Source organism: Aplidium turbinatum, chromosome 8 (assembly GCF_918807975.1).
Source record: "Aplidium turbinatum chromosome 8, kaAplTurb1.1, whole genome shotgun sequence".
Taxonomy (NCBI): Eukaryota; Metazoa; Chordata; class Ascidiacea; order Aplousobranchia; family Polyclinidae; genus Aplidium; species Aplidium turbinatum.
This window is the reverse complement of record NC_137479.1, coordinates 21,700,106-21,772,194: the sequence shown is the minus strand read 5'-3', so window position 1 is coordinate 21,772,194 and position 72,089 is coordinate 21,700,106. Positions and strand designations below refer to the sequence as shown.

General features: G+C 37.1%; 2 protein-coding genes across 2 annotated transcripts; both read right to left on the bottom strand.

Annotated features, from left to right (window-relative positions):
* Positions 1-2,264: 2,264 nt before the first annotated feature.
* Positions 2,265-18,849, bottom strand: LOC145776159 (E-selectin-like). The gene is made up of 15 exons (XM_082587559.1): positions 18,801-18,849; positions 18,320-18,405; positions 17,432-17,527; positions 17,074-17,188; positions 16,272-16,379; positions 15,190-15,288; positions 14,484-14,621; positions 13,389-13,512; positions 12,851-12,954; positions 12,430-12,621; positions 12,046-12,129; positions 7,701-7,812; positions 3,571-3,722; positions 2,915-3,078; positions 2,265-2,508 (listed from the first exon to the last, which is right to left on the bottom strand). Exons 1-15 carry the CDS (start codon positions 18,847-18,849, stop codon positions 2,338-2,340), a joined length of 1,794 nt encoding a protein of 597 aa, XP_082443685.1. The 3' UTR covers positions 2,265-2,337.
* Positions 18,850-37,089: 18,240 nt separating this feature from the next.
* LOC145775618 (protein ABHD13-like) lies at positions 37,090-64,369 on the bottom strand. The gene is made up of 3 exons (XM_082586941.1): positions 64,265-64,369; positions 50,646-51,182; positions 37,090-40,095 (listed from the first exon to the last, which is right to left on the bottom strand). Exons 2-3 carry the CDS (start codon positions 51,100-51,102, stop codon positions 39,362-39,364), a joined length of 1,191 nt encoding a protein of 396 aa, XP_082443067.1. The 5' UTR covers positions 51,103-51,182; positions 64,265-64,369; the 3' UTR covers positions 37,090-39,361.
* Positions 64,370-72,089: the final 7,720 nt, after the last annotated feature.

Below are 72,089 nucleotides of genomic sequence, written 5' to 3'. Positions count from 1 at the left end.
TTCTACGATGATGCAATTGATTCACCATTTCTTCAGAATTTGAACCGGGTGGACTGATGATACACAAATTTTCAACAGTTCATTTTGTTTATTCAGTACATCACATGTTTGAGAAGTAGAACTTTCACTGCTGTCAAAGTCACGCAAGCCAAATTTTAGCACATATCAATAGCCCAATGGCTAGAATTAAAGCAGCTTGCATGACGGATGTCCAATATTCTTTTGAAAAGATTTGTTCTGGACAAAAGCGACTTGGTTGTGGAGGAGAGAGAAACTTTCTACTTAAGTTAGCCAGTAATATGCAGTTACACTGTTTTTTTTTAAAAAAAATATGGCATTAAATTAGCTCACAGCTGACGAATAACTTTATTGAATATAGGCTACTCATCTGCTCTGATATAGCCTAGACGGAAACCTCCAACCAGGGTTCCGCGGAACCCTAAGGTTCCGCCAGTAAGTCTAAGGGTTCCGCAAGTTTACATTCAAATCCGAGAGTCTATTTTATTATTATATGGATGCATTCTGCTTGTTGGTTGAAAAGGAATATCCTACAATTGCTCAGAAAGCGCTGCGACTTCTTATGCTGTTTTCAACCTCCTACTTGTGTGAGTTTGGATTTTCAGCTCTGACAACCATGAAGCACAAGAGACGAGCACAATTGCTGTCAGTGGAAGATGAACTTCGTGTGTGTCTGTTAAACACACGACCCACTATTAAACACTTGTGCAAGAAACACCAGGCTCAAGTCTCTCATTGAATTTTTTATGAGAATAAATGTAATTTTTTACAGGTTGTATTTTTATTGTACATAAATAAATCTGAACATGAGTATTTTAATTTTATTTTATTAATTAAACGATGTTTTTTTGCATAAGGCAATTAAATTATGGAACAGGGGTTCCTCAAGCTTGTTGAATGTTTCATTGAGTTCCGTTCCACCAAAAAGATTGAAAACCACTGGCCTAGGCTGATGTCATTGATGTACCTCGAACCAGTTTGCAGTTTTAAATCTTATACGTTTTAAACGTACCGTATACTGAATGTTAATTCAAATTCTTGTTCCATTGACTTAAGTTAAAAAACACCCATTTTTGCCAAAATTGTAATATTTTTGCGACTAATAAGCTTCAAAAAACCTTTTATTGATATTTTAGAGCAAAACAAGTGTGAAAAATGGAATCCTTGCCTCCCAAAACCCTGGTACAGACATCAAAAGCAAAGTTTTATGAATAATTTATACCACATTTTAGATGGACCCAAGTTTGGATTTGGGACCCAAGTTCCAAATACCGAGCATAGCAGATACTAGTCCTTCTATTTAAGGTGTCCATGGCTTCAACTATCGATTGTGGGAAGCTTTGTCCTCGGAGTTAGAAAGCCTTTTTAGATATAGGCTGCGTTGTTTCTTTTCACCTAGACATAAAAAGATACTTTGAACCACTGACGCAGACCGCAGCTTAGGTTAATGTTGGTAGAATTCTCAACACTCTTTCAAATCCAGGTATAATCAAGTCTTATGATAAGTTGCAAGACTCCAACTCACGTTTTCTTTTGAGATACAATTCCAAACGGCATTTTGTTTTCAATCACAGCCACAATAGAAAATTTTATTTTACTTGAATGATACAATGCGATGGCGCTATTTTAGCTATAGTGGCTTACCATTGAGTCATTTGAGTGTAACCTGCTATCAAACTTATCAGTGGCGTATTCAACACAACAGCCAGGACAATCTTTGCAATAAAAGTTATACAGTATTAACGACAGGAATTAAAAAAGAAACTGAAAATGAATATTTCAACATCAGTACAGGCTACAATAACAAGACGAAAGCATTTGTAGGCTCTAATGTTTAGACTACCAGTAACCTACCGTACATAGTTTGAGCATAATTAGCGTTAGGCAACGATGATCGGTAGCGTTGACAGGGGGTCTAGGGGGTACTTCTAGAACTGAGCCCGGGGTAATTTTAACGCCTGGAAACTTTTTCAGGCGCGGAGAAGAATGAAGATAGGCCTACCACAACGAATTTTTTGGAAACCGTGTGTTTTTCTTATAAAAATGTCTTAATTTGATGGCCAAGTATCTCATTGATACCGGTCCCAAAATATCGTCTCAACGGCTCTGGTGATGATGTTAAAATTTTATGCCAGAGAAAAACCGTACGGTACGCTAAGTAAAATGATCTTATAGCCAATTTTTTTTTTGACAAAATGCATTTTTTACTTAACAGGTATGCTATCCTCTACCAGTATTCTGGGAGATCACTTTATTCGTGTTTGGCATGTTGGGTTTGCCTAATCAGGCCCTTATGAACTGCTGTCTTATATTTGCAATTTATTGGCAGCCTGGGACGCACAATGCTTCAACCAAACGTTGGAAAAGGTTGATGTTTAGATCTTCAAAACCGGATTCCGCTATAGCTAAATCATCAGGGTCATTGACGATTCTTCTTAACTGGTTCACGTCTAATGCCCCTCTAGGCGGAACTACTCCAATAGCCAGGATCTAAAAAAAATATAAAATGATTAATTTTACATAAAATCGAATAATTATCACGTCATTTAAATTTTAATACACAGCATGAGCTCATTCAACTATATAAAAGTGAATATAGACCATCTTGTCTGGAGTTTGACTACCTATAGTTTTCTAAAGAGAGGGTCACAATGATACCGCGAAAGAGTGGTTATTTCGAATAATTTGCTCATTTCGAATAGATTACACACATTTAAACAGATTCCAGGTCCTAACGGAGTAACGGACGCCTGCTACTTATTGTCAACGCTACTATGATTAACATAGGCGATGGCAACAGAAGTTACAGTAGCTGGAGTTACATGGCAAAGCAATTTTATTGTGCAGTGAAACTGTGATAAGTTTTGAACTGATAACGGTAATGACAATACCATACCCTAACACCGTCATTCCGAAGTTGTCTGGATATAAGTGCCACTCTGTCTGTCGATCGTCCATCAGTTATCACTAAAATGTAATCAGGGACATGGGGACGATTTCCGTTATCTGGAGCAAGTACGACGTTTCTTGCATGACGTAAAGCATTTCCAGTGTTGGTACCTAAGCATGTTTACAAATTGTAAAGAGAATGTAGCCGACTAATGTTAATTTACTTTAAGATAACTGTGTCACCAGAAATTTCTCGATCACAGTGAGATGGATTTTCAATCTGGTAGGCTATGTAGTAGGGCAATAGGCTACACCGCTACACAATACAAAAAGGTTTGAAGTCATTTTATCTGCATAACCTGAAGATCTTAGTTTGAATGTCACATGTCTGCCCGTCGGCCAGTTGCGACCGATAAAAGAGTTTGAATATGATTATTTTACATTGCAATTACATCAAACTTATTGTCTGTTACGTTATATATTTCTTTTAAAGAGAGTATTGGCGGTTGGAACTTTGTAAGTGTAACTTTGTTTACAGGTGGCGAGGATTGTGAAGAGAATTTTCCCAAAGATGACTTGGCAAAGACTTGAATACCGTATAGGCTATAACTTTATGAATCTATCAACACATAAGTTAAAGTTCTAAGCAAAATCAACGCCTACCTGATCCACTGTAGGGTATAGCATCAAAAGCTTGCAATAGCTTAAGCTTGTCATGAGGAAAATCTTTAAACAAGATTTGACTTCTCCTGTCGATTCTAGTGTTGTATCTGAAAACTCCAAATCTTGCTGCGTCGTCAGCAACTTCAAAAGTTCTAAAAATGATTAATTTGAATCTAACAATCTACCAAGTGAGTATTCTTAAACAATATAGCCTAACGGTTTAGCCCAGGGTTACTCAACTAATGTTAACAAAGGTCCAGTTTGACAAGTTGAATATTTTTAGCGGTCCGGTGAATAATTTCACACGCAACCACGAAAGTTAAATTAATTATCTGTACCAAACCACTTTTTTAGGTAAAGTGTAACTCGACTTGGATTTTTGAGAAAATGTTGGGGAGTCGGGGATAAATCTGTAGAAGCCCGAAACCTGGCAATGAGGTTATTTTTCCAAAAGCTCAAGGTCCACCATCAACACCCAAAAGGTCCGATTCGGACCGCGGTCCGCCAGTTGAGTAGCCTTGGTATAGCCTATCTTTTTAAAATGTATGTTTCTGATATTGCTTATCAGTCACGTAGCCTACCGTTAAGGTTCGTATGACAAAAAAGAATAAAATAAGATTTAATACAATTCGTGAACTCAGTAGCCTAGCCTACTTTCTAGCATATATTGAGATTCTTTTAATCATTTGCAAATAATCGGAAATGACTTTGTTTATTTCAGAAAGTAGGCTTACCCGTTAATTTTCAACAAGTGGGACCGCCGGTGCAGATTCCAGTCTTCCACATGGTAGAGCAGGGGTCACAAACTGGCGGGCCGCATGCGGCCCGCCACGCTGATATGTGCGGCCTGCTGAAGGTATCAGCGCAAGGGCGCGGGAAGTAGGGGTGCTCAAGGGGCTGCAGCCCCCCTAGAGCTATTTCAGCCCCCCCTGGAAATTTCGATAATTGCTTCAGCCCCCCCTAGAAAATTCTGACAATTTCAGGTATATAACATATTTTCAGTAATCGTGTTGCAAAACGTTTTTCTTAGGTTTTATAATGCTCCCGATTCGAAATCGGAAACGTTGTTTTCGTGTATTACCGATTTGTTTTCCCAGCTGAATTTGCCGATTGAAAGCCTTCAAGGCTACTGTCTTGACGGTGCAGCAAATACAGTATGTCTGGTTGCTAGAAGTGAGTGCGGGCCAAACTTAAAGCATTATGCCCTGGATCGGTATACATTCACTGCAGTAATCATGTTCTCGATTTGATTTTGCAAGACGTTGTAAAGGAAGCGAGGCTTATTGCCGATGCCTTAAACTTCGTTCAAAGTGTTGCAGTTGTAATTCGTGAATCGTCTATGCGTAAATCTTCATTCATGTCGCTTTTTGGTTCCGATGAAGTTGCCTGCAATTTGCTGGGTTTGCGTCCTACTCGTTGGTGCTTTCGTGCTTTTGTCTCGCTCGTGTTGTTAAGTGCCACCCTACCCTGTCGCAATGACTGACCGACATGACAGAAGATAGTGCAATGCGAGGAGACGCACGTGCAAAAATATTCAGCTTTGTAAAACAAGTAGGCTACGCACGATGCGACTTTATATTGCGATTACCTGCAGTGGTGAAGTTTATCAGCCTGCAGAAGCCGTCGCAAGACAGCTCTAAAACAAGAAGATTTCTGCTTCTTCAGTTTTGGAATCCATCACCATTCTCCGCAAACGGATCAAAAATCTCAGAAAAGATGAACCCATTTCCAAGCTTATGGATGCAGCAAACGTCTTTACGTTTGCCGATAACCTAAAAATGCCAAAGGATCCCCGAGTGGGCAAAACTCCAGCAAGGTTTCGAAACACAGAAGAATCCGATGGTTTGTCGTCTGCGGGAGAAAGAGCGTGGAAACGGTAATAGGCTACATTGAAGCCCTTGATTTGGTTCAAGCTGAGCTTGATCGAAGATTCGACCAGGCGGATCTGGTTACAGCAGCCAACAGATAGAAGGCCCTTCTGAGCTGTGCAAATGGTGAGGAAAGATCTGATAGGCTACTGAGAACAGCTTATCCGATGCCATCAGAAAAGATCGCCTAAAAACGGAACTTTCCTTGTTCAGCGAAGTTGTAAGTGGAAAAACCGCAAACTCCGTTCAAAAGGTTGCTGAGATACTATCACAACTAAATCCAGGGCCGGATTTAGATGATGGGGGGCCCGGAGCACTTTTACATCGGGGGGCCCCCGGCGAAAAACTACTACGTCTACAGTAGCATTAATCCTGCACTGCACAGAATTCTATAGAAACATCAAAGGCTAAAAGAAAAAAATAACACAAAATCACATTTTTTCCACGTCGGGGGGCCCCCTTCAAAAGGGGGGCCCGGGGCACCTGCATCCTCTGCCCCCTCCCCCCAAATCCGGGCCTGACTAAATCCTCAAACACTAGATCTTTTCAAAGAATTGCAAAAATTCGTGGAGCTCTGCCTTTGCCTCCCTGCTTCAGCTGCATCATCAGAACGTTCTTTTTCTGCTCTAAGACGCTTAAAAACGTGGTTGAGAAGCTCAATCACACAAAAAAGACTTAGGCTACTCACCTTGCGTTGATGCATGTCCACCAAAACATTTTGGACACTGTCGATGTCAAAGAACTCATGACACAGTTCATAGAGAAAACACCTGAGCGAAAAGCAATCTTCGGAAGCGTGTGAGAACTCACTTCCACAAACTATCGTTTTCAAATCACTTTCTAATTTGTACGTTTTCATTTGAATTTTCTGAACAGTTGCTTTGTTGTTGCCGTTTTTCATTTGTCATAATTTACAATGTATGTGTTTTGGCGTCGTCTCTTACACCGGAGGGGACCGAATGCTTATAGGCTACTACCACTTTTAAATGCTGACCCATATAAGGGGGGTCTGGGGGGCGAAGCCCCCCAGAAGCTGACAACACTACGGCTTCTTCAGCCCCCCCCTAGAGAAAAATAGTTCCCGCGCCACTGTATCAGCGTACAAATATAACCAAAAATACTTTTCTTGGAGTTAAGAGCATGAAGGCAAAAAATACTTTCCGCGTAGCATATTTTCGCTTTGCATAAGATTCCACCGACAGACCAATCAGATTGTAGCTCTAGGTGGGAGTCGCTTAAAGTTATTCCAATGCGATGTCCAGCCACACTGTCCCAGTGGTTGATTAAAACGTATGTTTTCAAAATTGTCTGTGAGCATAAGGTTGCTTATTTTAAGTTTGTAAATGTCATGTAAACACTATTGTGCGTTTCACCGTTATTGTGTTTTATGAACAGTGTTTCGTTTATGCGAGTTTTGTTGGCAAATTAGGTCGGTGTGCCAACTCAATTTATAATAAATTGGCAAAATATTATATATAAATTTAAAGAATTTTTCTGGTTGTAATACGAAAATATTTAGCTTAGTACTGTTTTGTTGACAAAATAGATCGGTGTGCCAACTCAATTTATAATAAATTGGCAAAATATTTTATATAAATTGAAAGACTTTTTCTTGTTGTAATACGAAAATATTTAGCTTAGTGCTGCAAAATGTTGTTAATTAACAATTCTTGCCATGCTGATAAGCACCGCAGGTGACAGTTGTCTAATAATCAAATAAAGACGGTTTAGAGAGTTAGAAACTCTCACAAAAAAGATGAAAAACCGATTCATTGCTTTTTTTTAGAGGGAACACTGTTCATAAGTTACAATAGAAACGTTTTTTTCGGTGATTTTTACAAGCGTTTGTTTCATGGTGCCTGGTTTCTTTCTCCCTGTTATTGGAACCTATTTTTGACTGATATGTTTGCAGGTCACTATTGTTGCCTGTATTGCGAAGTGTCAAACATTTCCTTGTTTACTGAAACTGTCAATTGCAAGATATCTTTTGTGAAGCGAAGTGACGACACCACTTTTTCTTGGCGATGATTATTCTGATGAAACCGCTCACCTCGCTACAAGTGCACAAAACAAGTGGCCTCGTTAGAAGTCGATCTACCTAAAATTGTATTAATGCGGCCCGCCACAGCTCTCCTTAGTGCTAAAGTGGCCCACATGCCAAAAAGGTTGTTGACTCCTGTGGTAGAGTGATGTGGAGGACTGCAATCTGCACCGGTGACCCCGCTTGAAATGGAAATAACACTAGAAAAAGAAAACACTTACTCAATAAATTGTCTAAGAAAACTCTTTATAGTTTCCCAGTTCTCCGATCCTATCGACGAAGAAGAGTCTATGATAATCACGAGATCTACTACAGTGTACGGAGGGCAAGATTCTGTAAAAACATTTTAAATATTAACCTTATTCTATTAGCTGTAAGATAAAATAAATACCCTATAGAAAGCGATAAAACAATAAATCGTCTTCTAAAACGGTTCAGCCTATAATTTTGAGAGAAAAGTAAAAATCTTTTTAAAAACAGCCAGAAATTAAATGCTACCGAAAGCCGAATGCACAAACGGAAAGTATGTAGGCTATCCTCTACATTTTCTAAAAAGGTGTTGGATGGGCAATACTTATTACTTAATGTAGATTATTGTAGTCCACACAGCATCAAACAAAAAGAGAAGTAGGCTCAGTAGCGCACCCAGAAAAAAAGTTGGGGGGGGAGCTCATTCAGAAATGTCGGCCGAGTGATTTGCGACAATAGTGACAGTGACAATTAAATAGGCCAATGCCCATCCCTTTGATTAATATTTAAAGGCACTCACAGTCAGTGGCGTAGCCAGGAATTTTAAATGGTGGGGGAGGGGACGGCCGTTTGACGGCCGTCGGGCTTCGCCCGCCGGCGTGTTTGCTTAAGACGACACCCAGCGGCGGGGAGTTTGGGAGGCCTCCAGCAAAAATTTTTGAAAAATTACTTTGAATTTGGTGCATTCTGAGAGCATTTTCAACAAAAATGTGGGTATGAATGTTCCTATAAAATTGTGCTGTTCGGTGGCATAGCTAAAAGATAAGATCATGTTTTCTTCGGCATTTTTCCTAAATAAAGCTAAGTCTCTGTGTTTTCTTGTTGCTAATTCCTGGCTGAGATATTTGAATGTTTGGTATTGGCACAACTCGCTCTTTTAATGCAGTTTAGCTTAAAATTAGGCCAACTTTGTTTTAAAGACATAAAGAAACTGAAAGCATCATTCTCAATATCATGACGTCACACGCGTGCCAAAAGGGTGGGGGTGTTGAAACCCCCAACCCCCCCCCCCCCTTGGCTACGCCACTGCTCACAACCCACCGGTTGCCGATACATCAGGATTCGTTCTCTCAATCAGATTAGAAGTTGGCCTAGTGAACACCATGCTACTAGCACCATGAGCTTCCTCCTCCTTACGTCCACTCTTGCAATCTTCTGTAGATCTCGATTTTTGTCAGGTATGACAAAATATACCGATGATGATGGTGACAACATAGAATTAGCTTTCCGTTTGCCAACACAAATAGGCGAAAACAACAACTAGCATGAAAACAGTTTGAAACAAAACACTAATTTTGTAAACAATAAATTTGATGTGGACGTTTTTTCTACTTACAAAACATTCAAATTTACTTCGTATTTTCAACTAAAGTCCCAGACGCCTTATTCATCTCTCTGCTCAAATGTCGTACACAGTTTTACATGTCCGTGTGATTCGGCATTGACGTAAGTACATCGGTACGTATGTCCACCAGACATTTGACCACGAGTGTAGGCCTACAGGAGCATTTGAACTTTAGGGAGTTAAAGAAAAGTGTCATCAAAAACCATATCATAGAGTGTTCTTTTTACTCTGATCGAAAATCTCTGCCGACTCATTTAAAATTTACGCAAAGACTAATCCCAATTTGACACCAAAATTTAGGAAGCACTGTTAATCAAACTCTATAACTCAAATTTAAACGAACAATTATTTGCTGGAGGCGAGTCCATTCTCTTCAACATTTACTTGATGTAGGCTATACCCTTCCCTGTGGAGCAACTTTTTCGTAGTTATTTATGTAGTTGCCTTTTCCTAATGTAATTTTACCTTCAAAAAGTTGAGATTTATTGCATTTTTATAAATATTTTCAGATTCTTGATGAGGGCTTAAGTTAAACCGAAAACGTTCAACTGTTAAAACTATTTGTAAGTTAAATATGTAAAATATATTGTTATAATGTTCAGCCCTGTTGTATTGTTGTGCCTTATTCATACCTAACTTGTAAGCAAAATGTATGAATGAGGAACATACAAAAACTTCAATTTTAGTGGCGGGTTTGGGGGGGGCTTGATCTCCCTTAGCCCCATGCTGGGTGCTCTACAGAGTAGGCTACCCCAGACAACAACTTTATCTGGTCAGATCCTTACCAGATGGGGTACGGATCTTACTTGATTGTTATGAATTGGCTGCAGGCAGAGCCGGATTAACCATTAGGCTAATAAGGCTATAGCCTTAGGCCCTGGAAAAATTCGGCCCTCCATTTTTTTTAAGATTAAATTTTTGTAAGGCTGATAGTGATACAGATCCAGTACAGTACAGTTTTTGCTTAAAAACGAATGACCGAGTTGAGTCAGTACATATGAAAACTAGAGCCCATATCCAAAACCACGTAGGCACCACTTTTACCGAAATTGAGTTTAGAGCAGGGGTTTTCAACCTGGGGGTCGCGAGGCGCTTGAAATTCCAGTGTATTCTTTTTTTGTCAGAAAAGATTAAAAACTGTGTTTTTTTCGCAATCGACCATTCCTCTACTTGAGGTTATTATATCGTTTAAGCTTTCAGACACGTTGCAAAAGGCTTTAACTATAGGAAAGCATTCGATATTTTTCACCAAGTTCTTGTAGGCCTACGTTGCTTTGAGCAGACTAAAGTTGACTAAAGTAACCACCTAGCAGTGGCGGATTCAGAACGTAATTTATGGGTGGGCCTAGGAAATATCTTGGTGGGCCTTCACCAATAATTCCAGGACGGGCCAGCATACAAAAACTTAGTGTTACCGGAGCTTCTACACAAGGCAGAGTGTCCTAGGTTTCGAGTTGAAAAAGTTGATTATGTCATCATAATCCAAACTGTCAATGAGTAGTCTTTCAAAAGACAAAAGTGTCTAGTTGTTAAGCCGTCCAGTCAGCATAGATGATCTCAAGCGCATTTCGATCCTGTGTGTTGCGGAGAAAAGTCTCTCAACGCTGCAGGACGTGGAAGGCAGTGTTATGATGGTCCTTAAAACACTGTTCATGTTCGGGAAAGTGTCAGCAGGGCAGCTGTCCAGTACTTTCATTAATGTAGGAAAGTTTTCCCGATCCATTTTCCGTCTGATGTGTTGAATGAATACAGCATGTTCAGTATCTGCCATACAGTGCACATGGACCATTTAGAATGTTTATTTTTTCGCCAAAAGTGGCAGATCCAGGTGCGAAAGAGGCCTGTCAAGAATACAGTTCTACAGCGCCCTTAAATCCTCATTGCTCTTGACAGCCGACGTTTTTCCCAGCGTTGTGGTGATAACAGAGTTGGGAAACTTCGAAGGCAGTTTGTGTTCACGAGAAGCAATCACGTTCCAGTTAGTTATCTCATGTTTTACCAGGCATCAGTTCTTCTGTCAGTTTGAGCACGTCACCAAAGTCACCCTTCGAATCCTCGCGGAAAGTTGCATATGCAGCTTTCAGTGTTGAAAGTTCTTTCAGCAACAGGTGCACGCATTGACAAACTTAATAGTTAAAAATGTGTAGCACCAACCATCTCGGAAATTGATTTAAATAAATCCATAAAAGATTGCAATAAATTCAGCCGGTGAAAGTGCGAAAATAGATTATTCTCATTATTTTTTCTCCTATTAATTATCTAGCTAAGATGGATAGAAAATGGAAATAACAATCGGAGGAAATGTCATAAAAGCCGTAATAACATCGCAAAAATTGTTTTTCGTTTTGGAAGTTTACGTTGGAACAGCAAAACTAAACATAACTGGATGTCGGCATGAATCAAATTTGGGTGAATTTTGCATTAAATATGGTTTTGTTGAATACTTTTATGGGGAGCCGCGAGACTACATTGATTGCTCTGAGGAGGTCGCGGTGGGAAAAAGGTTGAAAACCCCTGGTTTAGAGTGTCATTAGGTAGAGTATTACAACAGGTAGGCCTACCTACTATCCATTTTTTTCTTTCCAAAATCTTTTCCATCTGCTTCAAATTTGACACAAAAAATCGGGTTTGTTTCCAAAACCAATTACGCGCCATCATTAGCCATTTTTTTGTTATATTTAGGCTATGTTATTTTGCAGTAAATAATTTAAATTTTTCATGTATGTATTCTTATTACTTTTTGTGGTTTGGTTTGCAAAATTAGGCCCTTCTCTAGTAAACAGCCTTAGGCCTACGGTACCCTTAATCCGGCCCTGGCTGCAGGCTATTTTTGGTTTAGCATATTTCAGTTTTATGCATATACAGTATATCATTTTATAGAAAACAAGGCAGAACTTATTTCTTATGGTTTAATTCTATGTTTTAATTTTATGCTTCAAATCAAAGTTTGTTCTAAAACGAAAAGCTCTTACTGGCACAACATGGCCTTGGTTGGCTCCAAGTTGACCCATTTAAACAAACGTTGCTTTCCACGTCATTTGGCGTCAAATTATACCCTGGAGTTGTACATTCAAAAGTACACACTGAAGTGACAAAATTGTTGTTTGTACAGGTTACTCTTCCATTTTTTGGTGGTTCTTGAGTGTTGCACTGTATTTCTACAATAACAAAAAAAAGATTATATTTCTATAATTCTATAATAACCAATTAATGCAGTTAAAACGCAATCTCCTGGTCACTTATCCTGAAAAGTAGGCAGTAAGTAAACGGTTTGGATGACTGCAGCAAAAGCTGGGTTATACATTTAAACAAGACAATGGGCCTAGATAGTTTAGCCGCTAAGTGGGATTGGTTACCTTCACAAATAGGTGATGGTTCATCCCAGTCCAGATGCCCAAGGCTGTCTTCAACACATCTGGTGTACAAAGCACCAACTCTTCGATGGTGAGGATCACATGCAAATTCACATACAGATTTCAAAAAACTTTTTTCTGAACAGACGTATCTTCCTTTTTCAGGTATTTTTGGTGCAAACCGACATTCCTTTCCTGAAAACACAACACGGTGATATCATATTTTAACCGTTGTTGGTTATTTGACCGCTGTGTTTTTGTTAAACTTATACACAAAACCAAGAATTTTTTATAAAAAGCAGTCAAAGTAGAACATAAGATACAGCGACAATTCATAAAATGACTGTTTATCGAAAGAAGTTGAACATTAACAGAAACCAATTCTATTTCGTGCAAATTCTCTAAAAACACAAGCAAGACTCACGTTTGCAAGTTGGAACTTTTTTTGTCCACACTCCGATTGCTAAACGATGCTCACAAACAGCTGATATAGCACCAACACGGTCATAACCTTCTGAGCATCGAAACCTAAAATATGTCGAGTGAAAGATGCAAGCAAACAAATTATTTGGATGTGTATAGCTCATTATCACGTTTATTCATTTTCATAAAAATTGCAAAATTTAGTTGATTCAACACCTAATAGAAGTGTTTACCACCATGATGGTGAAACGCCCCAAACATGTCGCCAATTTATTTAAAAGTGAAGATAAAGATGTTTTTTCGCATGTTTTGCACGAGCATCGGTTAACATGAAAATACAATGAAAAAGTAAATTATTTTTTATTTTTATGTAGTCCTGTAAGAGATAAAATATATAAATAGGCTAGTTTTGTTTATAATTTCAATTTTCTTTTTCAGAATCATTTACGATCAATGTTCGTCAAACATCAATGGTTTAGAATTGATAGAAAAAAATGCTTTTTCTCTACTATGTTTTTAACGTCTTTTTAAGTTCTCACTTGCATTCACTGTCTTCATCAAAGCCGTAAGTACAAGACATAAAACCATTGTCAGGTGGAGTTAAATCTGAACAGGAAACGTATACGCAAGCTGGAGGAATGCTGTCCCATCTTTGAGTTGCCTCTAGTAAATGAAAATACATTAGCGTTAACATTTTGTCAAAAGCACACATGCATGGCACAAAATCGTACGGCGTTGCGACCGTGCCAAATTTTAAACTTATCATTCTGTTTCGGTATCTTAAGCATACAACGTTTGCGTTTTGTCGCTTTTACCATTTTACAGACCTCCACCATGTTTGGCATATATTGTGTTTCGTTGTGATGGTCAGAAATAGAACAAACCGAACTGAACTCGTAAGTTTGGTAGCTCATAAAATTGAAAGTGCGTAGACCCAGCAAATCTTTACGAACCGTGAAAATATATTACGCGGTTTTAAAAATAAAAAATCACTGGATTAAATTAATAATTTTCTTCATTTATATACGTGATTATATTAGATTATTTAAAGCTAAAAGTGTGTCAATCAAGCATTTATAAGTTATAGTATGGTTGTTTTGATATTTTTCCTCTTAGCTTTATGTGATCAATTTTAAAAGGTTGTTTAAACGAGTATCAACAATATTTAAATTTTCAAGCTTTATAAGAGCCAAGTAATAGTTTTCGAGGACTTTGTAGAAGCGATTTTCATACGTAACTCAAACGGAGGTTAGGAAAATTCTTGATAAAATGTTTTCCAACATCGAATAAACAACGGTTTAACAACGTTTCACAAAACGTTGGATGAAATCAAAAAACTATTTGAAAGATATTGTTTTATTTGTTTTGGGCCTATCGATACAAAGCGTGCGTAGTGGCCCAGAAGGTATAAGCTATGATAGAGACGTAGCTTTTTTTCAACACACAAAAAGGTCACAACTCACAACATCTTTATTACAAACAATACATTTTTTATAACAAAACAAAAAAAATTGTAAAAGTTTATTGAAGATAGAAAGTACAGACAAAAGCAAATTTACAAAAGTTTTCAATTTTGTTTGACGTTCATGATCGTATCATGCGCAACTTCTGTCACAGGTATTTCTTTAACTTACGGCATGTAATTGTTTCCGGGCCAACAAGTAGATGATCCTCTTCACAAGTATAACTGCAAACGCTGCCAACGTTAAACTCATCTGTGCAATTGATGACTGCGTGGGCCGGAGGACGTTGAGAACGACACATTGGTGGAGCTGAAAAGTGCCCAAATGTAAGACAGATTATTTGAATTTGTATAGCCTGAGCCTCCCCAGGCAGCAAATCAATCATTTTTTTACATTGATTCAACGTTTGTAGATGTTAAATCAATGTAAAAAACTGTTAATTTGCTGTCTGAGTCTTATTTGATTTGGAATAATTTGGTTGCCAGCAACACACGTTTGGATACATTAAACAGATAAAATAAAAATATATAAAGGAAAATGTAGTGAGCCTAAAATAAATAAGCTACGTTTTATTGGTTCGCATGTTAAAATTGCATGCAAGTTGACAGTTGAAAAATAAAAGTTAACTTGAATAGCCTATATGTGCTAGCATGAAGTTTTTTCTAAACATTTAACGTAAAACTAAAATATGGTCTGCTTCTAAAACATGCTTTAAATATATTTTTTGAATTATGGTGTAGTATAGGCCTACTCAAAATACATATAAATGTATGTACTGTAAATACAAGAAACCACAATACCCGAAAGCATAGTAGTCTACACTGTCGGTAATACTATAATACACTGTAAGTACACTGTATACACTTTTGCAACTTACGGGGTCGTATGCATCTAGGAACAGGCATATCAAAGTTTGCTTTCTTTGTTGTGAAGTTCATTACACATTTGCTCAATTCAGCTCCAAATAGATTGTAACCTATCGACATAAAAATAAGGTCTCAACAAACTTGAGAAATAAATGCAACTTTTTGTAAACAACGTTAGGTCGTGAAGCTGTTTAGAGAGACACGCCCTAAGACCAGTCAAGCTGAAGCTTTTTTTCTTGAACTGATTCCTTATTTTTTTTGTTCTTCCTTGCAATGCTTGTATAATGTATAGACGAAGTTTTTGGTGCCCTCACAAACTTTGTTTTAAACCCCTTAATTATCAAGAGTTTAGTCATCTCTGAGTTTAATATTCTTAGTTATAGAGAGACAAATGAGAGAAACAGCAACTATAAAATAAAACTAATGCAAGTAAAACAATTTTATTGATATATTGTAAGAGTGATGTTAAAAACAAGCTTAGTGCATTTCAAAAACATTTGAATAAGCGTCTATAAATGTAAGGGTTAAAGTTGAAAGTTAAAATATACGCACATATTGTTATTTTTGTTTTCTTGTACAAATATAATACAAGTATAACAATGAATGAATTGTTTCTAGCACTAGTTGCAACGTTCATCTGATGAAATTGAAAGTAAAATTAACAACAAACAAGATGGTTTATTGCTTCACTGACGTTTTGCGCACCATGACAATGCGCATCCTCAGAGCGAATGACATACAAAATAAAATTTCACCAGGTTATATACTGCACAGCGATTGAAGGCAAGAAAAAATAAAATAGAAATTGATGAATTAAATTTTTTTAACTTCTTTAACTAGGCTACTACTGTAGGCATAATTTGCTATTTTGTTAGATGAGAGAATAATATTTTGTGTCGGTATTATATTTCATAAGCCTAATACAGCGGTTGGCTATAAATTTAGACCGATACAATTCTGATCTTGATGCTTGCAATTCTTTATATTGTAGGTTAATTTGAATTCGTTTTTATATTAAAATTGTTATCAGTTTTGAAATAAATCTTCCCTTCTTTGACTTGCGGGTAGTTTTGTCCACTTCAGACAAAATTACCTTTATTGCAACTGAAAAAGCAGACCGAACCAACTTCATTCTCATTCTCAATAAACTTGCACCTTTTTCTTCCAAATAAAGGAGACTCAATAAGTGAACAAGTAGGAACTGCAAAGTGAAAACATGAACTTGAAAATAAGAAAGATGTTTATGCTAACAAAATACAAATAATATGTTTCAACATGTTTTGTTGAAATTGTCATTGTTGTTGTTTTGTTTTTTTCGTTAAATGTAGTTGACAAAAATTAAACTTGACAAGTGATATAAATGTTAGCTTTTTATAAATTAATCCATGGTCGCTAAAAATAAACAACACAACCTGCTATGAGCTGATTGTCAAGTGCAACAGACAAAATTTAATACAACACAAACCCAGTACAGGAAGAAAGCATTGTTTTTTACCTGCAATGAGTAAAGTGTACGTAATTACTAATCAGTGTTAAGTTATAGATATGTCCGAAACTCATGTGTAAACGGATAAACTCAATATATTTGCATAGGTTTGCAGCTGGCATGCCAGGGATGGTAGGAATTGAGAAAGCGGGATAGGCTACAGAGCAACGTCATATAGGAGGTTGTCTAATTCTAATATACTTAATTAGGCTCGCACATAAAAGTATTTCTTGATGCGTTGTTCAGGAAAGAGCTTACCCTTAGCTTACCCTCATAAGTTACCCTCCTCAAGAAAGAGCTTACCCTTATATTATCACTAGACACTAATTTAACGCTTTTCTGTTGCTTTGGTTTATGAAATAAATTTAGCCTGGTGGAATATTAATTGCTTGCTTGTTAAGTGACGTACTGTTCCGGCATTCGATTCCGTATTTATTACATTCATCTGTGGTACAACAGCATCTGCACACTGAACTGGGAACTTTAGTATTGCATTGACTAGGTTCCCACGCATATCTTGGATTCTATAAAGACAAAAAGGTAGACATTACAATCTGTCTATGATGGCCACATAGCCAAAGTGGATCAATTACGGTTGTTAGTGTATTGAATGTACAGTAATTAATTACACGATTTCATGTAATTGAGATTTTTTGCTGTTGGGTAATTGCATTTGTAATTTTTGGCAAAAATATAATTACATTTGACACATTTTTTCCAAAAATATTTCGACTTTTTTATGAAGTGGTAGGCTACTGTTTATTTACTTGGATATGGTTGTTGCTGCACGCCCAATCCTGCTTGCATCTTTTTGTAATAAGTACTTCACGATCTCCCCTTCTTACTTCGTTGTGGCATGAATTCTGTAATGATTTATTTAGTTTTCAGCAAACTTGAATTTATAACTATAGCTGCAATAGGCAGGTTTACGTGTAGGCCTAGTAGCTAAAAAATGCCAACCGCGTCTCAGTCTAATAAAAAGTTTAGAAAAGACATTGCAGGTATTGGTGATTGATAAAACGTTCAGTTACTGTTCTGTATGTGGTATAGCCTGTGTCTGTTGTGTTTTTTTTTGTTGGTTTCAGTCAGTTTAGACCGCAATGCCAGTGGTCGCGTCACAAAATAGACTAGCCTAGACCTAGATAACAATGTTAAAACAAGCTGCTTTGTAAATGCAGTGCGGCAGAATTCAGGTTTTCATTTCTTTCTAACTTTCTAACTTATAATTCTTTATTTGACCTATTAAAATTTTAAAAAATCATCATATGCGTTAACAAATAAAATTAAGGTGTAGCCTACGAGGCTACAATTCCGCAATATTTCAAAGAGCCATATGACAAACATCAAAATGGTTACAATGTTGACATCACAACTTTGGGCAGGTAAGCTACCTAAAATAGCCAAGTGCTACTCCCGATTCTACAATATTGTAAGGGCCGATTCCGAACACATTAAAAGTTTAGTTTCATGTGACGAGACATAAATAAATCGACTTAGCTTACCTAGAATAGCGTGACAAAGGTAAAAGTAAATCTACGTAGGCCATGTTGTAGGCTATTTGTTTAAATTGTTTCTAAATTAGACACAACAACTAATTTACAAAAAATTACACCACGCAGCAAAAACAACATGAACAAGAAACTTTAATTTCATACTTCATTGAGTTTGCATTCCTGCATTTTTCCCGATCTATTGCATTCTCCGTCGTTTCTGGCGTTGATACATGTCATGCACCGTAAGCCTAGATGAAGATGATGCAAAGTTAGTGAATTGTAGCCAGGGCCGGATTTAGCAGTAGGCAGAGTAGGCAGTTGCCTAGGGCGGCAAATTATTGGGGGCGGCAAAATATACGAATATATTACATTGATAATACTGTACGTGAATATAATAATTCACAACAGATATATAGGAATTAATAAATATGTTATCACATCACACACATTTATAAACAGTGCGGCATATCATGTATGGCAAGTCATCGCCCCTAGAGTACTTCACGCTTGATTGGGTTTCAACAATATGTGCTGCTTAGCGCTTCTTTTATTTATCTGTCTTGCTTAGTATGGAGGAGTAGGCTTTGTTTGTGCAATTTTTATTAATCTTTGTTCGGTTTGTTTCACTGTTTGTAAATTTAACTCTTTCGTGCCCAGCGAGTTTGCACGGCTTGACTGCAAAACCCAGGCATTTTTGCTATTTTTTTCTTTAACTTTAACGAGTTGACACGCGTGACACCGATTGTGTATTTTGACATGGAATATCTCATTGGAAAGATAAATTCAAGTTCTGACTATAAATGTTAGAACCTACTTTCCTAATACAACATATTTGAAGATGCAGTATTTTCAAAATGTGTACTTTTTTAACTTTTTTTTTGTTAAAAATTTTGTGAAAATGAAGCATCTTACAAAAAAAAATACTCCCACCTTTTCTGTAGAACCTAAAAAGATTTTTTTTCTTCAGTGGACTTCCTAATGATATGAAGAGTCGAGGAAAAATCAAACATGCCTTGTTTCTTTAGTAGCCTATATACTTTTCTTTTAACTGTTGACTAAAGTAACCACACTTATGTCAAATTTGAGCAAATTTTTTTTGAAAACACGAGAATATCAATAAAATAAGCATGTTACAAGGGACCAGTAAATTTATAGATATTCTACTACAAAGACAAAGTTTTATATTACGCATCAAACAGCATCATTTTAAAATGATGCTGGGCGTTTCGCATTAAACCTCAAATCATTTTAAAATGATGCTGGGCGTTTCGCATTAAACCGCAAATCCTTTTAAAATGATGCTGGGCGCAAAAGAGTTAGGAGCCTAGAAAAAATGTTTTTAGTCCATGTTAGGTTGATGGAAAAGTTGCAGGCTATTTTGTGTACTTGCCTTGATGCTTAAAGTATGCAAACAATGAATGATCTCACATTTTTGAGGATTAACTCATCTTTACTTGTTTCTACAGACTTTGAAGAAATTATTGATTTGTTTGCAAGAGAAAAAGCCCGGCGGAAGCAATTTTAAACAATTAGTTCATTATAGGCCTACAATGACATTCATTGATGTATTCAAATAAACAGTGCAAATAACTTTTTTGTAAGGAATTGAAAATATAAATCGTAGCGCACCACCGAAAAATTTTTTTTGGGGGGCGACACTTTTCGTATCTGCCTAGGGCAGCGCTTAGGCTAAATCCGGCCCTGATTGTAGCCTACATGCATCTCAGTTGTGAAAGCAATAGCACTCTTAGAACGAACGTTACCTTTTGCGGGAGTCCACGCAAATACAAAGCATACGATTAGCAAGATCTTCATTTGTCACGTCTTGTTTCCAAAAAACACAAGACAGATCCAAGAAATATGTCTAACTGGATTTACGATTCCAATTCTTGCTTTTTATATCCATTTTCTGCCTAGCGTGCGACTGTTAAAAAGTGTTAAAGTTATTCTTAGCACAGCGACCATACGGTTTGTTGTGATATAAACTTGTCGTTCTGGTATCACGTCAATCAGACACATGAGGTCATCCGGGTGAATATTTGTAAATAAAGAAACAACATTCCAGTGTCAGAGTAGCTAACACAGGTTGTATGAATAGTATTGTTGTATTGATTGTATCATTGTATTGTTGGTAGGCTACAGTAGTCTGCGCAAAAATGTATAGCATAATAATCTATAGAAAACCTTTTAGACATGGTGCCGTTTTAATTTCGCAAAAGTTATTTTCACTAGTTTTAGAAAAATTCATATTTTAGTAGTCTCTAAAATATTAGGACAAATTGTTAAAAGCATAACGATGATAAATTGTAGTAATGGTTTTACTAGAAACGACATTAGAATCAGTATTTTTACGCGTAGTGTTGAGTAGGCCGCTTACTTATGCTTGGTATTTTAAAGACGTCAAAGAATGTTGCTACATAGCACAAAGATACTATGTTTGGTCGGATAGAGATTAGAATCTTTTACCACCAAGAGCATTTATTTCAAGATCAGATACAAAGCAAGATAATTTTCAAGAGATGTTTCGACGAGATAACGCAGCCTATGAATGTGAAATTGCTACTGCACCATGCCAAGACGACGAAAAGTTTACTTTTAGTTTTTACTGATCTGTTTCCACGATCAGGTTTGGTCTAAAATGTATTTCACGCAAGCTTGTGGTCAAACATAACTTCAGCAAAATAAGGTTATTCACCAAAAATCTTTATTGAGTAAGAATTTTCAGCGCTAGCTTCGATAATTCCAATGTAAGCTGAATTTGATTAGCTCAGTGCTTCCCAACCTTTTTCAGTTCGCGACTCACTTTTAATGCAAGTTTTATTGTGCGACCCACAATAAGACATACATCTTTATTATGGCATTTTTACTACTGGCATATGCACCCGACTTTGGGCACGAAAAAACCTCAAGTTCAAGTGGCGCTGATTCAATTCTCTCAAGAGTGCGCTTGAACAACGCATTTCAAGGGCTGCTCACCATTCAGCGGCACCTAGTAGATAGAATAATTCACAGACACCAACACTTCAACAATTGGAAACTTCACTCTACCAATCTTGGTGACCGGGCCTCATTAGTGTTCAAAGCCTTTGGGTTTCTCAGTCCAATATTAAAGATTCAAAAGCCAAATTCATGATAGGTTTAAAATTAATATGTTAAGTTAGTAAAATGTTGCATTTTTTCTGATATCGTTTTTTATTTTATAGCCTATCATATTTTTTACTTCCTGTACTGTGTTTTTTTTTTAATTCTCTTATAGATTTTTAAAGGCTTGCAAATTTCCAAAAAATTCCAAAGGGTTCGTTATGCAAAAGGTTTGAACAAGTTTGGAAATTGCTGCTCTAACTAATGCTCTATTAACTTTTCATCATTCGGCTACGCAGCTAACAATTCCACTTAAAACAATGGAACTCTTGAAAGCAAACTTGCAATGGGGTGTGTATAAAAAATTATACAGCTATTATATTTTCAATTACTGCTACGAAAATAATTAATTTAATTAAGAACCCAAATTAATGTAGGCAACCTTTTTTATTTCAGTGCGTTAACTTTTAAAAGAAAAATTATTGTAATTGCAAATGGTAGGCTACGTTTTCGGTTAAGAGACGAAAGCAGTCAATTACATTTACTATTTTCTATTATGTAACTTGTAAGGTATTCGAACATATATTTTCCAGGTAGGTTAAAAACTGTTTTTGCATATTATAGATGTGACAAATTGAATTTAGAAAAGTTTGGATAAGATCAGTATCTCTTCAAAAATCTGTCAAGAAATAGTTTTAAAAATACCATTTAACACCATTTCATTTTGAAACTATTTTAATGCACAAAAACCTTTTGATAGGGCCAAATGAGCTTTTAAAAAAACCTTTTAAAAGTCCAATTTTGTTGGAGAAGGTGCTTTGTTGTACAAAAAGTAAGCGAAACCATCAGCAGCACTGCAGCATTTGTCATGATAAAAAAAGGAAACAAAAAAGCTAAACGTCCAGCTGTTGTCAAGCATCTGTAAATAAAACAGACTAATTTTGCATTAAAAATATATGGATAAAATTTTGGAAAGCACTCAATAAAAGTTACTTGACAAAACGGTTACAAAACAACAAAAGGTTTTTTAAACAAATAGGCTACATTCAATAGATTTGAGGCTCCTACAGCATATAACTGTCTTCTCAAGCAATCCAAGACTCGAAAAGCAGTTGGATCCCCGAGGGGTGTCTTTGTGGTATGGTAAAAATAAATTTCTAGTTGTCAATCTTAGATTTTATGGTGAGGGCTCAATGGAAGCAGAAAACGTTTAATTTGTTTTCGTGTTTACTGTTTTATTGTATCTGAATAAACAATATAAAATCTTGTATTATTGATTACTTTTTCTATTTGTTATTTAAATTATTATTTTAATGTACAGCATGAACTAACTGGGGTTTGAGATATAGCATAGGCCTTATCCATGCCATATCATGGTTTCAGCAAAAAGCACCGGAAGTAACATTAGAGTTAGACTATATGGTGACTTTCCTGAAACACAGGCTATTCAAACTTGTTCGAACAAAATCGTCTTCTGCTCTTCTTTTTCTTAGAAATAGGCGATTTGTTTCAAAAAATTTGGCACACAGATACATCAAAATACAAACTTGTAGTTAAACGAGCTAATGGTTCTTCATGACGTCATACAACACAACCATCCGTCTTAGAAATTAAATTTGAATTTTATGTTTGGAATTCAGTCAAACTCATTTTTATTGTAAAGGTGATGACATTTTAGGTAGACACATGATAAATGTAAACTTTTGCATCATGACAATGGTATTAAACCGCAATACATTAGGTTTTTGAACCACACTACACTTCTTACGTCACGCGCCACCTCAAAGTAATTAAACTGAATTAATGCACTCGGTAAAATTTTCTCACGCGATAAACAATCTGTAGTTGTTCTTGCCAAGAAATTTTGATAATCTTTGGCACTTGTGTACGCGTGAGAGGTTAACCTACACGTGTTGAAACATTCTCACGAGAGATACTGAAACATACGGTAAACAAAGCATTCTAAAAAAGTAACATTACATATTACGTTTTCAACAATTTGTCCAGACATACTCCTACAGTCAATTACTTAGCTGAAAATTTCCTCAACAAACGTGAAATAAATGTTTTAATGAAAGAAAACGAAAATCTATTGAGCATATAATATCTTTGTCTAAGCAAAACAAAGGTTGTATTTGGAAAACTTTAAAATGTTCTTGTCATCAGCCATCAGAAGATAGAAAGTTGTTGCAAAAGTCTTGAATCTCAATTGCTATAACGTCAGTACCGTTGGGTCTCGATCCTGCGAGAATGGTGCAATCACAGACCACTCACAACGATGTGAGTGGTCTGCACCGTGCCCAATGTTCATTTCCATGACGCAAACGAAAAAGTTAAAATAAACGAAAAGCAACACGAGAGTCTACAAACGGCACGAAACTTGATATGTTGGCAGGAGTTGCGATAAACCAATAATGTAAATCACTTTTCTGACATGTTTAACATTTGTTTGAATAAGTGGCTGACGTCAAGTTGTTGTTTTTATTTTTCGCATGTAGGCTACTGTAGGTTATGCATTCAAAAATCTATCTGAAAACAACTTGCTCTTTTCTGGTTCTCAACTGAAAAGCGTTTCTTTGCCAAGAACATTAATTTGCAAGAAATGAACTAACTGGGACACGTGGTCGCAGCACAAGTTAGTGCGTCATTGGCGAAACAATGATTGAAGATTTTATCCCCAAATATTATTTCTAAGCGTCACAATTAAAAGTGGAGCCAATAAAAATCTTTGACCAGTTAAAACTGATTGAAAAAAAAAACATAAACGAGACTACAAAGTATGGATAAAATAATATGCTATTAGACGCAGTTTGCGTTGTAAAAACACTTTTTCAAAACAATAGGTTAGAGCAGTAGTAGAGAGCAGCCAGTCTTTCGTTTCATCATCCATGACACGCAGGCCTTCCACTCCGTGCAGTAAGCAGTGGAGCAGTGAAAGTGAATTAGCCTTATGTAAAAATTTATCAAACACTCTGTATGAAAGTCTTCTGCGCCATTACCATTGTCTCCTGCTCCTGCCTCCAGGTAATAGTTTCAGTTACATTTATTTAGAGTTGCAAATAGAGATTTCAATATTCAAACTTTGTATTATTCTTCTTTCAAAATTACAAGTAGCTCAACTTACGTTTTTATTTTGCTAATTATGTTTGTCGAGTTGTTTTTGGGTTGAATGGATTTGGTATGATTAATTGCATTTGGCAAGCATGCACACGGCAATAAAGATGTTTCCTATATGCTTATAAGTGCTTTGATAACCGATCGATCACCATGCACACCAGGCAACACTTGAAACAGTGATAGCAAATATCGTTTTTCAATTGGAATCATCCAGACACAACGCATTGACACAGGCGTGACGCTTACAACTGATCGTGTTTGGTAGTTTTTCCGCTCATGATATTACAGTCTTTAAAGTGATTTGATCTTTTTGTCAATTGCCAGCGTCACAGACCATTTTCACAAGATTTTCACTTTAGTTTTAAAATTGGCCTGCTAATACACAACAACTATCAATTTAAATTAAATTCATTTAACTTCAATATTATCAGATAGGCTACAAGTGGTTTTCAAACTTTTTGGAATGCGGCACACCATGGGCAAACCAAACAATTTCAGAATCAACCCCATTGACTTAATAAGTCATTTTTTTGAAATAGTGCTTTTTACTTACTTCTTGATCGAAGCTGTTACGTTGAACAAACTATTTCTGATAAAAGTTACATAAAGTTAGCTATGTGCCTCATTAGGCTCAACATACTTTTCAAAGTAATGAAGGCATTTTACACACACTGTAAATAAGCTACACCATTTTATTGAATTTATAACTTTATTTCTTTACGCAGTAAACTACTGTGTATATATTTTTTTCCTTCTATGTTTTGAATATTTTTTTGATATTTTTTGAAATAGAAAGATAATGTGTGGAGTGCTGCCCGATAGATTTGTATCTGTTCCAAAAATTGTCACATAGGCTTTCAAAAGCTCTAATAGGTAGGTTCACATTTTCAAAAAAGGTAGAACCATGACTGCGTAGAGATGCAACTCCAGGTGGCCATGGTTGGACGATTTATACCAACCGAACAATTCTTGGCAAACCTTGAATTGTTCAATCATTGTGACGTTATTGTGGTGTAGAAAATTGTTGGCTACATGAAAATGATTTAATGTTCCTTTTTCGATAAACGTTTGCATGTTTCGTCATTGATTCACAATTACGTGCAAGCAACTTGAAATTTTAGCATTAGAAAAGAAAAAACAACAAATCTAAAAATATATTGATTTGGCGTGGATTCACACGCAGTTATCATGAATTAGAGTATAAAAAGAGATAGAGTTTGAGAAATAAATCACACGATTGAACCTCACATTTTATCAAGCAAACTGCAAAAGTACGGAAAAAGAATGAAAACGACGTTAATAGTTTTGTGCTTCTTTGCCTCGTGGATTTGCGTGAAAGGTGCTGAACTTAGGTTTAAAATAAGAATTATAGTATTTGCAAACTTAAGTGAATTTATCGTATAAAAGCAAAGTAATTAAGTAAGTTATCCATGAAAAAATGAATCATCTAGTATTTTATAAAATAAAGTTTATCAATTTTAACTTTTAAAGAAAAGTTGCTCGATAAAATAGTTATCAAAAAGAAGCAGTTAGGCTACAATTTAAAAAATTCATTGATTCATTAGACTAATTTTGAAATATAACTGGAAATGTTTATTTTTTTATTTTTTATTTTTGAAACTAAGATTTTTTCTTCCAGGTTTATCATGCTGGACGTGCGTAAACGCTAAAAGCAATCAGGAATGCATTGATGGAGGAATACTGCAGAGATGTCAATCAAACGAGGTTTGTGAAACTAGTTTGCTGGATTTCTCCAAAAGATTTATATGCTTTTTATGAAAAACCTTCTCATGTGAAGTCAATAAAGTTATTTTTTTGCTTGTGGAGAATGACTTGTGGAAACAAAAAGTTACGAATATGGGGTTCTAGAATCAAAAGAGATTTGTTTTATATTTTTATCTTTTAAAACAAATCTGCTAACAAAGTTACTTCAGTTTCCTTCAAGTTTTTTATTATTAAAAATATTCACACTTTTACAGATATTCAACTTCAACAAAATCGAAGAATCTTTTTTTGTTTCAATAAAAAGTAAACTTGAAAGTTGCAACTACAAAAAAATGCAACCTATTTGAAGAAACCAAATTTAACAATATAACAAAAACGCTGCAAATAAGAAAACAGCAACCGACAATTTGGTTGGTTTGTAAATCTTTATCCTCGGACTGTCAAAGCCTTGATAGGTTATTCCTGGTAGTTTCGCATACTTGTAGACTTGTAGAGGCTCTTGACGCAGGGCCGGTTACCGAGATTGGCAGAGTGAAGTTTTTTCGATTGTTAAAGTGTTGCTGCCAAGAAATTATTCCATTCACTACGTACCTCTGAATGGAGATAGGGCTTAGAATGCGTTGCTCAAGCGCACATCCCGAGAGTCGAACCAGCGCCGCGTAATCTTGAACCGGGCTCGTAACCACTGAGATAACGGGCCACTGAGCTAACTCTTCTATGTTTGTATCAAATCAATCTGTTGGCTTAACAATCGAAATGTATTCGCAGAATGCTTGTCATAATGAAGTCAGAAGAGGTGACCAAGGGATGCGCATAACAAAAAGATGCAAACAAGATTGGGCTTGCACTAATAACGAAATACAGGTAAAATGCAAATCTTATTTTTTCGGCCCTGTTCTAGTTCAAAAATAAATAAGTTACGGCACGGTCAAAGTCCCAACAAGGTTCAAACTTCAAAATGACCATCAACCAGCGTTTTGTTGGTTTGAGAGAAATAATTTTTCACGATTAAAATTTTATTTCTATAGTTTTCTGCAGCCTACTGCTATCAGAGACAAAGTTTCATTAATCAATAACTGCTTCACATATTTTGCAGTGGTTATACGCTAACCCGTTTCTTATTTCCATAGAATCCGAGACACGCTTGGGAACCTAGTCAATGCAATTCTCTTGTGCCAAGTTCGGTTTGTAGATGCTGCTGCACAACTGACAACTGCAACAAGTTCAATATTGATTGCGGTACTCCTCAAGCTGAACGTAAGTAACATTATAGTACAGGGGCGGGCAACTTCTTCAGTCGGCGGGCCTGATGCGGAAAATAAAATACTTGGCGGGCCTGATACGGAAAATAAAATACTTGGCGGGCCGGATTCATTAATCGCGTATTTATCTACCTAGACAAGGAATAAATCGTATGTAATGTAAACTTTAAGTTTAAAGCATAGTGACCAAAAACAGTATGTAATGAATTTATTAACAATAAACGTAATGTACTTCAATAGCTGCTGAAGTCAAATGAGACATCTGTGGTCGATCAAGGTTGTTAAGTTCTTTGAACTCTGGCTGCATGTCGGACGTAGAAACCCTCAGTAAAGACTGCACGTGAACATCAGTGAGATTGGGTCGCAGCTTTGTCTTGTTAATGTTCATGGTCGAAAATGTTTGCTAGCAAATTTATGTAGATCCGAACAGAACAAGTAGTTTCATGGCCATCTTCCTCAGGTTGGAAATGTTACTCATTCGGTGACTCATAAAATTTGTCAATGCTTTTAGATTGGAATATCTCTTTCAAGGTAGAGTCACACTGCAAATCAATCAATTCCAGCTGTAGAACAAAAAACTAAAGAATAACTGACAGTCACTATTATTTTACGTAGTAAGTAAGTAGTGGAAATTTGCGGCAGAGTGTGGCCACTGGCCACGTTATCATGTAAAGACCGGAAACTGTCTGCGGGCCGCTCATAATCCTGTCGCGGGCCGGGTCCGGCCCGCGGGCCGTATGTTGCCCGCCCTTGTTATAGTAGGATCGGGAGCCTGGAGATCTATTTGTAATAAAAGTTTAAAAAAATAGCTTGATATCATTTTAAGTAATCTTGCCACAAACAGAATTTTTTCATCTTTTCAGCTCCAATTTGTTCTAACATCTTTTCGCCTAAATTTGGAAGGAAACGCTGTCAATTTGCACAAAATGAAAATGAAGTCGGATCAGTGTGTTCTTTCACATGTCAACGAGGTAGCTATTTGAGTATTATCCTTATATTACCTTATATGTTTTCGTGTGCAATTTGCCCTTCTTAAAATATGAGGAAGTTTTAAATGTCAAAAGTAGCCTGAAATTATAAAATTATGGCATGAAAAACTCTGAATACATTAATTCAATGTAATTTATTTTTAGTTTAAAAAAAAAATTTTTTTCAAGGAACTTTAAAAATCACTAGGTTATATCATTTATATCTGTAGCCTACGATATCTAAAGTAACACATTGTTGAAACAATCAACTTTATCAAAGAGTTGTAGGAAAGGTTCATGACAAGAAGAAAACACACGTCCCAGACAGCCACTTTATCTGGTCCAGATCTAGTCAGATTCGTACCCGATCTGGTAAAGATCTGGACCAGATAAAGTGGATTGTCTGTGGTCGTGCTACATCATGTGGATAACTGGTTACACTTTTATAGAAAGTTCCCTATGGTCTATTTTATATAAAATGTAACAAAAAAAGCTTATTACTTACGTCTACATTAACCAGGAGATTAACCTCCTGCCTTCACCCTGCACATGCTAACTACTTTCAATGTAAATTACGGTTAAAGAATAGATCCAAATATCAGGCTATCACAATAAAAGAGTTGTCTTTATCTTCTCTCTGCAGGTTATGATTTGGTTGGATCTCGAATAAGCAAATGTATGATAAACAACGATGGAATTTCGGCCAGATTTTCCAATCCAACACCTAGATGTGCAAGAAAACGTAAGCGATGAAGCAGCAAGATTGCTGCATGATCATGACAGGTTGATAAAAATATGTAGCTATATTAACGCGTAGGCCACAGCAAGTAGGTAGGCTATTATACCAAAAGTGATACTTTTTGCTTTTTTATTTGCTAGTACCAAATTGTCCTCTACAACGTCCACCAGCTCATGGAAGTGCGAATTGTTCGGAAACGACCATACATGGCAGGACTTGCGCTTTCAAATGCGATGAGTTCCACGTTCTTGTTGGCCTTGATGTTATAGAATGTGGTAAGCAAATCGTAAGCTTTGAGCCACTGCAACTGTAGACAATCAAAATGACACTATTGCATATAGGCAACAGCAGTACCTGTTTAATGTCTTACTTTATTCAGATCGTAGAAGCATTTGGGATGGTATTCCACCAGCATGTATAGCAGTAACTTGCCCTTCTATAGCCCCACCGGACCATGGCACTATGTTTTGCACGTATGATTTTGAAGAAGATAGTGAATGCACGTAAGTACGAGAACGCATTCTATTACCAACTAATTTTATCTCTTTTTTTTTTTATTTCTGACCACTTAGCTTCAGCAAAACAATACATGCCAAGATACTAGAGATTTAGGAAAATTTAGATGAACTAAGATGTGACAAAATTCGAACTTTAGGTTACTATAGGTTAATTACTGCATTAATAAGTAAAACATTAAATTTTATCAGTTAATTAATATCTGCATGTCTATTGTCTATGCAGTATAGAATTGTGGTGTATAACTTCTGAAATGTTGATCTTCAATCACGAGGAAAAGTCCTTTTCAAACAATAAGCTATTTGGGCCCGGTACCAATGAAAGGCCCGGCTCCCAAACAATACACTTTTTGAGAAATCAATATAAAACTACACACAGTAGGAGGTGCTTTCTTCATTTCCTTGTCTCCTAAAAAAATAATCCAGGACTCGAAACTATTTCTTGGGGGCCCCTTTGTCGACGGTATAGGCTACTGTCTTCATTGCAGCATATATGGTTCAATTTCATTTGCTAATTTATTGTATCCAGGAAAAGCGAAGTGATAAAATCAATGAGCAAATTTTTCCAACACCTTGTTCTCAAATAAATTTCTCAAACTAGTGTTTAGCCTAATTGATGTTTCAGATTTCGCTGCGAAGAAGGTTATCTTGTAAGAGGTGCAGTATCAACTACTTGTCAGCATATTTTAACTGAAGGAATCTGGTCAGAGCCAGTGCCTCAATGTGAAAGTAAGTTTTATATACCAATGTAATCTACTTAGCTTACTCTCCACTAGGTTACCTTTATGAAAAATGTAACCTAATATAATAAAACTCAAAGAAACTGAAGGGGTGTAGCGTGCCAACAAACATCTATAGGATTGACTCATGATACAAGAGAAGGATCCACAGAAGATATCCTAGATTATTGACAAATTTCTGTCCTTTTCTCAAGTTTTTATTTTTAACAAATTTCAATCCTTACTCAGCACAACTTTTCTCAAAAAATCACATTTTCTAATCAGCGATAAAATTACATTTTCTAGCTGGAGTCCGAAATTAAAAATGGAATCAATTCTCATTGGCTTATTAAAATCATTTTTAGAAACCACCATCTCAAAATTTCAAAACAACTTTCTACTTTTATTTTAATACGCTGCAGAGATCGGAAGATCGAAACACTGGCCACTGTCCGTGGTTACTTTTAACAGCCTACTGTTTTTTAAACATTATTTTTAAAGAAATAAAAAAGAGTCAAAAGGCATACAAATTTCACTTTGGGTGGAGCTACATGTAGCCTACTTTAGAGATTACTGTTATTTTTTTATTCACCTATAAATATAATAAGGGCTTACAGTTTCTGAAGAGCAAAATGAAAGTGTAAGGAATCAATAGCTGTAAACTTCTAATAACTTACTTACATGTTACCCACATTTGTTTTATTTTTTTTAATTTTTGACAGGAAAGCGTTGTTCTGGACCACCACAGGACCTCACCAACGGATACTATACTTGCTCAAACGGAAATTTTCTCAATTCAACATGCGAGTATGTCTGTGATTCGCGTTACCAAAGACTTGGACCGCAATATACTACGTGCTTAGAAGAAAAAGAAGGAATTTTAGATTGGAATAATAATGTTCCAGTTTGTGAAGGTACAAAATATTTATGGATGACACTATTGATTGTTTTGGTCTAGCCTACTAGCTTACTGATTAACTGAACAATTGTAATCACTAATCATGTTTCTATTACGAAAGTGAAAATCAAAATTCACATATTTATTGTAGGCTACTATATTGCAAGGACAATCATTAAACAAATTTATTTTTGTAAAGAAATCATATGCGAAAATCAAGGAAGCCTTCGAAATGGGAGAATAAGTTGCACAAACGAAAATGTAGTTGACTCAGTTTGTTCTTTCGAGTGCACCACTGAAGATTTTGTACTTTCCCCTGCCGGTGTTACAAGCACCACTTGTACTAACGACACATCTTGGACTTTTAAAAAACCATGCTGCTCAAGTAAGAAAAATATTTAGTTAAATGTAGCTTTTGAATAAATTGTAGTCTAGTCGTAGGCCTATTTACTTACATAAGCCTGCAAAATTTTTCTTTAGATTTATTACCTTTTTAATTTTCTTTAACTATTTTTGTAACTTTAACTAATGTCTTAGTTACAGTAAAATCACAATTTTTAACTACAGTATTAGGCCACAACAAAAAAGTTTTTTCAGACAAATGTAGGCTAACATTTTATTGTGATTTACAGGAGTGTGCCCTCCATTCTCGGTTGTGGATTTAGTAATCGTCATAGATTCTTCTTCTTCGATTGGAAGAAGTAATTGGAGAACAATGAAACGTTTTCTATCATCTTTAATCAAGTAATTTAATCTAGTCTTTGATACATAAAAATCTCAACAAGCTGCAAATCAGGACTCAACCCTCAACCTAATGTATCGACGCAGAATGTAGCCTATCGACAATCATATTAAACATAAGAAAACCGTCATATCAGCCATATACCGTTGCATCGGCATGAGCTTAATTTTTTTGCCAATGCCTGGTGTCACTTTCGTATTTTTGAACTGTAATACTAATTGATACACCTATTGCAGCCATTTGATTGTAGCGCCTATCTTGCCTTGCGCGTCTTTCTCTTGCATTTCCACCGCCTCAACACCTGCGTTTGCACAGCCTCTGCTCCTTACATTTCTTCTTGTGACTTTCTCATCCGAAATGCTGCCTCATGAGCAAAAAAATAGTTTATCTAAAAAATTTATTCTGTCAAATTTGAACATCAAAATTAGGGCTAGGCTATAGAGTTTGGGTTGAAGTTTGAAAAATAAATCGGGTCTGATTAGCAGCTGAAGTTTATAGATTTTACGAAGGGCACCTTTGCATAATCCAGTTTTTTTTGCCAATGCCCAATTGGATTGATGCAGAAATTGTTAACTTTTTTCTATTTGGAGCTATGAGGCCTGTATTTATGAGAGACCTAGCATATAATGTTCTTGCCTCATGGCTCAATATTTATGCGCACTGCAAGCAGTGCCGGATTAACCAAGTGCGGGGCCTGTAGCAGATTGATTTAATGTATTTTACAGATTTGATATTTTTGTATTAGGCCTATAGTGCAGCCGCTCTTGCCCCATCGTGTATTGCAGATAGGCTAGTTTTTCATCAACTTCAATTTTGAAAATGATCTCTCTCCAGTACAGTTAGTTACCATCATACATAGATAAATGCGTAACAAATTGTCAATGTTAGGAAACGTGGTGTCAATATTGTTTGCTTTAATGGAAGTGAAATAGTTGAGTTCTGGAGAGGAGCAATCAATAGCAATGTGCTTTACGAATTGGTGTATGCCTTGTGACGTTGCTCCAGCGCAGATTGCAGGCTGTCCAATACTGCAAGGAAAACTTCCAGGGGGAATCTGCCTTTCGTTGATATCCATTGCATCTGAAACTGAGCGGCCATTGCCTACATTCTCATCGTGCGTTCGATTTTGGACAATTCTTCTTGTGCTTTATGGTCGGTAATCGGGCACTTACTGTAAGTCAGCTTCTACGCCTCTGACTCAAACTTGGCGAATTGTTCTCTGAAAGTCTGTAGGGATCCTGCCAAAGAGGCACACAACGCTGAAGCAATGTTGAGATTTGGCATCTTTGTTTGAAGAGAGGCTTGACTTGCTTGGAAGCGATCGGGTAAGCAATTTCAAAAAACCACTAAGGTTCCAATTTCGAGCAACTCCATTTTCTCAAGGAGTCCATTTGCCTGCTGTTGACATTCTGCCTTTTGCACTTGGTCATCTGCAAGTTTCTCCGGTGCCTCCTTTTTGAAAAGAAAACGTTCTTTAATTACCTTAAAGGCATCAGTTCTTCCGACCATCGTGTTTCAGAGAGCTTCCTTAGCACTCCATCACTTGAACACTCCAGAACGGACCAACGGTGTGTTGAAGCAGCAAAGAATAGCCTAGGATAGATATTTTCAACGAAGTCAAAGAACTGAGCTGTTTCTAGACACGATTGTGCAGCACGTACACCAACTAAATTCAACGAATGAGCATAGCATGGAACATATTCTGCAACAGCACCAATTATTATTTTTTTGATAAGTGCCTGTAGGCTTACTCCGTATAATTTCCCGTTCATGTTGGACGCGTTGTAATAACTCTATCCAAGGCAATCGGCAAGATTGATACTCTTCTCACTGGTGTACAGTGCAGTCGAAAGAGGAAATCACCGGTTTTTAAAGTTTACAATAATTAGGAAGGGATAAGACGTTGGGACTAAGTAATTTAATCCTAAAACTATGGTATTCTCCCATGCCATTCCAGTTTGCAAGCCAAAAATTACTTACCAATTATGTTCGACAGTTTTTTTGCAAAAAAAATGTTTTGCTTACCAAGCGCGGGGCCTTGTGAAGCGCGGGGCCCGTAGCAGCTGCTACATCTGCTACTATAGTTAATCCGGCACTGACTGCAAGTTGTACTTAGGCCTATAGCCTATGCTATTTATGCAACTTGTAACGTATTCTACAGTTCATTTACGCCATAAAGTTCCAATGAACCTGAAAAATCATTGATTTTGTACAGGGTGAGCCAGAAAAACCTACCATATTTCAAACTAGGATAAAAAGACAAAATTTATAAGCAATCAAAACATTTATTGTCTCATCTCAAAGTGAAAAGGTTACCATTTGATGTATTTCGCTCATTTTTCTCAAAAGCCTCAATGCCGAGGCGTGCTTGCGAGGTGAACGACTAAGAGATTGCTAAATTGACTCTTTTCAGCAAGGATGTTTGTTGGAGTTCAAACACTTCGAGGCCTTCCGGGTGGCTTTCGCTTTAGTGCTGAACCCGTAGCTCTGAAATTTTTGACCCAGAGCATTACAGATTTTCGATTGGGACCAGGATCGTTACGGTTTAATTTGCAATGAGTCTTAAAATTTCTTAATTTTCCCATTTCTAATGAAATCTTCCACAATAAATGCACGGTGGTTGCCAGTCCAGGCCATTTTACACACCGATACAAAATTTAAAAAATTTGCACAAAAATTATTTACTAATAAAAACTAAAACCTGAAACACAAATGGTAGGCTAAGTCCTTTGCTGCAAAATTTCAATTCAACCTCCTGTCAGACTGCTACAGTTTTGGTACAGTAACAATTTGAAATGTGGTAGGTTTTTCTGGTGCACCCTGTATACAGACTTAAACAGTAGACTACTGTATAGCATCGTGAATAACTGAGCTATCAACAGGCTATATAATCATGAAATAGGGGTTTGTTAGTAGGCCTAGTAAAGAAATTGCAACTCAAGTGCTCTTAACCTTGCAAGTGACTGAAAATCATTTAGTGTGATGTATTTTATTTCAGCGTCTTTGAAATCGGAGAAAATGCTACCAGAATAGGTGTTATTCGATATAATAGACGGGTCGATACAAGAAATCAAATCTTTCTGAACGATTTTCCAGAAGATAAAGCTGGTCTTCTGCAAGCATTTAATAGAATTCCTTATGATGGTTCTGGTATGTGCTGTGCAATTTTAAATAATGTAAAAAATATTTCTTAGCCCAAGTTGCGGATCAACAAATTTTTTTAGGGAGCACCAAAGTTTCAACAAAGTAAAATTTCTAAAACAAAATGGACAATGTAAAAGTTATAAGTTAGTCCGAAAAACAAAACAGTGCTATAAAGGGTTCGGGGTTTTCTTTATTGTGCCACAAAGATCTATGATTTCTTTTTTTTTATAATAGACTTCGTAGGCTAGGCCTATGTGGAATTTTTTCAACATAAAAGCTTAGTAATTTATTAAACTTGCTATAATTTCGAGAAAATCTAAAAGATGTAATTTTAAGCAATAGGCTGGTGATTGTTTTTTTTTGACAATACAGTAGATATCGACATTGATACTTAGCCAAAACAACTTTGTCCAGGTGTTGCGCTAAACAAGTTTTCTGAGCGCTGTGGGGATTCCGGCAGTGAAACGCTAAGCTTAGTCTCCAGGCAATGCATAACACACCATGCAAATATATTCTCTAGCAATAGTTGCAACTTGTTAAACAAATCTGATAAATGCGAAAATAAAAGCAGAAATTTATTATTAGGCTACATTTACATTTGTAAAGTAAACAACGATATGCTGCTAAAAGCGAAGCTCAATCTATTGTAAAAGCATATACAGGCTACGAGTTGTTTTGTGTTTCACTGACGTTTTGCACATACTCAGAAGGTGTTACGTAGTGAATACAAAATTTTGAAATTAGCTCTATAAACAATACTGGCAGTCACTACACAATAGCCTACTTAATTGTGCTATTTTTTTAGGAACCTTTACAGGAAATGCTTTGCGTTACACAAGAAGAGTAATGCTTTCTCCTAGATACGGCAATAGACTTGACGTGCCGGACTTTGTCTTGGTCATCACTGATGGAAAATCAAGAGATCAAGTCAAGTCAATCTCGAGGCGATTACATAACAGGGGTGTTCATGTAAGTGATTTGAAGCTGTTTCAACTAGTATTGCTAGAAAATAATTTGGTTCATTTTGATGCAAATTCCTTTGTCACGCTTTGAAACAAGTTTCAAGTTGAATTTCGTTTAGTCTCGTTTCGAAATTCAATCAATGGTTTATTTGCCAGAAATAGTAGGCTAGCCTAGGCCTACATGTTTGAAATATGAAAGTTATGTTAGGTCTCACTCTGCAAAACAGGCACAAAGAAAAATCAGAAAACGTGTGAGAATTAAAAAGTACGCTACAGTAAATTTTAAAGTTCGTAGACCTTAAAATTTATGCACTTTTTGAGTTTGTGGTCTTTATTAAGCTATGTCATGAACTGTCACTAGGGATTAATCAAATGCCTATTTATTTTGACTGATTGGGCCTACCCAATTAGTCAAAATTGAACTGTTCCACAAAAATAACTTTCCTTCTTTTTTAGGTTATAGCGATTGGTGTCGTTCCCTTGAGAGGCAGTCTGGATTTGGTTCAATTGAACGATATCGTCAATCATCCTGACGATTTAATTATAGCAGAGTCTGGGTTTGCTGATTTAAACTTGGGTATTTTCGAAGGCTTAGTCCACACTCTGTGCATACCAGGCTGCGTGTGAACACTGTTTGTGAAACTACAGTAGATTGTCGACACTTCACTTTAAAATACTGAAACGATTTCAAAAGGACGATAAAGGTTGTTCAAGCAATAGCTAGATTACTTGTGTCAACATCGACAAACCTTTTCTGTTGGTCAACATCGAAAATTTAATGAAGGTTTAAAATATTTAGTGATTTGGTTTATAGTTTCACAAATATTTTTTATCTTAAAACGGTCTTTATTTGACAGACAATGATCTCAAATGTATTTTCAGAATGCGGGCTAATTACCAAAATTTCTTCCACGATTCAATCATGAATCAGTTACGTAATTTAACAAGATGTAGGCTAAAGTAGGCATAACTCATATTTTCTCTGTCGTTTTTTACATGTCATTTATAGCCTACAGCGTTGATATATTTCGTTTTATTTGGGTCATTTAAGTATTTTCGACAGACTATATAATGTATAACCAATGTCTTACCATATCGCGTAAGTAGGCTAATGCATTGCTTCACAAAAATACTGCAAACACTGTAAATATTATGGCTATGAGATAACAGACATATTGTGTTGTTTTTCGTTTTTAATACGAAATAACTATGAAAGCAATAGACTCAACCAACAAAGAAGTTCTTCACTCAATGCGGTGTCTGCTTGATTTGTATTGCAATGCATGAAAGTTGCAACAGTGAAAGTGTAACAAAAATATTAACTATTCTATTAATAAAGCTATTAAGTCTGCAAGTTTTAAGTAAATACGTAGATTAGTACCGGTAGTCTACAAATATTTCAAAACCAATCACAAACAAATAATCTACCGATTAAGCTGTTTCACTGCAGACTTTTTTTTCTTTATGGGTTAATCGTAATTTATAAATTCGAATTGCCAATTACTGATCCACAAATGCCAACTGTGTTGCATCTATCTTTTATCCAGTAGTTTTTTTTTAGTTTAAAAAAAAAAAATCCAGTAGTAGTCGCTTACGTGTTGGATACAATAATATTGTTACAGAATGTTGTAGGCAGAGACGATGCAGCATCACCTCTGTATTCGTCGCATCACCTCTGCAACAATACCACAACTTTTCAAGCTCTCATTCGTAAAAAATTATATCAGTTTGTAACACGATGTAACTTGTCTTCCAATCAATGTATTTATGAACTAATGCGAATAGACTGTTATCAATCTTTGTATTTGGTACATTACGACTCAGCTCTTCGGAGTCGAGTATCCGCTTTGTTTATACTTTTTATGTTTGATTGTAACATGAACCATCTTAAGTCTGATACAAATAAATAAATTATTAAAATAAATGCCTAAGCCTTGCGCAAACTGATTCTCAATTTTTCAGCAATTGGCTTAATCGGAGGCTTAAAAGATCTGCTGTTGGACGTTGGTGTATAAAACCACTAACTGTGTTTTTCTAATGCAAAAAAAAAAAACAAGGTAAAATAATGATAATCATTGTTCTTGTAGGGGTGCCCTGACCAACCACTCTAAACATTTAAGGTTAAGCCTGTCAGTTTTGAAATCTTACGATGTGCAAGACGGAGGTGCACGGATCCAAGATTTTTAGGATTCTGACATGACTTTTGAAATCAGGATCCAACAATTTCTAGATATCTTAAATCTCAATATGAAACGCATTCGAATTAATTTTACTCCTGAAAACTTATTTAAAGGTATTTCACTAACAGGTACATGACAACTGACAAGTTAACATGTTCGTACATTTAGCAAAAAAATGTTTCTAAAACATCAAAGGCCTAACATTTGCAAGGCGAAAGCATGACGTGTACGCTTTACGCAGTAACACATAACAGCCTTAGTTCAAAACTTTTTCTAGCTTTAGAAATATTACCAGGAGCTTACATAAAAATTACGCTTTTGTGTTCCAAATTGAAAAAAAATCATGCAAATTAAGGATCTGGATACCATAAAAACAAGATCCAGATCCGATGAAAAACAATTAGATCCGGATTCTGTACACCTCTGGTGATAGATCGTAGTCAGAGCAAAGACTGGGGATTATTGCTTATTTCGAAGATCAGTGAAGAGCACACCAATCGAGTGGTGACCAAATGCAGTTAGGAAATCAACAGTTTTGCGCCGTGACCTGTGTAGCCCACTGGCTGGTGGCACATAACCCTCAGTGGTGACTAAAAGTTTGTGTAAAAAAAAAGAAATACACGTAGTGGAAGCAGACATTTGACAACACAACATATAAGCAAAAAGGACTCAATTTATACCTACAGCTTGCTTAGAAGCTGCATTAAATATCAACTAAAGTTAAATTCTACTACGAATTTGTCTAAATAAAAAGTAAATCACTAAAGATTACAATATTCCTTGTATGATTGGGCACACTTTACTTGGTTGCATAGCCGAGTGGTGAGCGCCCTGCACGATGCTCGGAAGAGCTTTGGTTATTCAGCAACTGTCGATAACACGCGATTGTCTTGAGTAAGGCACTTCATGACAAACTGGAAGGTGGACACCAAAATTGTCTTTTTTTTGTCTTCATTTCCACATATTCAAATTCCTTAACCTGGTTAAGGCTTCGATATGACATAAGTCAAAACATAGGCTACGTTAAATTGGAATATCGCTTCCCAAAGTGTGCTGACAACATGTTTTTTATATACGTTCAATATAAAAATATAATGATCTTTTACCATCTGAGTATTCCTTCAATGCGACACAACGATGATTCGTGCTAACTTACGAAAACAATTCAAAAGCAATACCATCACCGTCTCTGCTAAAACCACCAGTGCAATGTGCCTGCCATTGATGCGATAAACTAACTCTTTCGCTGGAGTCTTGAGGAATTGTCCAAGCATGCCCAGAAGATCCACCAAACACAAGTTGCAAAAAGGACACGATCGATCGCTGGTACAACGGAGAAACACACCATGTGTTGTTGTGACTTCCATCAGGAATCTCAACAATAGCAGAACGAGGGTTCCCGGCTGCTTTGTGCAATGCCTTTGACATGGAAGATGGCACAATTTCGTCTGAATCCCCGAAAATGAAGAGCATTGGAACGGAAATGGAAGATACTTTCGAGATGGATTTAAATTTATTCTTGAAGCAAATTTGGGGGAGGATTCCAATAAATGGGACCACACTTTTAAACATCTGCGCTGCTGTTGAAGGAATGCTGGCAAAAGTATTTTCAACGATAACTGCAGAAATTCTTCCTTTCACCCACTGGCACTTTGAAGCAATGTGTATGGCAACAGCCCCGCCTAAAGAATGACCATACAAAACAATTTTGTCCAAGTTTATATCACTTCTGGAATGGAGATATCTTACAGCTGCTTCTCCATCAAGATATAAGCCTTCTTCTGAGGGAATTCCGCTGCTTTTGCCATATCCTCGGTAATCGATCATGAATATGTTTGCCACACAACCAACATACAAAGGCATCACACTTGGGGATCCAAGATTACCTGAACAAAATGTAAACGTAAAAATAAAAAAAGATATTTAACATATATATTTCAAAAACAATTACTATTATTAATTTCTGTTTGAATATTTTATAATCCAGATCCAAGTGAAAAAACTTCAAGACAACTTTCCACTTTCATTTTACTACGCTGAAGAAATCGAAAGATCAAAACACTGGTCACTGTCCGTAGTTACTTTTAATAATGTATTTTTATACATTATTTTTAAACAAACATAAGAGTCAAAATGTCTTTTTATTTGTTTAGAAATATGATAATGTGTAAAAAGAGTCAAAAGTCATGTAAATTTCACTTTGTGAGGAGCTACATGTACTTGAGAGGTTACTTTTATTTCTTTATTCACTTGTTGATTTATGCATATCAGTTTGCATCCTCTGTGGATCCTTCTCTTGTACCATGAGCCAATCCTATAGATGTTTACTGGTAGGCTACACCCCTTCATTTTCTTTGTTTTAATTAGCCTATCTTAACTGTCACTGCACAAAATAGCAGTCATTGCAGGGTTCTAGTTGTCTGATTAATGAATTGTCAAAATAAATGGAGATTGCAGGGACCCTTCAAACTTCTTTTTTTCGGAAGCCATCGTGGCCTACTAGGTGCCCCTTGTCGGCGGCCAAATCTGCATGCTCGGAGGCCAAAATACCGGTACCGGTATGTCACCAATGAGGGTGTGAAGTCACTAACACCCGGAACGTTTCTCAACTATGAAGACACGTGTTTTCCCTTCGGATGTTAACTAACCTAGTTCTCCTTTTTAACAACGATCCATTGTCCGACAACATTGAATCGACATAAAAACGACAATATTGCCAGCCGATGTAAATTAGCACTTCGGATTAAAACTTTGTTAAAATAAACGTCAGGAATAAAATAAACGTGGTGATCGCAGCTGGATATATTCCATACAATAGCAAATGTTCCCGCATCATACAACAGTGGTGATTATGAAGCGCTGACTCTTGTTTGTTTTTTTTTTTATTTTTTTTACTCATATAAATGGTTTAAAAAAAATTCACTAGCTTAATTTTTTCTCTTTTTTTTAAATTTATAAAAAAAATATTGAGGTGTTGCGACCGTGCCATATTTTAAACTGATTGTCCTGCTTTGGTATAATGCACGTTATAACGTCTGCGTTTTGTCGCTTCTACCTTTTTCTAGACCTCTGCTATGTTTGTCATATATAAGATTGTTTTTTCGTTGTGATGGTCAGAAATAAAAACAAACTGAACTGCACTGAATTGACATAATTCTGAGTCACTCTTTGATACTACATACAGTAGAATTCGCCTATAGTGACATCTGAAGGGACAGTGGAAAAAGTGTCACTATAGGCGAAGTGTCACTCTAGCCAAAGTCACTATAGGCGAATTCTACTGTATTTTCAAAAGCTAATCAACAATCATTCTATCGCGAAATTAAATAATTGGCTAGAAGAAACCGGCGGCAAAACTTGGCCGACTGAGGAGGTAGTGTGACCAGGGGCGCCGGAACGGTTTTTGACTGGGGGAGCAGGATTGTGAAAAAGGGCACTTTTGTAGCTGAAAGGCCAAGTTTTTTAAAGTTTTAAGATAAGATATAGCAATAATGTTCATCCATCAGCTCATCATCGAGTAATGATACAAGTGTCCGGTATAGGCTACAAAGAACAATGGCACGGGAGGGCATCATGCTATGTTATGATGATGTAGGCTAATTACCTACTTACTGTGATACAGCATTTTGTGTCATGATTCGTGAATATTATTTTGAGGCAGAAATGAAAGATTATAATTAGGCTAAAAGCTAATAGTTGAAATTGTTATATCGTATTGCAAAATGTGCAGTAGCTTACATGACCTTTAAAGGGCAACATTGCCCCCACTGCCCCCCCATCCACAGTAAAATTGAGGGGAGGGGGAGCATTCGCCCCCCCTGCCCCCCCGCTTCCGGCGCTTCTGAGTGTGACGTTTGGCTTCGATCACCGCAAGCTCGCTAAATTTTAGAGTGTAAGCTCGCTAAGCTAAATTAGTCTCGCGCTTGCCTTCAGATGATCTCACATTTTTTGTAAGTCACACGATTCATATTTTTGACTACGTGGAGAAAACTTCAGACAGTTTTAGTTTGCTTTAGTTACAGAACGGTCGTTTCTTTTGCTTATCACCAGAGTTAAGAAAAATGGAGAAATAAAACGAAGACGCGCACTATTGTTTCTTACTATTTGCATGGCGTTATAAACCTAGACCAAAGAAAGGAAAGAGAGCAAGACCGTTTGCGCACATTGGTGACCCCGACGTGATGGAAATTTTTTAACGTTATAGAAACTATATTGAACAACTGTAAATACTTCAACAAAGCAGAGGAAGATTGACAAACAATTTCAAAGGAAAGTTCTAGAAACGAGACGATTTTCCAGCCAATTCGTTTTAAGAAAGAAGAAGGAATGACTTACAAAGGAGAAGAGAACTAGGACATTTCAGGACTTACAAAGAAGAGAACATTCAAACTGAAATATTTATTGTACCGTAGTTAGTAAACGAAAAATCTGAAACTAAAATTACGGATGCAAGCGGGTATATTTTTTTTATCTTGAGTGCAGTTACCGTATGTTAATAAATTCGTTAGTATCGCTTCTACATATCATTCAGGGTGTTGTTGTTAGCATACATAAGTAAATACTATTAATTACACTTCATAGATATTTACAACGCTTTCCTCTACCCCGCACGGGTTTCCTTTTTACACTTTATATCTAGGCTACTGGCAGGATTGAATAGCAATCCTGGCGGCGTCACACCAGTCAGATTTATAATTCCAGATCGCTGTGGCACATCCAGAAAGAATGGATTTGTGGCCGATGAGATCTGCACTGACAAATAAAAACATCTGAGGGAACCGTAGACAACATTTACACACAGCACACCATGAGCTAAGTTTGTTAATTTCATAGCGAATTGCTGTCCGATGAATTTCAGAGGTTTTCTAACAGAAATCTCACGGAGTCATGTTATGCCTTGTACAACTCCAAGTTGGAACATCGTTTAGGTGATCCTCAGTTATGTTAATGTCACTTTCTTATTTATATATTGCATTATTGTGTACATCAGTCATCTTTTGTCGATTCACCATTTTGTTTGGATACTCACATGGTTCATCTGGGGGGGGGGGGGGGGGCTGGTGTGACATTTGGCTTCGATCACCGCAAGCTCGCACGAGAGGCTAAATTAGTCTCGCGCTTGCCTTCAGATGATCTCACATTTTTTGTAAGTCACACGATTCATTTTTTTCACTACGTGGAGAAAAATTCAGACAGTTTTAGTTTGGTTTAGCACAGTAGCACCGGCGGTCATTCAAGCACTACTTAGCGACCATAGCTGCCGGCTGCTTCAAGGCTTGAGATTATCATGTGAAACACCTTGTTTAGCTTAGTTGGCAACAGTTGCATGGTTCTGTTAGCTATTGGCACACTGGTAACATTGGAACACCACTTGTTAGGATATTTCTAATGCTATTTTTCAACAAACATACAATAGAGTCTGTTGGTAGATAAACATACACAAACAAGATTTTAAGAACAGGTACCACAGTTCATAAATTGAAAATTTTAATGATTCAAAGTAAAAGGCTGTGGCTATTATATTTACAATATATAGTGTATTAATAGCCTCAATAGTGTTGCCAGATAAGGAATTCTGCCCTAATTTGAGATAAGTTTAAAGCTGTTGAAAACAAAAACTTGTATTTTGAAAATTTTTTTTAGTCCTAGGCAAAGATCAAAACCCTAATCTTATTCCAAACTCTAACCCTTACCCTAACTTTAATCCTAACTCTGGCAACACCTAATTGTAACCATGGCAACAAGTGTGGAAAAATAACCACTTCCAAAGTAAAAAGAGCAAAGGCATAAATCAATGCCCACGACAAAAACCTTTTTTTTATAATTTAAAAAGTTTATATATATATGATATATATTAGGGTGGTTCAAAAAAAATCAATTTTTGAAAATGATATGGGCTACCCTGCCAAAAGTTTCCATTTCCAGAAAAAATAACTTGTGTAAAATATTTTTGAAAAATATTAATTTTTAGGGGTGCCCCAAGCCCCCTAAAGTTTTGGCGATTTCGTCATAAAAGCCTAAACTTAAAATGGCTGTGTTTCGAAAACGGTTTATGCTAACATACAAGTGTTTGAGTTCATTTTAATCAGTAAAGTGAGCTCTATGATTTGGCAAAGAGTAATAGTACTATAAGGTGAATTTTTAAATTTCCGATTTTCATGTTTATTTTGTTATGTGTTCTAAAGTTGTATTATTACTGTGCAATAGTAAGCCTATAAGTCTACTGGTTATTACTAAAGTCCACACAAGGTCTTAGGTCATATTGGGTCCCCCCACTATGTCAAAATGGGTATTAGCTGTTTAAAACAGGGGTTTCATGGTGACCAACCACTCACTGTTGTCCGATTAAGGTGTTCTTTGATGGTTGAGGAAAGTGTTTGCGATGCTGAGACACAAGTTGCAAAAGGAACTGCAACTGGTCTTCACCTTTTGTCAAATGTCCAGAAAATGTTTTTACAAGGGCAACATTTCTTTCAGCATGGTCATTAGTGACAATCACTGATCGAAAGAAATCTTTGGCCATCTGATAATCACTGTTTCCATCCCATTCTGTAACTGGAAGGTGAAGAAAGGCATATGCGATTTTCAGTTTCTTGAACAGCAGCTGTGTGTTGGCTGTAGCGAATGTTGCCAAGGTTTTGGTGTGTATGTCATCCAACAACACAGTAGCTCTTTTTGCTGGAGTCCTCGGTTTCCTGAGCGACCATTATTGCTTTTGCCATTCGTTGTTTGATGATTAGCTGAGGATGTCGCAGAGGATGTTTAGGCAAGCTCGATAGGAGTTTATTACAAAAGAAAAAAAGGCATCAAAATGCTGTAGAGAAACAACACAAGCAACGCCGACTGGCAGAAGAGGAAACTGATACATCAGCCACAATGGCTATTCTGGAAGATAGCAGCAGTTCAGCAACTGAAGAATTTGTCTCAGAGAGTGAGGAATAAGCTGGGTAATCTGCTGTTTCCATTTTATCCCAGAAGGGTATAGAAAATATTTTATCTCTTAGTTTATCTGCAACCTAGACAGAGCTAATGCCTCCAATTGAGCAGCAATGTACATCGTTAGTGAAACTGCCAAAAGTCTAGGACACAACATCAAAGACCTAACCTTGAGTACTTCATACATCAGGTGCAGCAGACATCAGCATCGAAAACAGTTTGCAACAGAAATCATGAAAAACTTGTCTCCAAAAGCTCCTTTAATGGTTCACTGGGATGGTAAACTTCTCCCAGATTTAACTGGACACAATCACGTCGATCGCCTGCCCATCCTTGTGACCTTTCAAGGGGATACACATCTGTTGTCAGTACCAAAGCTTCCATCTGGCAAAGGTGAGGCTCAAGCTCATGCAGTATTTGATACCTTTAAAGATTGGCATATTGAAGAAAACGTTGAAACCATGTGTGTTTTGATACCACTAGCTCAAACACTGGTTGCATTAATGGAGCTTGTGTCCTTTTTGAGCAGCTACTTGGAAGAGTCCTGCTATATTTGGCGTGTCACCATCATGTTTTAGAACTGATTGCAGGCGCAGTCTTTAATAAAATTATGCCATCATCTTCTGCCTCGGACATCCTGCTTTTCAAAAGGTTTAAAGATTCCTGGGAGTTTATAGATCAAAATAATTTCAAAGATGCATTGACGGATGACGTTGCAGCAGATAATATAAGGGTATCAGAGAAGAGATGATCGAGTTTACCACTGTGAAATTGACCACAGAAAGACAACCTTGAGATGATTATCGAGAGGTCATGGAATTAACTTTGTCGTTTCTTGTTGCCCCATTACCTTATGTAACTAGATTTTGATATCCTGGTGCTAATCATCATGCAAGATGGATAGCTAAAGTCATCTACACATTCAAAGTGTGGATGTTTCACAGTCAACTTCATTTGACTTTGCGTGAACAGAGAGGACTTCGTGAACTGTGTGTTTAATTTTCCTGTATTTATGTTAAAGCATGGATTACTGCTCCATTGGCTGTGAAGACTCCCAATAGTGATCTGTGTTTACTGAAAAGCTTCAATCTCCAAAGTCGCAACAGAAAAAATGGCTCGCCATTTGAGGTACCTTTCTGAAGAGTTGGTGGGTCTGTCTCTTTTTGATGATGATGTCCAGCCAATCATCAAAGATCGAATGGCAAAAGCAATAATGGTCGCTCAGGAAACCGAGGACTCCAGCAAAAAGAGCTACTGTGTTGTTGGATGACATACACACCAAAACCTTGGCAACATTCGCTGCAGCCAATACACAGCTGCTGTTCAAGAAACTGAAAATCGCATATGCCTTCTCCACCTTCCAGTTGCAGAATGGGACGGAAACAGTGATTATCAGATGGCCAAAGATTTCTTTTGATCAGTGATTGTCACTAATGACCATGCTGAAAGAAATGTTGCCCTTGTAAAAACATTTTCTGGACATTTGACAAAAGGTGAAGATCAGTTGCAGTTCCTTTTGCAACTTGTGTCTCAGCATCACAAGACGCTTTCCTCAACCATCAAAGAACACCTTAATCGGACAACAGTGAGTGGTTGGTCACCATGAAACCCCTGTTTTAAACAGCTGATACCCATTTCGTCATAGTGGGGGGACCCAATATGACCTAAGACCTTGTGTGGACTTTGGTAATAACCAGTAGACTTATAGGCTTACTATTGCACAGTAATAATACAACTTTAGAACACATAACAAAATAAACATGAAAATCGGAAATTTAAAAATTCACCTTATAGTACTATTACTCTTTGCCAAATAATAGAGCTCACTTTGCTGATTAAAATGAACCCAAACACTTGTATGTTAGCATGAACCGTTTTCGAAACACAGCCATTTTAAGTTTTGGCTTTTATGACGAAATCGCCAAAACTTCATGGGGCTTGGGGCACCCCTAAAAATTAATATTTTTCAAAAATATTTTACACAAGTTATTTTTTCTGGAAATGGAAACTTTTGGCAGGGTAGCCCATATCATTTTCAAAAATTGATTTTTTTTGAACCACCCTAATATATATATATCTGATAAAAATAGCTATTTTCCAAATCAACTTTCTAAATAAGCTGTAAATTCTGGGCTCCAATAATCGTGTCAACCACAACAAAAATGCATTAAAATCAGTTCATAAATACAATGCTGGTAAAGAGGTGGTGACTTTCTTCAACCATAGACAGATAAAACCAAGCAACCGTACGGCATTTAACATAATACATTAAACTAAACATAAACTATATGTAAACTACGAACGTTTTCGGCCATACACATGTTAGCCCTTTTCAAGTAACGAAAATAACTGATTTTACATCTACATTGAAAATAAATATACAACTGATCTACACAATGAATTGAAAACGAAATACATAAGAATGAAACGGCAAAGTAAGGGGAGCAAGTCTTTTAGGCGCAGACAGTTAGGCGCCGGTCAAGTAGGCGCGCACACTGTGGCGTCTGGATATTTAGGTGCAGAGCACTGTGGCGCCCGTTCATTTAGGTGCTATTCGTAGTAAAGTCTGCAGATTGTATTATATAAGCTTGGCAGGTAGGGTAATGCTTTACACTAAATGTTATATTGAACAGGAAAATATGTTGTTTTGTTAATGCGCGTGCATTTGTTTGTTGTTAGTCATGGCTTCAGTGAGTGAAGCTGCTTAAACCGGCAATGCTTTTCACAAAAAATCTAATATTGAACAGAAAAATATATTGTTTTTTAATGAGCATGTTCGACATTTATTTGTTGTTAGTCCAGGTTTGCGTTGGCGAAGGCTTTATCAATAAGTTATTCAAGTTTCCGAACTTGACTGAGTTCACTTTTAGTTATATAAGTCAAATAATAACTATATACATTAAACATCAGTAAAAAATATACCGTAGCCTATATTCAAGCGGGTGGTAGGCTTGAGTGAAGAGAAACTTAGTTTTCCATTAAAACCCCGACTAGGTTTTGCCAAAGCTGAGCTGATACAATCTGCAAACTTTACTAGGAAATAGCACCTAAATGAACGGGCGCCACAGTGCTCCGCACCCTGGTTTTTTTTTTCGGTCATTGACCGATTTTTTAGCAAAATGTCCGAAAAAATATAGTCAATTCGGTCAAAATGTCAGAAAAAATATGTACGCACGCAAATCGATTTCAGTGATTGCAAAGAAGCTTCTTGCGCCACTCTACGATTTTTTGTCAATCGGAAATATTACAAGACGTAAGTTTAGTGTTTGAACGTTGATCCAATGTCTTATTGTATGTGATAACGTAAATACAGAAGTAACATTTCCCAAACGTAACTGACGTGGTGCTTTCAAGTGTGACGCAATGTTGCATTGCCTTGGAAAGGTCAAACCGCTTGGTAGAGATTGGTCGGTCTGTTCTGTCAATCGGACATTTTCTTAGCATGTTGCATATATTATCAATTTTTGAGCTGGTGGTCAACCCTTTCGAAATGTTATTAACCAGACCTCGATAAACAACGAAGTATCCCTTTGTACGTTGATCCAATGTCTCATTGCTTGTGATAAACGCAAACATGAAAATAACACACTCAAAGACTTCAACTTTCTAGAAATGCCACTATGTTTTGAAATCTTTCCTTTGAGTCGTGGAAAAAATTGATCTGTCAGTCGAGAAATTATCCCAGCATATTGCATAATGTTGTTAACTTTGGAGCTGGTTATAACCTCTGTGAAATGTTTGACTCCACATTGATAGATAATGATTTTGTGTGATGGTTTTTGCAACGTCGTACTCCATTGAGTAGACGCAAACAGCCCTACAAAAATATAACTGTTTGTAACTTTTTAATGAGCAGGTGGGAAATCATTTCAATTTAGCTGGAATTTTTTCGTTTTTGGTAAGTACCGGTATTGACTAGCCTCAGGGGCGTATCCTCAATGGAAGCAAGGGAAGCCTCAAACCCTGTCAAAATTGAAAAAAGAGAAGATGACATGTTTCAATAAAACGATTTCGTAATTTCTTAACCTGAATACGAATTAAAACAGCTTCTAACTCAGGATTCGACACTGAAGGCGGCCATCGCGAACATGGCCGCGATTAACCTACAAAAACCGACATTTGTCCGCTAGGTCTCGCACTTCCGTCGGCCGCATTTGTCCGCCATGAAGTTCCGAGAAATCACAAAGGATTAGAAAACAGTCAAAGCACCCGATAAATCACAATACACACTGTCTATGCTTGAATTGTTAACATTATTGATTGCGAACCAGGTGACAATTGGCGGAAAGTTTTAACAATAGCTACGAAGCGTGGCATAGATTGGCCAAGTTTGGCAGCTATTGCTAATGCTTTGCTGACTTTTAATGCAGAGAACGCAACCGTACAACGTGGATTCAGTTTGCTTTCTTGGTTGCGAACTCCAACAAGAAATCACTTGCGTTGTTCAACTGCAGATGCGGTACGGTACCAGTAAACTTATGCGTTTGAGGTTAAATGCTGCATCATACAAAACATTCACTTATGACGTGGCATACGCGCACTGGCACAGTAACGCGAAGCCAGCATGCTACAACGTGAGCGGTGAAATTGTTGAGGAGTTAATTCACTTTGTAATTACGAACCATTAGAGCGTAACGTGTTTTTTTATTTGGTCATTCTTACTTGTTTTTATTTCTTTTTGTTGTACTGTATTTTTGTTTTGCGTTATTTTTGATCGTGTGTTAGTGTGCAATAAAAGATGTCTGCGGTCGGGTGTTGCAAGGTTGAGTTTCGCTGATGAACGTTAAAGAAACGTTTGTCTGTTCTAACTTTTCTCAGATAAAACACGACAACGTTTCTCAGCGAAACTTAATGTTGTAGCTAGTCAGGAAGTGCAATTTTTTTTTTGTGTCAGCTACTTGAAAGAAAGTACATTCATCAGAAAAAATGACCGAAATAAATAAAAAATGACCGAATTTTTTCAAGTCATTTCGGACAAATGACCGAAAAGTCTCAGCAAAAAAAAACCCCCAGTCCGCACCTAAATATCCTGATGCCACAGTGTGCGCACCTATTTGACCGGCGCCTAACTGTCTGCGCCTAATAGACGTTGACCCAAAGCAGGGGAGAAAGGCACATCACACGGCTGTTAATTCTGCAAGGCAAAAAGCGCATCATATGCCGAATTAAGACGTAACAATAAACATGTTAAGCGGATAGGAAGGCCTGCGACAGCCAAGAGTTATTTGAAAAGGGCTAACATATGTATATATTGTTTATGGCCGAAAAAGTCCGTAGTTTATAGTTTATTACTTTAATGTATTATGTTAAATGCCACGTGGTTGCTTGGTTTCATCTGTCTATGTTCATCAATAAGTTTAAAAAATTAAGTTCACATCATATTGCTGAAGAATACATTTTTGCATTGGTATACAATTAAAATAAACAACAAACAGAATAATACACAGTACGTAGCCTACTAATGTCAAACATATGTAGCCTATTTACAATGAACACTTGCCTGCATTTCCATGAAAATGCACTATTGTTGGAACATCCTTGTATGTTGCTTCAATTTGCTTTAAAAGATACCCATGTATTTTAACTCCATCAGCTGCTGCGAAGTATATTTCTTCAAACGGTATTCCTGGGGGAATGGCAACATACAATCGAGCGTCATCTGGCAAATCAGGATGATACAGCAGCAAATCTTGAGACTGATATAACACTCCCAAAAATAAGATGGCAATTATAAGCATGTATGCAAGTGAAGGGAGTGTGGAGAACTTGTCATTCAAATAGAGCAAAGTCACAGGAAGCAGAGCAATCGGAGCATAAGAAGTAGTGAGACAAAAATATCGACCTAGTACAGCCAACAAGGTTTGGCACGGACCACTCTTAAAAACTGAATTAGATTTTGACACTAGCTGTTTATATCCAGTGTGAGAGCGTGGCCAAATATGACTTATCAACTTCATTGTAAAAAAAGTTTTGCTTGAAGTTTCTCATAAAAACTTCTTGAAATCAATCTTGTTTTGTTGACAAAGCCACTGATGCCCTACATAAAAAGCATAAATTAGTATGGATTTATGAAAAGGTTATTGAAATACATGCAATACTAATTAAAATGACAGCTTAGATTAATAAAAACGAATGAATAAACATAGCCATAGCTTGGCTTACTTTGTAATATCAATAGCCTAACTTTATACACTAAGAAATGCATAACATACAGCAACCATTAACATTTTCCTATGAATACAATCTTCCTTATTATGCCAAGTCATCTAACCATAATATGCATTTGCATTGTATAATTTTTATTCTTATCAAGTATTCTTATCAAGTCGTTATCAAGTTCATATTTTGAACCATGATTATTCTGGAATATAATCACATTAAGAGCTCTGAACACTAGTTGATAAGAATGAAAATCATACAATGCAAATGCATAAGCTATGGTAATACAGTCAACCCCACTTAATCGGCCCACGTTTAATAGGACCACCCGCTTATTCGGACCATTTTGCACTGGTCCCGAATCCAAATCCATTTTTCTGTACAATTTTCCACGCTTAAACGGACCACCACCCCGCTTAAACGGACCACCTTCCGCCCTAAAATAGGCCTTTATGGTTAACGTTTTTTACTTTTTGTACATTTTTCTGCGAGGTGACGCGTCAAGAGTTGTTGATGGGCAACATGCTACGTTCTCGCTAAGCCATTTTAAAGTGAAGTAGGCTACAGATAAACAAATGCTTGTTGTCACGTCATAAGGTCAATTGTCATCTAATCAGAATTGCAGTAATTGTGATGCAGCACCGAATACTGTACTGTACAGAAGAATGAATGAATGCTTTTAGTGCTTGAATAAAAATGGCAGCAATAACTCGCGTAGATCGAACACTTAAAGAAAAAATAGAGATTCTTAACAAAATCAAAAACCAGCCTTCGGGAACGTCAGAGAGGAAGTTAGCCGAGGTTGTTGGCCTACCAAAGTCAACATTAAGAAGGCTACGTTTACAGGAGAGGGAATTGCAAGATCTATGGGCAAAGCATGAGAATAATGGTAGTGCAGCTACAGCTTCGCGTAAACGCCAACGAGGTGCGAAATCAGCAGACGTCGACGAAGCATTGGCAGAATGGTTTGACGCGGTATCGGCAAAAGGACAGGTAATTACTGGTCCGATACTGTTGTCAAAAGCATCTGAGTTCGCAGTCAAACTGGGTGATACGGAGTTCAAAGCTTCTGAAGGCTTCCTTTATCGTTGGAAGAAGCGTCGTAGCATAATCTACAAAAGGGCTTGTGGTGAAAAAGCAAGCGCAGATGTCAAAAGTGCCGAAAAGTGGATCGAGACAGAGCTACCAAAGCTGCTGGAAAAGTATGAGGCAGATAACATCTATAATGCAGACGAAACAGGCCTTTATTACCGCGCAACACCAGATGGTCGCTATGTCATGCAAAAAACCAGCTTGCAGGTTCTAAAAAAGCTATGGACAGAGTCACAGTTCTATGTTGTGCCAACATGTCAGGAACAGACAAGCGAAAACTCCTAGTGATAGGAAAGAGTAAAAAACCCCGGTGTTTTAAGGGTATAGATACAGAGAAGCTTCCTGTGTCATACCGTGCAAATAAAAATGCGTGGATGACAGGTGAGTCGTTCACGAATTGGCTGAAGGAGTGGAATGCCTGTTTGGCACGAGAAAAAAGAAACATTTTACTTTTGGTAGATAACTGTACTGCCCATCCTCATGTGGAGCTGGCAAACATTAGGTTGCAGTTCTTGCCCCCTAACACAACCTCAATAATCCAGCCGATGGATCAGGGGGTAATAAAAAACCTCAAGACGCTCTATCGTAAAGAACTCATCTTCATGATCATTCGTTACATTGGCAAAGATCTTTTGAATCCGAATTCAACAGCCATGGACAACAGCTCAAAAATCTCGATTTTGGACGCCATTAGTCTGCTGGCAAAAAGCTGGAGGGATGTACGTCAAACAACAGTCCAAAACTGTTTCCGACATGCTGGGTTGTTTTTTTTCGCTGACACTTTTCGGTCATTTGTCCGAAATGACTTGAAAAAATTCGGTCATTTTTTATTTATTTCGGTCATTTTTTCTGATGAAAAGATTTCCTTTCAAGTAGCTGATACAAACCAAAATTTGCACTTCCTGACTAGCTACAACATAGGCGCCAACTTTTTATGCTGTATTGATACGTAAAACAATAGATGAACTAGCGATCGGCAGCAGGACAACATTTTTTGAATGCAAACCGCAACAGCTTCGCGATAAATAATCACTAGAATGAGTAGGATGACTACAATTCCACACCAGACAAAATCTGTCATTTTTACATTGATTTAACGTCTGCAGACGTTGAATCAATGTAAAAATGACAGATTTTGCTGCCTGCGACATAGCAAAAATCTACCATTTTGTGTCGATTCAATGTCATCAGATGTTGAATGCACCCAAAAACAACATAATTTGAAACGTAGACGGAGCGTGCGTTTAGCTTTATGCGCTTGCAAACAGACTCAATGTTGCTTTCGAAAGTCGAAACATCTGCAGTGAATTGTCGCGGCAGTGAACCACTCGCTGTGAAAATGAACTTGAAGTCTCGGCACGACGTAACCACCAACCAACGCAACAAGGGCTGGTACAAACCGCATTGCGCACATGCAGAATAATCAACGCAACAACGGACTCGGGCAAACTGCATGGCGCACACACGACCGTTGCCAAAGAAACCTGATCACAGGCGGGGAATATGCGCATCTTTTGTTTCATCTGCAACGCGAAAACAGGTCAGTCATAAAGTTGAAAGCAGGTCAGTCATAAGGTGCGATATTGTAGTGAAAAGAGAGCTATAATCAAACATCTCTCCGTAACTATTTTTCAAAGGCTGTTTACAGATGTCAGCCACTTCTAAATTTATTCAAGGTGACGTGCTGTTGAATTGATGTAAACGTGAATGATTTTACTTTCAACAGGTACATTTTCAAGCGTATAATCAAGTTAGTATTTGCATTCCATTTTCAAGACATTGTTATTCCATTTACAGTTAGAGCTCGACCGATATCACTTTTTCAGGCCGATACCGATATTTATAAAACTTTTAGGGCGATACCGATACATATCGGCCATAGGCGTCATTTCAGGGGTGCGAAGGGTGCTTAAGCACCCCAAAATAAAAATCTGAGGTAACAACATAAATGAGAGAGCACCCCTGGGCCCTGGTTTGCATACAAAATACACCGATTTAAATGGAAATTTGCATTGCTAAATAACGTTTTTTTTTTCTTTCTTGAAAGTCGTTTCACCAAAGCGCAATATTTTCAGTGTTTTACATTTGTGGGTGGCACGCAGCGCCACATATATCAAAGGCAGACATGATTGTACTATTGCGTAACAATTAAGCACAAACACGCGCACTGCGTCAAGAAGTGCCGTTCGAGAGAAAACAATTTGTCTGGCTTGAAGAAAATTGCTGTTTTCTACTCAAACGTCTAAAAAACATTCTGCAAACGGCGTCAGATGCAATCGTTAGCCGTTTCCCCTCTTCATCATACCGAATGGCAGACTTGCTACGAGAGCTGCTAGAGAATCCCACAATGAAAGAAGCCGATGTTACGAAAGTAAGCAAATTTTATGATGGTGACTGAGAACGCAAGGATTTGCTGCGTGAACGCAAACAGTGGTTCGCTTGTTGCAAACGTGACGGTGATGTTGTGACAGTGAATACGCTACGTCAGAAATTCATTGCACAGCCGTCAATGGTCGATATAATGCCAAATATATATGCAGCTTTGGCAGGGTTGATCGGTTTAAATTGGGGCAGTTTAAACCGCCCGGTTAAAACCTGGTTTAAACCGGGCAGTTTTGACCACCTATTACTGGTCAAAACCCCTTTAGTGTATGAATCAAGTTGCTTTTCAATTGAATTAAAAATATTACCCTCCATGTTAATGAATGGTAATAGTAATGATGTTCAACTATATTTTGTTTTGATCAACAATAACCTAAATCCTGGATTTGGAACAAAAAATATTCAATTTCTCAGTTTATTTTTGATATTTCAATCAGTTGGTTATTTTAATTAATGAGAAAATTCAAATTCTAAAGATAAGTTTCTGATGAACCAAAAAATGCTTGGTAGAACGATGAACCATTTGCACAGCCAACTGAAGTACAAGAATTTATTCCAACAATTTTTTTTTTTATGAAAAACATTTGCCATAAAATTTGCGCAACATTTGCCCTCCCGTTGCGTAGCACATAAGACGTAGCACGACATGTAATTTAAGGTAGTAGTCTTAGCGCTATTTGATGTCTTGTTTTTGGCGGCGCTGAAACAAGAGAAAAATTCAAGATAAATATAATCTTTCGTACAAACTTTACAGGCAGCCATCTGTGGCTGCCTGACAGGTCGGTATTGGCAGCCATTAATGAAAGTTCAGGCGGCCATGGCCGCCAGCTATTTCGAGGCCTGCATATCAAAATGGTCACAACTCACAACTGCTTTTATATATATTTCCTAAATAGCCCATAGCCCAGGTAGCCGACCATTCACTACATATAATAAAAATGTTTTTCTGGGTTTTGACTGGTTTAAACCTAGTTTTCACCGGTTAAAACCAGGTTTAAACCGCTTAGTGGTCAAAATTAGTTTAGACCACTTAGAGATCAACCCTGAGCTTTGGTAACTTACATTATTATGCCGACTTCTTCCTGTGAAGCCGAACGTTCTTTTTCGTTATTACGACGCTTGAAGACCTACCTTCGCAGCACTCAAACGCAACAACGACTGAACAATTTGGCCGTTATAGGTAGTCATCGCGAATTGGTGGAGAAATTAAACATGGAAGAACTTGTCACGGAGTTTGTTTCCAAGACAACGACCCGCAGAAACAAATTTGGATGTGATTAATTTATAGCAAGCCGCATTATAAGGCAGACGTGAACAAATTAAAGCAATTAAAGTCGAATATATTTCAATATTCAATGTAAGATCACTTTCGCCTCGCATGTAGCCTAATACTTGTTTTCATTTCTATCTGATCGTTTGACATACCGCTGCAGTCTATTCGATTACACATACGACAAAATTATCTTCTTTTATGTTGATTCGACGTTTCATGACGTAGGCTAAACATGGTTGAATTTACTATTAGATTGAGTCATTTGTTTTAACATTTTCCATTGGTCAGGTTTTCAATTGATTAGCCTATATTCACAATTTTCATAAGATAACTTAGAGCACCCCTAAGTTCGGCAAATTTTTTTTAAAAATTACGCCAATGATATCGGCCGATATATATCAGCTACGAAAAATTTGTTACCAACAAAGTTATTAGGCAACAAACCAGTCCAAGAAAGTTTATGCATTAGTTGCTGTAATGGAAAAATCATTCTTAACACTAATCACAAAAAAACAACAAACAAAAAAGAAACAACCCAGGCCTCAAAATTCGTTTTTGCTGACGGCGGACAAACGTGTCCGGTCTGAATTCTTCGCCATTTAAGAGCTATGGCTACGGTTTGGAAGGCTTTTTAAAATTTCAGCGAAGGCTTTCATCAGACCAACGAGGTGCGCTTGGAGAGTCAAAGCGCCGTGTAGCTGCAATACGCCGCATAACTGATTAACTTCCACCGAACGAGGTCGTGTGGCTTCTTGCATCACAATGCTCTGGGCATGGTTCGGAAAACTTCTACAATGACGCTACTATTTTCTTCTGTGCAAAGTTTCACAAGGCTTTTTTTTTTGGGTCTATTTTTGCATGCAATGTGAGCGAAAGTTAATTTTCCCTGGGCGTTTTCTTTCTTACTGTAATACCAAAACTTGACGAATTTTGCTGCATCTTGCTGTGATAGCCTACTCGTATGATCTAATTTTGTAACGAATCTTGCCTTATCAATATCACTCGGAGATCAAAGCCAGACATTGTGACGTAAGACTTGAAATAAGTTGCGCGTGGTTAGTGTAGAAGTACACCGGTACTCCCATCGATTCTTAGCGAAAAATTCACCTTTGTTACACTGATTTAATGTCATCGATCGCTGAAGCAACGTAAAATTCTAAAGTTTTCCAGTTTGAATGGAAGCTAAGAGATACAGTATTAACATTTTCCAGATGCGCGCACTAGAATGGGCAGGAAATTATATTCTTGCAACAATTGTTCGTGCTATGCAAGCACGTTTGAGCAACTTGTGTTTCTTCTAAAGGCATGTATGGCTGGTTTTGAGTGTGCTTTTGCTGGCCGATGTTTATCGGCGAAAAATAGCCGATACAATATATCGGCTACACCTGATATCGGCCGATACATATCGGCTGACCGATATATCGGTCGAGCTCTATTTACAGTATACCTTTTACTTTTGGCAGTGGCTATTTGACCGGCGCCGGTCTTTGAATTCGAAACACTATTTGACCGTCATTACGTCATTATACAGTCACTTTTTTTCTTTTTCTCTTTCAAAGCAAAAGACGAGAAGCGCGTATATAAGTTCTAAATCCGACCATTTTATTCAACTCGTTACGTGGCGCATGCGATACGTCGCCGGCTCCTACTTTAGAGGGACTGAGTTCGATACTATCCGGAAGCGTTCCTTTTATTTATTTTTTTTAACTAAATTTTGACCCGAAGTGCATTTTTGTAGTCAATTTTTAATTTGAGTTGCATTACATTTACATTTTACATACCATTACCATTTTTAAAAAAAAAGCATTGTATATAACCAACTTGTAGAGAGCAAAAATGTAATGCTTTGTTCAGCAAACACGGTCACATCAATCAATCAATCATTTTATTTTTCGTCATTAACGCGTCCGGGACGAAAAAGATACTAACTACAAAAATCGATATAGACCTACCAGCACGTTAATGATCGGGAAAAGGTGGCAAAACCTTGAAAGGTTTAAAACGTGCCTGAATGAAAAATTATGTAGTAGGCTATAAACGGCCACAAACGGAAAATTACCATTCTCAAATTCCAGCAAATTAAAAAAACTCTAACTTTATTACTGACATTTGAAAAAACATAAAAAATTGGGCTGTAGACAACTCAAATTAAAAATTGACTACAAAAATGCACTTTGGGTCAAAATTTAGTTTAAAAAAAACAAATAAAAGAAAGGAACGCTTCCGGGTAGTATCAAACTCATTTCTTCTAGAATAGAAGCCGGCGACGTATCGCACGCGCCACGTAACAAGTTGAATAAAATCGTCGGGTTTAGAACTTATATACGCGCTTCTCGTCTTTTGCTTTGAAAGTGAAAAAGAAAAAAAGTGACTGTATAGTGACGTCATGACCGGTCAAATAGTGTTTCAGATTCAAAGACCGGTGCCGGTCAAATTGCCACTGCCTTTACTTTTTAGTAAACCTTTTCGTCTCTTGTTTTATGGTAATAAATCTAATTCGTTGCTAAACTTTATGTTGTGCTTAGCTTAAAGAGTCGCAGTCCATCAACCGCTAGTTTACGCAGACGCATGGCATGTGTTTGCTTAACCGAAGTGGTCGAGTTTTGTTTATAACAATTAACGGTAGGTCGAACGTAGCAACAACTCCGAGTGTGGCAATAAAAGCAATCCTAGTGTGACGACATAATTACGGGTCTGCTACTATTCGGCGAGTCCGATTCGGCGAGTCCGATTGGGCGAGTTCCCTTTTCGGCGAGTGCCCTATTCGGCAAGTTTTTGAAAGTTTTGAAAGGAAATTATCGGGTACCATAGCCTAATTATAATTGACGTTTTTACATCGTTTTAACGTCGCTAAACGTTAAAATCGTGCAGAAAGGAATAAAAATAAAATGTTTGAACTATTAAATTAAAATTCGTCATGTCAGTTCAGTTGTTTTTATTTCTGACCATCATATGAAAAACAATACACGTCAACAGTGTTTTTTTTAAGGTGTTTTGGGGGACCGAAACGGTCCCCCAAATTTCTCCAGCGGTTTCCCAAAATTTGGACTTGCAACTACAGTAGAAAAGTAATGGTTGTTTCTCGCTATGTCTTGTCGATAATACGAATATAGCCTACGATCAATAGTTCACGTCCGGAAAAAAGAATAAGTGGACTCATGGCCACCTGGAGATGCGGCCTGATTTGTCACATTTTGCAGATTTTGATTACAGCTACTGCTAGTGCTTGACTGACATTTTTTGAGATGTTTTTACTTTTTGGGGTTTCCTAATGACGTAAAAGCTTTTTGTTGCTTTGGGGAAGCAATAGCAAATGAGAAAAAGTAAGTTGAAAAACGCAAAATCAGACTGTTATTGAAAATTAACAGTCTAACCAAAATCTTCGAAATCAAATTTTCTTTGTTTTTAAACATGTGAGGATGTTTAAACCTATTGTGTCATCTGGGGAAAACAATAAAGAAAGCGTAAAAATCAAATTTTTAGAAAAATTTATTTAAACGTTCGCCCAAAGTTAGAAAAACCTGGAAATTTCTGCAAAATGTGACAAATCAGGACGTATCTTTAGGTGGTTATGGTGGAGGTACAGCTAACAGCTGAATCAAAGAGTTATTCACAAAAGAAGTGCACCTTCGATACTCATCAATGCTTATTTCTGATTTATGGCGCATAATGATCAATTTTTACGTGTGGAAACATAACAAGCAAAAGCCAACAAGCACGCTTTGTTTGATTGTGCAGCAAACTTGTTTGGCGGCCGAGTTGGGCAGGCTGTTTGGTCGCTGTCACAATCATTTAAGCTGTACCTTGTCGAATAATTCATTTTATGTTGCGTTGATTGTATGTAGTTATGGCTATTTTTTGGTATTTAAATGAAACACTTGTGGTCTCTTAAAACTACTTAGCAGTCACCCAAGCCTAACCTTAAAAAAAACCCTGCACGTCAACATAGCAAAGATAGAAGCGACAAAACGCGAACGTTAAAACGTGCTTGAATTCGTCATGTCAGTTCAATTGGTTTTCTTTCTGATCATGATATCAAAAACAATACACGTCAACATAGCAAAGGTGTAGAAAAAGGTAGAAGCGACAAAACGCGAACGTTAAAACGTGCTTGTGACCGAAGTAAGTTATTGAGTTGAAAGAAATTTGGCACGGTCGCAACACTTTCAGAAAAATTTAAGATATGAAGGGAAAATAAAACAAAGAAAATGTTACGAAAAAAAAATAAAATAGATCATGTTTATGTCAATAAGTTGGGTCTGCTACTATTCGGTGAGTCCGATTCGGTGAATCTGATTCGGTGAGTTCTTAACCTCTAACCCCTAACCCTAACTCCAAACCCCTAACCCTAAAACGGCAATGATAATTAGGCTACGGTACCCGATAATTTAAAAAAAAAATTGAAAAAATCCCCGGTTAAGGGATCGAACTCACCGAATCGGACTCACCGAATCGGACTCACCGAAACGGGCCATTCCGCTATAAGTTAGTACTTTTGAATAGTTAAAATGATTAGTTTGGACCAACAAATGTGTGGCCTACAGCTTGGATTGAAAGGAAATTATCGGGTACCGTAGCCTAGTTATCCCGACCAGCAAAAATTTGTTCCAAGAACCCAGTTAGCCTAAAAGTTCATTTTTACATTGTAGTAACAGAATGAAAAGGCTAAACAAATGTGTGGCCTATCGTGTTAACGTCGCTAAACGTTGAAATCGTGTAGAAAAGGGAGCTTTTGCTGACTAGGATACTTTGAAACTGAGAAACATTCACAGAAGCCCTACGATTTGTTCCAAGAACCCATTTAGCATAACATTTCATTTGTACATTGATTCAACGTCTGAATACATTATCTTAAAAATGCAACGTATCGTAGGGCTTCTGTGAATGTTTCTCAGTTTCAACGTATCCTAGTCAGCAAAAGCACCCTTTTCTACACGATTTCAACGTTTAGCGATGTTAAAACGATAGGCCACACATTTGGTTAGCCTTTTCATTCTGTTACTACAATGTAAAAATGAACTGTTAGGCTAACTGGGTTTTTGAAACAAATTTTTGCTGGTCGGGATAACTAGGCTACGGTAGCCTACCCGATAATTTCCTTTCAATCTAAGCTGTAGGAGTGTAGGTCACACATTTGTTGATCCAAACTAATCATTTTAACCATAGGCGCCTAAGCCGTGGGGGCCAGGCCCCCACGCATATTTCCGCGTGGGAGCAACTTTTTATGCGGCATTGATACATAAAACAATAGATGAACTAGCGATCGGCAGCAGGAAAACATTTTTAAATGCAAACCGCAACAGCTTCGCAGTAAATAATCACTAGAACGAGTAGCGATGCTACAATCCCACCCCAGACAAAAAAATCTGTCAGTTTTACGTTGATTTAACGTCTGCAGACGTTGAATCAATGTAAAAATGACAGATTTTGCTGCCTGTGACATAGCAAAAATCTACCATTTTGCGTCGATTCAATGTCATCAAATGTTGAATGCACCCAAAAACAACATAATTTGCTACGTTGACGCAGCGTGCGTTTAAGTTAATGCGCTTGCAAACTGCTTCGCTGTCGCTTTCGAAAGTCGAAACCTCTGCAGAGAATTGTCGCGGCAGTGAATCGGTTGCTGTGAAAATGAACTTGAAGTCTCGGCCCGAGGTTACCACTAACCAACGTAACAAGGGCTGGTATAAACCGCACTGCCCACAGTCGCACAAGCGGCATAATCAACACAACAACGAATTCGCGCAATCTGCATGGCGCACACACGTCCGTTGCCATAGAAACCCGATCAAAGGCGGGGAATATGCGCATCTTTTGTTTCATCTGCAACAAGAAAACGGGCGTATTACAGCGAATTGAAACTTGAAAGCTGGTCAGCCATAAGTTGCGATATTGTAGTAAAAAGGGAGCAATGTCAAGTCGAAAACTTAATCAAACGTCTCTCTGTAACTATTTTTCAAGGGCTGTTTACGGATGTCAGCAACTTTTAAATTTATTAAAGGTGACGTGCTGTTGAATTGATGTAAACATGAATGATTTTGCTTTCAACAGGTATATTTTCAAGCATATGATCAAGTTAGTATTTTCATTCCATTTACAGTATACGTTTTAGTAAACCTTTTCGTCTCTTGTTTCATGCTAATAAATCTAGTTCGTTGCTAAACTTTATGTTGCGCTTAGCTTAAAGAGTTGCAGTCCATCAACCGCTAGCCAACGCAGACGCATAGCATGTGTTTTGGTCGAGCTTTGTTTATAATAATTAACGGTAGGTCGAACGTAGCGATAACTCCGAGTGTGGCAATAAAAGCAATCCTAGTGTGACGACATAATTACGTCATCCATCTGCGTGACATTTCGCTGAATTTACGTTGCTGCTGATGAAACACGCTTTCGCCCCCACGGCCAAAAAAATAGTTAGGCGCCTATGATTTTAACTATTCAAAAATACTAACTTATAGACATAAACATTATTTTTTTTGTAACATCTTCTTTGTTTTATTGTTCCTTCTTAAATCTTTAAATTTTTCTGAAGGTGATGCAACCTTGCCAAATTTCTTTCAACTCAATAACTTACTTCGGTCACAAGCACGTTTTAACGTTCGCGTTTTGTCGCTTCTACCTTTTTCTACACCTTTGCTATGTTGACGTGAATTGTTTTTGATATCATGATCAGAAATAAAAACAACTGAACTGACATGACGAATTCAAGCACGTTTTAACGTTCGCGTTTTGTCGCTTCTATCTTTGCTATGTTGACATGTATTGTTTTTGATATGATGGTCAAAAATAAAAATAACTGAACTGACATGACGAATTCAAGCACGTTTTAACGTTCGCGTTTTGTCGCTTCTCCCTCTGCTATGTTGACGTGTATTGTTTTTGATATGATGGTCAAAAATAAAAATAACTGAACTGACATGACGAATTTTAATTTAATAGTTCAAACATTTTATTTTTATTCCTTTCTGCACGATTTCAACGTTTAGCGAAGTTAAAACGATGTAAAAACAGCAATTGCAATTAGGCTACGATACCCGATAATTTCCTTTTAAAAATTTCAAAAACTCGCCGAATAGGGCACTCGCCGAAAAAGGCTCTCGCCGAAAAAGGCTCTCGCCGAATAGGGAACTCGCCGAATCGGACTAGTCGAATCGGACTCACCGAATCGGACTTGCCGAAACGGGCCATTCCGCATAATTACGTCATCCATCTGCGTGACATTTTGCTGAATTTACGTTGCTGCTGATGAAACACGCTTTCGCCCCCACGGCCAAAAAAATAGTTAGGCGCCTATGAGCTACAACATTAAGTTTCGCTGAGAAACGTTGTCGTGTTTTATCTGAGAAAACTTTCTTCAACGTTCATCAGCGAAACTCAACCTTGCAACACCCGATTTGACTATATATAATATTTTTCGGACATTTTGACCGAATTGACTATATTTTTTTCGGACATTTTGCTAAAAAATCGGTTAAATGACCGATAAATGACCAAAAAAAAACCCAGCCGACATGCAGGATTTCAAGCGGTACACACAGAAGCAAATGAAAAGGTAGAGGACATCAATTTTGATGCATCATTGAGTGACATAATTGGTGGAGATGAATACAATTGTATTGATGACGATATACAGTGCTGGGAAGAAGTGTTTGACGAAGATTTAACGGAGAATATCGTGGCAAGGCATCGCGAAATTGATGATGAAGAAGAAGGCAACGACCAAGAAGACGAAGATGATGAGGCCGAACCTTTGCCTAAGGTTACCCATCGTGAAACCAAGCATTGCGTTGCAATACTCCAAAAATATTTTGTCGAACAAGGAGCCGAGCAAGACCTCCACAAGCACTTGGATGTTTGTGTACAGACAGTCCAAAAAATTGCTGATAAAGCCAAAAGACAGACGACCATTGATGCATGTTTCCAGTGACTACTGTACAGTACTGTATTTTGTTTTGATTGTTGATGGTGTTTTGGTTGTGTTTATAGCCGCAATTGTAAAATGCTTAAACTATTTTCAAAAACAATGAAAAAAATAACGAAATTCGTTCTCCCCGTTTAATGGGACCACCCGCTTAATCGGACCAATTTGGCTTGGTCCAGATGTGGTCCGATTAAGGGGGGTTGACTGTACTAATAAATGCATTAATTGGCAGCATTTATATACAGGTCATTTTAAACAAGGTAACGTATACTAAGATAAAGGCGGTCCATACTTGATTCCAAGTTTCAGGGATGAAAAGACAGGGTTTTCATTGCACTAAGCCTTCGGCATCAACACTTAAGCAACCAATTTCAGGAATTAGTAATCAAAATTTTTCTCTTCTCAAGCAATTTTTTAGAAAATCAAGATTTAAATCAGTGGTTCCCAACCGGGGAGGAATTCCTCCCTAGGGAGGAATTTCATGAGTTCAGGGGAGGAATTTCAGTTTTTGCCGTTCGTGTGCAAGAGCTACATTTAATAAGTTACTAGCTGTTTATTTGCTAATAAATTTCATACAAATATTACCCTAAAAGTGTTTCCAGACAGCGCTATAATCCATTATTTTAGTGTAATTTTGCAAAAAATTTTCCGGGGGAGCATGCCCCCGGACCCCACTACAATATGCGTGCCTTCGGCACGCTCTAACCTCCCACCAGTTTTATTGCTTCCCTTGCTCAATCGACCAAGATACGCCACTGCACATGAGGTAGCGATGTCTTTAATCAAACACTTTGTCTTTCTCTTCGATCATTCAAATATTTGGCCCCCCCAAAAAAACATTTTTGGCTACGCCACTGGCCAACACGCCACTAAAAAACCTTCACATACCTTGGGTTCCGCTTGCGCAGAATGAGGATGATCGACACGATGGTTTTGATCAGCCAAACCAAAAACTGGCATATCTGGTAATTTTTATAGACCGCCGGCTGTGCGGTCCCTGATCCCGTTTTTACTTCCGATCGGAATGAGGAAAGAGTCTTAGAACTCTAACATAATGGTGTCTATTACAATCTGGGGGAATTCTAAAGAAACCATTTTAGTTAAAATTCTAGGGTTTCTAAAATTTAGGACTCTCTTTTTTGTTTTTAGTAATATGGGGAGGAATGAATAGTTTCAAAATAGGCAAAGGGAGGAACGCAACAAAAAAGGTTGGGAACCACTGATTTAAATTATTGAAATCAAACATAAACCGTAATTTTATTAAGGTGCAATGAAATGAATATGAGAACGAAACTGTTTTATTTTTTATATAGCAAGAATACGGTACATATATAACTATTTTTGTAAATGAAATTCACCATCATAAAACCTGTCAGAATCAAAAAAATGATTTATATTTGCCTTCTACAACGTCAAACTCTGGTAAGAAGATGCTATGTTTTAATGGAGTGAAACTATGGAATCAAGTACCAAAAGAAATAAAAGAAAAGTCTTACAATGTTTTTAAATTTAAATATAAATGTTTATTAAAGAATTTGTACAATGATCACTCCTGAAACGTATCATCCGCTTATTTCTCTACACAATGTTTCTTTTATGTTGCCCTGTGTTATTCCATTGTTAATGTATTGTTAATTCCATTGTTAATTTTTACAAATTAAAGTGCTGGTATTGTGATATTATATACCGTATGTGTTAATGTTCTTAATTTTGGGTCTTTTGTTTAAATGTTTGGGTGGCAGCTGACTTTGGTGACCTTTTGGTCTTTCGCTGCCATCCTTGTTGTGCAAATTATTTGTGTTTATTGTGTTTTTGCTTTTTGTGTCTTTCTTTTTCGCCAACAAAACAAAAAATAAACTGAACTGAACTGGGTATTACAATTACTGATCTTTCCATGCCTGCATTGCACGCTACAGTAAATAAAGGCTACATGGCTATACAGTATTTATTTATACTATATTATATATATAGTGTTAATATAGCCTCAACCCTCAATAAAGTTGCCAGATAAGGAATTTTCCCTAATTTGAGAAAGGTTTAAAGCTGTTGAAAACAAAAAGTTGTATTTTGGAAAATTTTAATAGTCCTGAGCAAAGATCAAAACCTTAACCTTATTTCTAACTCTAACCCTTACCTTAACCCTTCCTAACTTTAATCCTAATCCTGGGCAACACCTGATTGTAACCATGGCAACAAGTGAGTAAAAATAGCCACTTTGCGAAATAAAATATGAGTTTTCTAAACACACAGCCAATATGTGTTCTACGCTTGAAAAACTAAAGTATTCAAATGTCACTTCTGAATTTTGGTAAGATTTTAACGCTTGCAGATAATGAATCAATGTAAAAAGAACTGATCGCTAGGGTGCATCATCTCCCCCTTATTTTGGAAATTGAATTTGTTCCATTGATAAATGGTGTCCATTTAAGGTAAAATGACACCAAAAAAATTTTGGTGGTCAGGGGACCCTCCCTACCACCACCTCCTGACCCCCCTAAATCGGCTTTTCAAAAATCGCCATAACTCAAAAACCAAACAAGATAGACATATGTTGTTTGGTACCAAATTTGTTGTAACTACTTGATTTAATTCAAATCTGCAGAAAAAAACTACATTTAAAAAGTCTCACCCATTAGTTTCTTAGGAGGCTACCAGCACAGATGTGTAAATAATTGTAGTGTACCAAGAAAACTCACATGCAACAAGCAGTTGATAACTCGTGCTATTTACTTTGAGGTTTGTGCTAATTTACAGCAGACACAGTGACCATAATTACTGACATAATTTCTCCATAATGCAATTTCCATTGATGTGATTAGCTGAGTGATAGGGCAGTGATATCATTTCAGTCCTCCCACATTTTAGTTGGAATTATTTCTTCACTTTGTATTTTGTTCTCCCAGCAGTAAGCCATGTTGTTAACATTTTAAAGTTAAACTCCAGTCAGTTAGATTTTCATGTAAATCAGTGAAGTTTAGGTATAATACCAGTACTAGTTATTTAGAAAGTATTATAACAATACAGTATGGTATTACGTTTTTTCATTAACAGAACTAGTTGCTATAAAGTATCTTATTACCTAATTGCTATAAAGTATCCTATTTCTAGTGATTAGTTCAGTACAGGCTTGAGTGTTTGCTTAGTTAAGCTGTGCATCATGGCTTCTAGGAGAGCATCGGCTGTTGATATGAATGCACTCGGTGGGACGATTGGATTTGATGACAAAGTTTTGAAAGGAGCTAAGCTTCCAACAATAAACAAGTCATTCGCTGTATGAGGTATCACCAACAATTGAAGCTTTAAATCAATGGGACATGTGCGGAAGGTGTACTGAAGCAAGCTAAAGTATTCTATGCCAAAGCAAACTTGTCAGAAAAACTCATAACAGACATATGCGCAAAGAAAAAAATAATTCGTTATTATGTAAAACAGGATAACTTAACAAGAAACCCAAATCAGCAGTCTGAAAAACCGTAAAATTTACAAGCTATTTGAAACAGCATGAAGACTTTTTCAACAAAACTTTCATTATTACAACAGCTGATGCATTAACCAAGCCATTTCCATTTGATGCTGATAGAAATTTCTTGATTTCGATGTTTGGGGATCGGTCAGTAACTATTGGAAGTTATGACAGATCAAATTTTGTAAAAAGTAAGCGAAAACAGCACAAAAAGACTAACTAAATCAAAGAAGGAATGCTGCAGTTAATGCACTGAGAAGTCAGTTTGAAAAGGTGCCTTCAGACATTTTTTCCTGGTCATCATAAACGTCTGACAGTGCAACATCAGGGGATGATAATGTGCAAAGCTGTAGGACAGAATCAGATGCACACAGGAGAACATTGAAAACTGGTGCACTTCTGGATGTGCCTTATAATATCCTGGCAAGAAATTCAGTTGTTGAAGTTATGGCGAGATGCGGGATTTCACCAGCAGCTGGATCAGCTTTTCTACAAAGCTTCATGAATGGAATGCACATACGCAGGAACAGAAGAGCTCACTGATTCACAGTTGCTTTCAAAATTTGCATTGTCATACACGGCATGTGATTGATACAAAAGAATTATAGCATGTCGGAAATCGTCAAAGAAGACTGGACACCACTGTTGTTGTAAAACATACATTGGGATTTCAAGCTGCTTCCACAATTTCAAGACAAGTATAAGAAGGATGAAATAATGCCAGTTTTGATATCAACAGATCTTGAGACCAAACGGCTTGGTGTGCCAACGTTTAGCCCCGACGATGAGCAGTCAGTTGGGAGTATTGTTGGGGACTTCACTTCTGACTTACTAAGTGACCGGAACTGTTCTTTAGATGGGGCTGTAAGTATGGTTTTCGATACCACATCTACAAACACTGGTCTGTGGTCAGAAGGCTGTGTGGAGCTGCAAAACAGATTAGACAAGCCACTGCTATGGTGTGCCTGCAGAAAGCACATTGGAGAGCTGATTGTTGGCAGTGTGTTTGACGTATTGTGAATCAAAACCTCCAGGTCTCCAGAAATTACAATGCTTAAAAATTTTCAAACTTACTTTAGTCAATTAGTCATGTGTCTCAAGAACAGTTTGTGCCTTCCTCCTTGCTTAAATGAACCTGACTGTATTTCACCTGACGGAATAAATTTTCTAAATGTATTAAAAAAAGATGCCACAGATCTTGCTACTCAGCTGCTTACAAAAAAAAGATAACAATGACATACCTAGAGAAGACTATAAAGAGCTCCCAATAGTCCCACCGAGTGCATTCATATCAACAGCTGATGCTCTCATAGAAGCCATGATGCACAGCTTAACTAAGCAAACACTCAAGTCTGTACTGAACTAATCACTAGAAATAGGATACTTTATAGCAATTAGATAATAAGATACTTTATAGCAACTAGTTCTGTTAATGAAAAAACGTTATATTATACTGTATTGTTATAATACTTTCTAAATAACTAGTACTGGTATATACCTAAACATCACTGATTAACATGAAAATCTAACTGACTGGAATTTAACTTTATGTTAACAACATGGCTTACTGCTGGGAGAACAAAATACAAAGTGAAGAAATAATTCCAACTAAAATGTGGGAGGACTGAAATGATATCACTGCCCTTTCACTCAGCTAATCACATCAATGGAAATTGCATTATGGAGAAATTATGTCAGTAATTATGGTCACTGTGTCTGCTGTAAATTAGCACAAACCTCAAAGTAAATAGCACGAGTTATCAACTGCTTGTTGCATGTGAGTTTTCTTGGTACACTACAATTATTTACACATCTGTGCTGGTAGCCTCCTAAGAAACTAATGGGTGAGACTTTTTAAATGTAGTTTTTTTCTGCAGATTTGAATTAAATCAAGTAGTTACAACAAATTTGGTACCAAACAACATATGTCTATCTTGTTTGGTTTTTGAGTTATGGCGATTTTTGAAAAGCCGATTTAGGGGGGTCAGGAGGTGGTGGTAGGGAGGGTCCCCTGACCACCAAAATTTTTTTGGTGTCATTTTACCTTAAATGGACACCATTTATCAATGGAACAAATTCAATTTCCAAAATAAGGGGGAGATGATGCACCCTACTGATCGCTGATCTGTAAAGTCATACTCATAAATCATAATTAGTCATAAAGTGTAAAGGTAAACGACAGCTGGGCAAAGTGGAGTTGCCAATCTGAAATTCAATTTCAGCTCAGTTGTTTTTATTTCTGACAACTCAGCTTTATTTTTCATTGCTTGCGAGAACATGTAGAGAAGGACAAAGTAAACACACAACTTTGGCACCAACAAAAGAAAAAGACAGAAAAACCAAAAAGCTTAAAATTTGCAAAAATTGTTTGGATATCACCACTTCTAATTTGCACACCCGCCATACCAGTGGCGGCTGGTGGCCTCCTGAATTGGGGGGGCTGCAAGGCAGCATATTCAAGAATTGTTGGAGGGCGATATCAGGCGAACCTTGCGGGCGTGTCGCCGAAGGCGACACCCACGGCGGGGGGTCTGGGGGGCCTCCCCCAGAAAATTTTTTACAATTACATTTAATTTGGTGCATTTTGAGAGCATTTTCAAAAGAAATTTGGGAGTGGAATAACAGTCAAAAATGCTGCTGTAGAGCTTGAAAAATACTAATATTTCAAATTTTTATATTCAAAATCAGTGCTAAATACAAATCAAACTATGTTCTATGCACTTCGTCGTTTTCTCAATAGTTCGCTCAGTTTGTTGTCTGCAAATATTTATTGTCGATCGCCGGCATCGGACACGATTGTCCACATACGATCCACACAAAAAAATACACAGAAACAAAAGACAAACAGAAGTACATTCACAGGAATGACGCTGAAGTAAGCAATAAATTTATTAATCAATCGTCCATTTCAGATCATGCGATCCATATCACACAAATTAAACATGCGAAACAAAAATCAATATTCAAAATGAAATATCATACTTAATCTGTTCAAACACCCAACTATAAAAAGAAATTTAAACTTTATCAATCGATGAATGTTGATATCACTGCTGTGCCATAGCAGCCATCAAGGCTAGGTAACGGCATAGCCTACATAGTGGTATTATAATGAAGGAGGTAGTTTGAGTTACGATAGCAGTCATACCTTATCAGGGAATCAACAATAGAGTTTGACGATGATTCACATTACCCAACAAAAAAAAGGCCCTTTTCCGTTGTAATGCATCAAATGTTATATGACATACAATGTTACACAAGACTTGATGTTCACGTAGCCTACGCTATAATGTTTGGGCAAATGGTGAATAATTCTAAATGCATTATTGAATGCAACACGCAAGCGATTAATTCACGTTGGTGATAATTTTCCCATGGTGACATGCATACATTGGGGTACAATATGAACGGAAGAGAACATTTTTAACTTCACTGGAGCTCTTGTAAAATTTTAATTTATTGGTAAAACAGTATAATGATCGTACTTGTCGGTTTATATCCTTGTCATCACACATTGCCGTGTCAAGAAATACACCCAAGTATCTGACGCTATCTACAGATTTGATTTGACTTCCGTTGAGCCGTGAAATTGGATTTAAATTTAACTTTAAGTGATTAGTTAGAAAATACATAGCAAACGACTTTTTGCAGTTAAAAACGATCTCATTACAAAGTACATAATCTTCGCACACACACAGTATATTGCAGTATACATGTAGTATAACCGTAGCTACATCTTTTTTGGAGCACCCTGCATGTATGCACCCACTGCTCCAGAACTAAAAATGCTTGGAAGTTAACATTTTTTATTCTTTCCTACAAAAATTATCTTTTGCCAGCTGAAGCCAGCTAGCAACCCTGCATGTATCACAATACAGAAGGACAAAGACAAAATCTCAATTCTATCACAAGTATAAATGCCCACTGGATGGCAAGTATAATTCAGTTCAATTCAAATTATTTTTCTTTGACAGAATGCAAAAGAAATGATATTGTAAAAAAGAAATACAGTAACAAAACCAACAAAAGGAAAAGGTGGCAAAACCTTAATGGTTTAAGACGTGCATGAAAGGATCTAATATTGCGGTATATGCATCGATAAATATAGTTAAGCACGGCCACCAAACCTGACACTTTAAAACAAGTAGATGAATTAGTTAAGAATCAGTCGCCTCCTCATTCCAGAAACAATTGGAGCGCCAATTCTTAAAGCAATGAGAACACGACTGAACCTAACATTACAAAAACAAACAAATACACACACACATATTGTAATTATAACCATTGATCTCGCTCAAGCCATAGGTGCCACATTTACTCTTTGCTACACATTACTGAGCATCACATATAAAGGACAGCGGACCTTTATTTATAGATGAATTCCATTCGGCGACTTTTTGCCATGGCAAAATGGTCAATTACCCTCTCGTTGAAATCTTTGGTTTCAGTTATTAAGCGATTTTCTATTGACACCATGGCTAATGCAGAAAGTCTTTCAGTACACATGGTGCTGCGGGAAAAGGTTTTAATCCTTTTCAGTGATGAAAAGCAACGTTCTGGTTCTGCTGTTGACATTGGAGTGGTAAGTAGAATTTTAGCTAGCTTTATTACTTCAGAAAAAGTTGATTGCATTCCTTCCAGGTTTAGCAACGAA

Coding starts and splice junctions, on each gene's coding strand:
- LOC145776159 (XM_082587559.1), bottom strand. CDS start 18,849: ATGCCTGGGTTTTGCAGTCAAGCCGTGCAAACTCGCTGGGCACGAAAG. Junction 12,130..12,429: donor ACCATCACCTATTTGTGAAG/GTAACCAATCCC, acceptor GTACAACTCCAG/GGTATAATTTGACGCCAAAT. Junction 7,813..12,045: donor ACCAAGGCCATGTTGTGCCA/GTAAGAGCTTTT, acceptor ATGTTTTTACAG/AATCTTGCCCTCCGTACACT.
- LOC145775618 (XM_082586941.1), bottom strand. CDS start 51,102: ATGAAGTTGATAAGTCATATTTGGCCACGCTCTCACACTGGATATAAA. Junction 40,096..50,645: donor GCATTTTCATGGAAATGCAG/GCAAGTGTTCAT, acceptor CATTTTGTTCAG/GTAATCTTGGATCCCCAAGT.